The sequence below is a fragment of the Nycticebus coucang genome, chromosome 19 (genome assembly GCF_027406575.1).
Source record: "Nycticebus coucang isolate mNycCou1 chromosome 19, mNycCou1.pri, whole genome shotgun sequence".
NCBI classification, from domain to species: domain Eukaryota; kingdom Metazoa; phylum Chordata; class Mammalia; order Primates; family Lorisidae; genus Nycticebus; species Nycticebus coucang.
Window position 1 is genome coordinate 59,182,830 of NC_069798.1, and position 71,893 is coordinate 59,254,722.

Below are 71,893 nucleotides of genomic sequence, written 5' to 3' on the forward strand. Positions count from 1 at the left end.
GATATTGTTCATGATTTAGTTTGCTATGATCTTGATCAAACATTTATTTTAGCAGAATAGCATCTACTGATGTAAAGTTAAAATTGTATTCTGGGGTTATCAGTAGCTTTGCGGAAATTATAGAAATTATAAGATATGAAATATTTTGGGAATACAAGGTTTTTCTTACTACTGTATGTAGTGAAAAGCATTTTTACTCAGAATGGTTTGGGTTGTTAGACTATCTATCTTGTTTACATTTTTACATTTTCATTATAAAGGAAACCATATTTTAATAATTGAACCATTTCTTCCATTCTAGAAAATTAATCAAAAGCTGATTCTCTTATGTATAATCTCTATTGATTATAGCTGCCTGAAGAATATAGGTAAAGTTAATACACAATTCTAAATAATCCTCTAACATCAGATGAGCTACCTCAGATGTTTGAGTATTGGGAAGTGAGGGAGAAAATAGGTAGAGAAAATACTTTAGTATCTCCTGGTGAGTATCGCCACACCTGCAGAAAATCTAAACAGCATAAACAAGTTGCTCTTTTTTTTTTTTTTTTTAAAGACACTTCATAAAAATAGGTATTAGAATTATCTACAATGACAAGGGGGCAGAGGGGAGCAAATAAATCCATAGACACTTTTTTTTTTTTTATTGTTGGGGATTCATTGAGGGTACAATAAGCCAGTTACACTGATCATAGACACTTCTAAAGTGCTCATATGTACTTCTATCGTGTTTCTTGCATCGTGTATCTTGATAAGATACAAAGACGAATAAAAAGTATTGAATCTTCTTTTAAGAAAATTATGATTTGGAAGTAAAGACAGAAGTATAAAAAGCCTTATCTTACAGTGTGACGGGGAAATAAAAGAACCAAATGCTATGTGGTATTGTATACAGTGGTGGCTGATGAGCACTTTGGGGGAAAAGGCTGGAGAAAAGTTAAGGAGGTTTTCACAGGAGCCCTAAAGCCAATGGAAAGAAGAAAAGCAAAGAAGATCAGGTGGGTGTCTCAAAAACCATAAAAAGGAAAAAAAATATTTACAAAGTGTTAAAAACTTTAATGTTTAGGAATTTTCATGAAGATGCAGAATTATTTGTATGTAGTGAAAATAAGAAACTAATATATATGCTCAACAATATGTGATTAGTTTAATAATTTGAAACATATTGATATAATGGGATATTGTAAAGACACTAAAAGGAAAAATATGTAGACAGTCCCAGTGTGGATAAAAACTTAAAATTCCATTGAAAGTGAAAACAAGTGAACATAAAACACACAAACGTATGTACTCACGCACACATTTTGGTATGATTGTGAGATTGAAGAATACATGGAAAAATAAAGGCAATTGATTGGTTTGTCAATATACTGAGACCAACATTCTTCATTGTTATTATTATTCTGCCATTTGTACAATACATTTAATTTGAGGATCAACTTCCTTTTTTTACTTCCTTAGAGGCTAAATAATGAATCACTTACTTAGAAAGTATTATAGGCAAAAGTATGATATTATTTGTATTGATATAATTTTTTTTTTTTTTGAGACAGAGTCTCACTATGTCACCCTTGGTAGAGTGCTGTGGCGTCAGAGCTCACAGCAAACTCCAACCCTTGGGCTTAAGCCATTCTCTTGTCTCAGCCTCCCAAGTAGTTGGGACTATAGGTGCCTGCCACAACACCCGGCTAGTTTTTGTTGCAGTTGTCATTGTTGTTTAGCTGGCCTGGGCCGGGTTTGAACCACCCATCCTTGGTGTATGTGGCCGGCTCCATAATCACTGTGCTACAGGCACCAAGCCAAAATGTTTTTTTTTCCCTCTTTTTGAGACAGAGTCTCACTATGTCGCTCTCAGTAGACTGCTGTGGTATCATAGCTCACAGCAACCTCAAACTCTTGGGCTCAAGCTATTTCTTGTCTCAGCCTCTCTAGTAGCTGGCACTGTAGGAGCCCACCACAATGCCCGGCTATTTTTTAGCGATGGGGGTCTCGCTCTGGCTCAGGCTGGCATTTGAACCTGTGAGCTCAGGCATTCCTCCTGCCTCGGCCTCCCAGAGTGCTAAGGTTGATTTTTTTCCTTTTTTTTTCTGAATAAGAGTTACTTACCATCTCCTTCCTATACAGCTATGGTCAGTAGGAGGTGCTGTTGGGGACAGTAAATATGAAATTATGTAACTCGTCCCTCATTTGGTTGTTTGCGATCTTGAAGTCTCAGTCTGTATGTGTGATACTTTCGCACGGATTTCAGTAAAATTTGAAAAAGACTTTTGAGTAAATTTTTCATCTAGAGAAGCAATAACCACGTAGATTATAGGAGTCTTAGGAGAACGTACTGGGGTCCGAGCTGTCCTTTGGCAGAGAAGTTCAGGGCAGTCCTCAGATGGATCTTCGGTGCTCAGAGGCTGGTGTTACCTCCACACCACACAGCTGTGTGGTGGGCCACTCAGGACGTGAACTCTGAAAGCACAAGTGTTACCTGCTCCGCCTTTGAAATCAGACTGAACTGGCTGATGTGTACACTCCCTTTGTCACTTAGCGTTCAGATGTAAGATGAAGATAATTTCCAACATATAGGAGATTTTGAGATTTAGAAGCAATTATGTGTGACATAAATGCTAGGTACAACACAGGCTTCAATAAAATGACAGCTATTAGTACCATAAAGCAATGTGGGTGAGGAGAGCACTAATTCCTTGAGCTCCATGGGTTTGGAGGTCCTTGCTATTTTAAAAGGTTGAAGTCAGCTCGAAAGCAATGATGATGATACAGATTATATACAAGTTTTTCAGGCTGCAGTTTGCTAAGAGGCAGCCTGCGTCAATAGTCACCTTCAGACTCAAACAGTAGCTTCTTTGTGTGGTGAATCTTTCCAGAGTAGATGCAAAGTTCCTCCTGTTAATGCTTCAGGGAGCATGTCCTAATTGCATCTGGAGCCTCAGTTTCATTGTGAGAAGTTATTTTTCAATATATTATGTACAGTATTCTTAGTTCTCCTGTTAGGTATAAACTTGCAATGACTTGCCTTTCACTTCCATCTTCAGTAATATGTGTTCAGTATGCTTTAAAATTAAACCTTAGACATTCTATACATACGTAAAAGTTGATAAAAATGCACATGTGTATAAATCACATAGGAAATAAGTGTAAGTTTGGTGTGTAACCAGCACTCAGATCAAGAAATGAACCATCACCAGTCTTGTAGACGTGTCCTTCAGGCCTGGGTCCTGCGGTGCCCTCGAGCCAGCTCCTGCCAGCTCCTGAGAGCAGGTGCAGTTCATATTTTCCTAACTCTGGGTCCAGTGATGTCTTGATGATAGGTTGAAATTGACCCTGGTATTGACACCATGGAAATCAGCAAACACTACAAATCCTGGATTTCGGGGGGCTGGTTTACTAATCCACCACCATCCCTATCTGCTGCTAACCATGGTTTCTCTACACGTCCCCGAGGGTAACCACTCTCCAGAATTCTACAACTGCAGAATTTACATAAATGGAATCACACGGTATGATAATTTCCACGTATGGTTTCTTTCACTCAATACGATGTTGTGATGTGATGTGAGACCCGTGTTATTAGTGCTATGATGCATTAACTACAGTTTTGTTCAGGGTCATTGGTGTGTACACTCCATGGTGTGACTAAATCACACTTATTTATTTGTGTTGTTTCTGAGTTTTGACTATGATGAAAGTGTTACTATGAATGCATTTGTACACATAATTTTTTAAAATCTGAAAGTTATACCTCTGATAAATATCTCTTACAAATATATTTTAGTATTGTGATGTTTAGATGGCTACCTTTTTCTTTTTTGTGACAGAGTCTCACTCTGTCACCATGGGTAGAGTGCCATGGTGTCATCATAGCTCACAGCGTCTTCAAACTCCTGGGCTCCAGTGATCCTCTTGCCTCAGTTTTTCCATTTTTAGTAGAGACGAGGTCTCGCTCTTCCTTAGGCTAGTCTCCAACTCCTGAGCTCAAGCAATCAATAGATCTCTACCTTTTGTATTTGTTGCTAAGTTAGTCCTATTTAAAAATCTAATGTATTTGAAATTTGTGGGTTAGTCATTAGTGTTTTCAAATTAGTACTAATGTTAAGAGATTTTTGATAAAAATGTAAAAACTAATTTTACATTTTTTGTTGCAATAAAATTACGTATCATGGATTTTATTGACCATTTAAGCTTATCTTTAATAAATAAAAACAGTTAAAATGTCTAAGAGTATTTTTTTTTTTTTTTTGAGACAGGGTCTTACTCTGCTGCCCAGGCAAGAGTGCAGCAGCATCATCATGGCTCACAGCAACTTCAAACTCCTGGGCTCCAGCGATCCTCCTGCCTTAGCCTTCAAAGTATCTGGGACTATAGGCATCTGTCATCATGTCCTGCTAATTTTTCTATTTTTCGTAGAGATGGGGTCTTGCTATATTGTCCAGGCTGGTGTCAAACTCCTGGTATTAAATGATACACCTGGGTTAGCCTCCCAAAGGGCAAGGAGAATAGGCGTGATCCATAATCTGGCAAAAAGCTTAAAAGTGCTTTTAAAAGTGTTATATTTTTAAATTGCCTATTCAACTCTGTATTATTAGAATAATCAAATTTTCACAAGTGCTATTTAAGAAACTCTTCCTGCTAGGCTTAGAGGCTCACACCTGTAATCCCAGCACTCCGGGAGGCCGAGGTGGGTGGATTGCTTGAGCTCAGAAGTTTGAGAGCAGTCTAGAGCGAGAGTGAGACCCTGTGTCTAAAAAATAATAGCCAAGCGTTGTGGTAAGCACCTGTAGTCCCAGCTACTTGGGGGGCTGAAGCAAGAGAATCACTTGAGCCCAAGAGTTTGAGGTTACTGTGAGCTGTGACGCCGTGGAATTCAACCCCAGGGTGACTGAGTGAGACTCTGTCTCAAAAAACCAACCAAACAAAAAACCCCCCCAAACTGTTCTTACAGTACCGTCCCTTGCTTTCTCCATGTCATTTTGTAAGTCCATAACCTTGCCGCTCCACATCTCGTAGACTCTACCCCCATCACTGCTGACATTGCATTATCCGCTCTCTTAGGACATGGGATTCTCAAAGGCAGAGATCGTGTCCCCTTCAATTCACCCTTTCCTGTACAGTGACTAACCCAGTGGGAGCATTTCCTTAGGTTACTGTCAGATTTAGGCTGTTTCCGATTTTAAAACTAACTGCCCCCCTCCCCCAACTCAAACAAACTATCAGAACATGGTTGTCAGATGACATTTCAATCAAATGATTAATTTTTTTTTTTTTCTATATTTTAGACATTGGTATAAAACCAGGAAGGACTTTCCTGCTTATATGTAGTCACTCATTCTTACAGCAACCTTCTGGCCATTTTCTTCAGACAGTTTTCGGTTACTACCCTCCTCACCTCTCCCTTAGAGGATGAGGCAGTGCTAATGCTACATAAGGCTGTAAGGAAAGCTGAGACCCAGTCTGGGGGGCGTAACTAGGAAACCTGCAGAAAAGGGAATTATTGCTGGGCGACCACACTGGTCATTGCAGCCAGTTGAGAAGACTCATGACAAGCAGTTCACAATGTTTATAGAAATTGTATGCAGAAATGGAGAGAGAGAGAGAGAGAGAGCGAGAGAAAGTGAGCGAGAGAGAGAGAGCACATGTGTGCTTGGGAGCACTCTGCACCTCACAGAGTAAGGACAGGGCCCACATTAGAAATGAGTGCAGAAAGCAGCCTGATCCAGCAGAAAGCAGGCCTGGGCATGGAGAGGTCTTCGCCCTGCTTTGCTCTGGGCCAGCTGCACAAAGGATATTCATTACTTGGATGACACTTCACCTCATTTTCCCTCGGTTTTTAAATCTTGGAAAGAAAGGAGTTGACCTACATGAGCAGTCATGTTCTTTCTAGAGCAGGTAAGATGCTGATTAGTCAGTTCTAGGCGTACTCATGTCAGAGAGACATACGCTCCACTCTGATGCCAGGGGAGCACGTGCAGAGGGAACAAGGATGAAATCGAGCAAATAGCTGGGCCATCCAAAGAGCCAGGTTGGGATCACCTGGTCTTTCCGTCTGAGCTCCTCTTTTCCTTCAAGAGAGATCTGTGTCTAGTTTTCTTTGAATAATAATGAAGAACACAGCCAAGACGTCCTTCCCCTTCTCCTCCTTTGATGCTGAACATTTTAATGGAATATCAAGTTAAGCTATATACCAAGGTTTTAAAAAATTAAACTACATTTCACTTGATCTTAGCCAAAAGGCTGAGAAATGATTAAACTATATTTTATACACAATTTTATGATTAAACAAAAGCCTATGAAATCTCAGGTCATCTCAGCTCACACCGTCTTTGCTTGGTTTTGTTTAGTAGACTTGTTGCTAAACGGCGAATACAAGCCATGTGCAGAGAAACCACAGTGGGCATGAAGATATTTCCCAAGCATCAAGGATAGCTTTGTGAGGTATGAGGGATTCTTGAATTTCCAGACACACAAAGGATATTCATTACTTGGATGACAACACCTTATAGGGCAGATGGCTCCTCAAAAAAATCTCTGAAAGTCACAAACTAGTTTTCAAGCACAAAATGTGTCTCAAACCCAGCTTCACAGGCATCAAGTAAGAATTTAAGTCAGATACAGACTTAGCAGAAAAAAAAAGTGTCAGGATAAAAATGGACTGTAGGTTGAGCAGGATTGAAAGGACCAGTAAATAGGGGGCATGTGTTTGATCAGCCTATGCTACGTTGAGGGGAAGCTTGGTAGAAATAGTAGATATAGGAAGAAGAGTCCTTAGTTTGAGGCCAACTACGCGTGTGATTGATTCCTCAGTTTTCTGATCTAAAAGAGGGATAATACCTGCTTTGCGGAGTTAAAAGATGAAAGCTAATACAGGTAAAATATTTACTACATGTTAGGCACATTGTTTAAAATGTTACACAATGTTATCTTTTTGAATTAAGTGTCTTAGGCTAGAAAAGCCTATATTAAATGAGGGAAAGGTTAAAACCAATGTACGCCATTCAATTCCATGTGATAACTATTTCTTCATCTTTACTATGGACCACGCATATCTGTTGATAAAAACACAAATAAGGGGGCTTACATTTCTATCTTGGAAACACACAATATCAATAGGCAAAGAGACAAAAGAAAAGACATTTCCTCTGAGGGGTGGAGGTCCAGAATGGAATCTACGTAGGATTCTCCTGATACTGCTGGAATACATTGGGTAGGAGGATGCGAGGGCTCTACTGTTGGGGAAGTCCTTCTGTCAATTTGGTTCTGTATTCTCTGTGATTCAACAACGTCAAAGTGATCATTAAAACCAATGATGAAAAAACGCATGACATCTTTCAAGACCTATTATCTCTTCAACAATATTAATGACTAAAGTGCCTCAAGTTCAGGAGGTTGCAAATGGGATGACTCAAAAGGGAGTGAGAATGTCAACAAAGGACATGACCCATGATCCCCTGCTGGGCTTATCACTGGTCACAGCACATTGAGGGGAGGGCATAGGCAAAAGACCTCTAGAACCAGGCACAGCCCAGGGAGGATGGGATGGAATGATGTTTGCTTGGCTGCTAGCTTGCCCACAGAGAATGGCAGCTTTTGATTTTATTTCACCTGAATAAAGGAAATTTCACCACAAAGAGGGTTGACTTGTGTTCTCCCAAAACATACGTTTAAGTCCTAAACCCTGGGTATATGATTATGACCTTATTTGAAAACAGGGTCTTTGTAGGTGTGATCAAGTTAAGACGAGGTCATACTGGTTTAGGATGACTGGTGTTTTTAACAGAAGAGGGAATTTGGATACACACTTGGAAGATAAATGGACGAATGTGAAGATGGAGGCAGAAGTTGGAGTGATTTATCTACGAGACAGGGAATGTCAAGGATTGCTGACAACCTCCACGAACTGGGGAGGGGCAGGAGAAAGACTGTCCTTGAGAGCCTTCAGCATATACCAACTCTGCCCACACCTTGGTTTTGGACGTCTGTTCTCCAGGACTGTGGAAGAATAAATTCTTGTTGTTTAGAACACCTGTTTTATGATAATTTGCTATGGCAGCACTAGGAAACTCATTCACATCATTAAATGAAAAACGATCTCTATCATTAGCAATATTGACACCAAAAATTATATACAGGGATGGTAATGATCTTAGTTTCCCAGTTATTAATAACACATTGAATAATTGTGTATGATTGTATTTTGGATACTTACATAAGAATTGTTTGTTTACCTATTTTTCTCCAGTCACCATCTTCTCTCTCTCTTTCTCTTTTATTTAGATTTTTAGGAGTTTTACAATGGATGTTCTTGTTGCGGCAAACACCAAATTTTGCTTTGATCTTTTCCGCAAGATAAGCAAAGATGATTATCATAAAAATGTCTTTTTTTGTCCTCTGAGCCTCTCGGCTTCCCTGGCTATGGTCCGTTTCGGAGCTAGAAATGCCAGCGCTCGTCAGATCGACAAAGTACGTACTCCTTAAGGTGCTGCACATGGCCCTGAACTCCAGGTCTGCACTCAAGGTCAGATGGCTCGGTGCTCACCGCACCCTGAGCTTGCTCGGAGCCTGCACCTGCCTCTGAGCCCTCCTATGTATTCCCCACACTTTGCTTTCTCTTCAATCCTGCCATTTTGCAGGGTTCAGTGCAACTTCCCACCTCCTTTGTGGGTTTCCCCATCCTCACCAGTCTGACAGTTTTTCTCATTGGTCTGCCCTCTCCATCTCTGTGTGCACAGCTGTCACTCTTTCTCATCATGATTGAGACAAATACTGGTAGGAACATTATTCGTATGTGTTTTATCTCACTCAGTTCATTAGATTATTAAGCTCAGACTTGTATCCAGTAGCTGAAGATCTTGCTGTCCTCTGCGGTTCTTCTCTTTCTCTCTCACTTTAAATTGTATTTATCAGTCAATTGTGTTGTCTTTTCTTTCAAAATACATCCAGGATTCACTCTCTTCGCAGAGTCTCCCTGAGGGCTGAACTTCCACCATCTTTTCTAACCTGGACACTGTGAAACCTCCTGATGGATTTTCTTGCTCCTCCCATGGACAGCTAGTTTTTAACATGGCAGCTTGAAATCCCTTTAAAACCTGAGTCCGATCCTGTTTCTCTTTTGCTCAAAACCCCAGACTTCTCATTGCACTTATCACAGAAGAACAAGTGCTTACCCTGGCCCAGGAAGATCTGAGGAGGGGAATCCCAGATAATCCCTGTGACTCCACGTCTCTCCCACCCCTTGCACCTGTCACACTGCTCTCCCCCTTTCTCAGGGAAGCCGTGCCTGTCCTGTTTTGGGGCCTTTGCTCTGGCTGCCTTTGCCTGAGATCTCTTCCTTCAGATAACTGATCTCACTTTCTCCTTCAAGACTTCGGTCAAGGTTTACTTCTGACCTCCTGATCTAGGACTGCATCTTGGATACCAGTCCAGAAGAGATCCCTGCTACTTTTCCCTGCGGGTCATGTTCCACTGTCTAACATACTGCAGATGATGACTACCCCGTTTCCCCAAAAATAAGACAGTGTCTTATTTTAAGGTGTGCTCCCAAAGATGCACTAGGTCTTATTTTCAGGGGATGTCTTATCTTTCCTGTAAGTAGGTCTTATTTTGGGAGGATGTCTTATTTTCGGGGAAGCAGGGTAATAACTTTGTGTATTGCTTTTTGTGTGTCTCCTTCACTAGAATATAATCTCTGGGAGGGCGGGGATCTTTATCCTAGAACAATGCTTGGCTTAGAGTAGGCGCCCAATAAACTTTTGTAGAATGAATGAATGAAGGTAGTAACAACTCTCAAGTAAACTATGAGCTCCTGAGGTTGGACTTACACTTCTTGGATTTAGCACATAGCACAAGAATTATGTGTAAGTAAGGCTGTTGCCCTTGAATATGGAAAAGTCGAATTTATGGATTAAGGAAGAAAGTGTTTGGGGGGTAATTCTACATTGGTCATCTACTTGAATTGGGTACATTATTTTTTTTTATGCCATTAGAAAACTTAGCTTTAGAGTGTGGTTTGCATGGTCTGGTCAAGTTTCAGATGTTCCGTCTCCAGGCACCTTGAGGGTCATCTGCCAACAAAGTAGGTCTGAACAGTGCAGTACGTGGCACCTGCCTCCTACCTCTCTCTAAGACTCTGGACAACTTGTCTTTGCTATTCTGCTCCTTTGATTGATGCAAACCTCTAGAACAGTGCTGTCCAACACAAATCTAATGGGAGCCACATAGTAATTTAAAAAATCTTGGTAACCACATTAATCAGATGAGGCTAATTTTAGTAATACATTTTAATTAGCCCAATACATACAAAATACTATCATATCAATTGGTAATCACTATAAGAATTTTAAAGAGACATTTTACATTCTTTGCTTTCCATACTATCTTTAAGATCTCGTGTGTACTTTGTGTTTGCATTGGATTTAGACTGGCCATCAATTTAATATAAAGAGTTCAGTAGCTACACAGGCCTCAAGGAGACCTCTATATTCTTTTAGTTTGGGTGTAGTTATTCACAAATGCAGTTTGGGGTAGGATTCGATGACTTCCTCTCCATTCCTCCTCTCTATCCAAGGACAAAAGCATCCACTTTCCTTCACACTATCTTTAATTGTTTTGTTTGACATATAATCATTGTCGCATTATAAAAACGTTCCTGGAACTATTTGGATTCCTGCTGTCCAGACTGTCAGAATGACCCTATCCCGTTATCACACAGGTACTGCACTTCCATGACATTTATCAGAGTGAAAGCAAAGAACCTGACCCCTGCCTGAAAAGCAACAAACAAGAAACTCAGGCTGACAATTCTCTGCAAGGGGAGAAGAAATCAACAGAGTCTCCGAATCAGCAGGTGAGCCACAGTGAACCCCTGTCCCTCCTTCTTACAACCTGCTCATTCTGGCTGTACCGTATTTGGTGATGGACTTTTATTCCCAAACATTATGTCCTGGCTGCCATCAGCAGCAATAACCTCTGGTGACCTGCATTTCCTGAGTGTGTGACTTGTCTGTCCTTGTCTGTGAGCCAGTTTCCTAACAGTAGAATCTACTATTTTCTGTTCATGATAAAGAAACTTATACCTTTAATAATAAAGCCCCTTTACTCACCTGCTCCTATAGGCCACAGGTTGAAGACAAAGGGCAGTAAGGGGTAGGGTCAGTTGCCAAAGTCTTACACTCTCCTTCCACCTCTGCCTGTTCTCATTCAAACTGAAATCTGTACCAATAACTTTTACTGGCTGTTTGGTACTGGGGGGAGCAGGAAAGCTATGCCCCAGGTGGTACAGCTCCTACCTTAGAAAGGTGAAGAGGAGATGGAGAGATGATTGTCTTTCATATGCCTTTTTGAATACAGAGAAAACTAGGGTTCACCCTTCTAAAATACAGGGTGCTTTGCTGAGTCCCCAGATGTATTTTTCCTGTATGATACTGATCCTGGAGGTGGGAGCCAAGATCTCCCACCAGGACCACTTCTCATCTTTATTCCTCTTTTCTTCTCAGCTCGCTCCCTTACCTGGTAAGGGCGAGAAATGACACTTTACCAAGCAGCCCTATCTTGCCTCTGTACAAAATACCCATCCTTTAGTTAGCTCTTCTGATAGCTAGCTCTTAGATAGCTCTTCTGATAGACAAGCGAAAGGCCACATTTTGTTTCTTCTTTTGTTAGGCTGGGACCTCAAAGGACGAGAGTACACTGCTCAGCTGCTACTTCGGGAAGCTTCTCTGCAAATTGGACAGGGCCAAAACCAATTGTACCTTGAGCATTGCCAATAGGCTTTATGGGGAGCAGGAATTCCCCATCCATCCGGTGAGTTGCAGACACTGGTGATTAAAGTTACCACAGAGCAGATGATTTAAAAACAAGTGAGTATCTGGATTACTCACCTGCTGCCTAGAACACAAAGCCCACTGACAGGGTGACTTGCTGGGGACCTGCGGGATGTCCAGGACCCACTTCTTTCAGTCCCCTAATTTGGTTTCCCTTCTCCATGTTTTCAACTTGAGCAGCTTATGAGGTCTGTGCAGAGTGGAATGAAGTGGGTGAGAAAGAGTCTTATGAGGGACAGCGTTGGGACATATGGGAGCTGGTGACGGCCTTTTTTCTTGACTTTCTTTCCTATGTCAAGGTGTCTGGTACATGTACTTTGAACATCCCCTACCTGTTGGCTGCCTCTGGGGCACTTCTCTAGAATCACCTTTTCTGTCAGTGAAATTGTGCTTACTGTGCTTTTTCTGAGTAGAGTGCTGTAGCAGGAGACCGGCTTTTGCTATTTAGAGCAAAAGTCACAGGATTTGTCTCTGTGGCTAAATAGCTTTATACCTGGATCCAGATGTGTCTCCGTCTAGGCTCCAGCTTCCCCTCTAATCCCCGGAAGAGTCACACACTAGGCAATAAGCATAAGCTTGACCAATGGCCTCAGCACTGCTGTTTAGGGCTGGAGAGTCAGGGACAGGGATAGCCTACTTCTGACCAAAATCAGTGTGTTCTCTTAAAATAAAAATTAGATTTCTCTACTGTGCTTTTCGCCCCCCCAGCCAGATTTTTTATTTAATTTTGACCATTTGTAAGTAAATCATTCTGTGGCATTAATTACATTCACAACGTTGTGTAACCATCACCCTATTTCCGCAACTTTTCATCACTCCAAATGAAAACTCTGCAACCATGAAGCAAGGTTTTAGTTCCTAAAAACAGAAGTGTTTTACCTCTCAGGTGATATTTCCTGTGGTGCCTCCACAAATGGATTGTTCAAATAAAATGATATCTGGTGGGAAAGGCACATGCCATTGTAACTCCAGAAGCACGGTGAGTACAAGGTCTATATTCTGAATTGTCAACACAAAGGCGGAAATGTTTCTGGCTAAATTAAGACAGAGAATAGATAGAAACTGATATGCCTATTCCGCCAACATTCAATGATCTGGCTCATCTGTTTCAGGAGGCTTCTCAAGACCGTCTCACTCTTAACTTATTACTATCACGACGTGAATTTATTGCCCTATTTCCCCTCATCCCAATTGAACAGGAATATACAGATGGTGTGATTCAGTTTTACCACACAACATTTGAAAGTGTCGATTTCCAGAAAAACCCTGAAAAGTCCAGACAAGAGATTAACTACTGGGTTGAATCTCAATCTCAAGGTAAGAGAGATCGAACACATTGTAACTGGTGTTCTTTTCTTTTAAATGAAGAAACAGGAAGCCCAGTTTTTCAGATTGCTAGTGTTTTGGGGCCAGAGGTTTACATATGCAGACTCTGGTTAACGTGTGATTTGACCAGCATCAGGCGGTTAAAATGCTTAAATATTACTGTTGCTTATTATGGCTCCTTTGGTTTGTTGTCTTATTGGCCTTCTGTGGAGAAGAAGGGTGGGGACCAGCCCCAGTTGGTGCTGGTGCTCCAGGGAGGGCTTGGAGAGTGTTCCTTCCACCCCTGCAGAGGTGAGTTTGAAGAGCAGAATAGAGTCTTCCCTGTTGACTCAAGGGTTAGTGACCTGAAGGGGCAAGTTGCGCTGCTGGACACAAATTAGGGCATTTTTCAATTTGCCATTGTGCAGCTGGGTAAGAATTTTGGATGCAATGAAAAGTGTGGAGCACATGAGTGTGAAGGTGGTACGTTGCTTCCCCTGCTTTCAGAATAAGACCATGACCAGGCATCAACACAGTTCTGAGGGACTGGTGGCCTGGGGACAATATCTGGCTGACTTTCATTTGTCTCTAGCACGGATGCCACTTTCTGCCACTCTCTTCCTGTTGGTGTCTTCCTCTCTCTGTCTCCACCCTCCTCGCACTGACTTAGGGCCGGGATGCCCTTGTCTGTCCACTCCTTGGAAGAAGTCCCCAAATTCCTACATTATCTGTTCTTCCTTCTTCCACATTTCACAACAATTCCCACCCCTTCAAGCCTCTACTCAGGTGTCAAGAGGAAAACAGCTCACCAAAGGTCTTCTTAAGGCCTGAGTATGTAGCTTCTCCTTAGTGAGTTAAGAGCATAAGAGCATTTTAAGTGCAGATGATGTTCACACACAATGTTTTGTGGGGTTGAAGGAGAACTCTTTTTCTTCTTCTTCTTTTTTTCCTTTTTTGAGACAGAGCCTTAAGCTGTTGCCCTGGGTAGAGTGCTGTGGCATCACAGCTCACAGCAACCTCAAACTCTTGGGCTTAAGAGATTCTCTTGCCTCAGCCTCCCAAGTAGTTGGGACTACAGGTGCTGGCCACCACACCCGGCTATTTTTCGGTTGCAATTGTCATTATTGTTTTAGCTGGCTGGGGCCAGGCTGGAACCCACCAGCCTTGGTGTATGTGGCTGGCACTGTAACCACTGAGCTATGGGCACTGAACCAGGAGAGCTCTTCTTGATGTGGAAGGGGCTTTTCTTCTTAAGACCTCAGCAGGCACTGAAGTCACTGGTGATTTGGTACTTTGAGGTGGAAAATGGCTCACTCTGAAGGTGGACTATTGCCTTCCCCCACGGGGCTTTTCTGGTCAGCCTGGAGCTGTGTTACTGTTAGACAGACGGGTTACTGAGACTGCAGAGGCTCCAGCCTGGGTCTGGTTACTCACTGCACAGAAAGCCAATCGCCGAAACAATGAGGATTTCTAGGGAAGAAAGGAATTTTTATATGAATAACGTCAGCCATGTGATAAGGAAGGTAGCCTTAAATTCCTCTCCCCACTAATGGGGATGGCAAGGGGCTTTTTATAGGGTTAAGAGCATGGCAGCCTGCATCCAAGTAGTTGTGCTGGAAGCAACTCAGGCAGGCGGTTTCATTTGCAGGTTACAACTGAGTGAGGGACGGTGGGTCTTGGCATCAGGATGTCTGCAGCAGGGACCTTAGAATCTCTACTCTTGCAGAAAGTTTGCTGTTTCTGGGAAACAACCTAAAAGATCAAGTAGTTAATTAAATGTCACAGGGTTCATGTTGTCAAGCCCAGCTGGCCTGGGGATGCAAAGCATTAAGAAGGCTACATGGAACATGTGCCTGGGGCATCCTGTGTTTGGTCAGGGGGCTGGTTGCAGAAAGAGCTCCACAGCAAAGTCCTGAGTTGGAGGCCTGGGTACTCATCCTGGCCCATCCTGCTGCTGCTTGGCTGTGTGGCCTCACCTCCTACTAGGTGCAGTTTATTCTTCTGGACAGAGGGATAAGAAGACTTCCTTCTCATGGTTTATGTGGGATGGAACGAGACAAGGCATGTGAAAGTTCTGATAAAACAAATTTTGTCACATAGTTTAGTCCATTTATATGTACTTTTGTTTATATGTTGGCATATATACTATTCTATCATGTGTACTTGAGACAGGAAGTTTATGCCATAGTTCTTTTCTCAAAGATATTATTAACATATAGTCAGGTGACAGGATCTGTAATTTGAAAGACAAACCACAGTATAATATGTCTAAGGACAAGTTTCAATCACAAATGATAAAAAGAATCGAAGGAAAGTCCCTCTGTTTCAGGGCTTGAGTCAGATCCCCCCAGGGTGGAGTGAGAGTGTTCCTCCTCTCCCTTCACCCCAACACTTACCTCCACTTCCCCCAACCTAGGAGTATCAGGTGCATAATCTTCTTGGGTTAGTTCTTGGATTAGATGCTTTTTAGCTCGGGGGCTGTTAAAATGCACTAAAGAAAACCTGTCTACATCAATACTTGGGATACAACTCATACTGAGGACATTCTCTGGGACTTTTTTTTAGGTAAAATCAAGGACCTCTTCAGCAAGGACACTATCAATGACACCACTGTGCTGGTTCTGGTGAATGCCGTTTACTTTAAGCCCAAATGGGAAAATTATTTTGACTCTGAAAACACAGTCGATGCACTTTTCTCTCTAAATGAGGTACTGTGTTCCAACTCATGGTCTTCCAGCTATGTAACTTGTAATTTCTACAGGGAGTAAACTTAGCTCTCTTAATTACAGTTTACACTTGGAATAAGAACATTTTGCTATGCATAAAAGTCAGCACGTGAAGTTCATTGGACATTTTTGTGCCAAATGCCTACCACACTGCACATTTCTACATTCATTATTCAATTACTTCCACTTAGAATTTGAAGGGGGAAAATGCAAAGGCTAAATTAGTTAAGTGAATTTGTGATTAGGATTCACTTCTGTGAGGCTTAGAATGGGAGGAAAAGATAAGAGTTAGCTTATCGCCTGGGACAAATTTTCTCTCGAAGGTTAAAGATCCTCAGCTGCAGACTGATGACCCCTCACCTTCCACCTGCAAGTTACTGTGGGGTTTAAGGCACCTGGGGGGTGCCTTTCCTCTGTAGGATGGGTATGGAGCTGGTGCTATTATTTAATGTGCAGATGATTATTGTTTGACCAGGGCTCACATTGGTGCTGGGGTGGGTTCATCCAGGTGTGAGAAGATAGGGGTAGGGGTAGAGATGGTGGTGGGGGCAAGAGGCAGGTGGCCCAGGCATTGGAGAGGGTCAACTGGCTGTGGGAGCTGCTTGGATAGAAAGCCTGTCAGCAGTAGTTTTGCTGAACAATTGATTAAAAACACAGAGAGAGAAAATATTGGCACCATATGGCAGACAGATCAGAGGGCAAACTCTCTCAGGTCCGTCACTGGTATGGCTCAGGGTTTCTGGTGCAGAACATTCCAATCTTACAGTAGCTGGGCTCTCAGGAGAGTTGGGGCCATGTGATGGTGCTTCCCATGGCAGTCCCGTGACTCCCTACCTTGTCTTCTGCAGAATGAAAAGAAGAATGTAAAGATGATGACTCACACAGGTCTACATAAGCTTGCCTTCTTAGAGGAGCTGATTGCACAGATCCTTGAGATGAGATATTCCAAGGGGGAGCTCAGCATGCTCATCCTGCTGCCATCTTACTCGGATGACAACTTGAAGGGTCTGGAAGAGGCAAGTCTTCATTTCCAAGTCTCTATAAAACATTCAGTTATATAGATCTTTGGAGAAGAACACCATCGACCATCTGCGCTGAGGAAGCGTGGTACCTTTGCTATCAGAGATAGCAAAGAATATATAAGGACCAGAATTAAATAAGATATTTATTCCTCATTTGTTTAGACTAAAGAACAAATGCCAAAAAGATTAGAATCAACATTTCCTCTCTACTCTCATAGTTCTCTGCAACCATTTTTCCAAACCAAGGGATCTGGGTTCTGAGCAACTTGAAAATTACTAAAAATAAAATAGCTTTTCCTTCCCCCTGAATATCCTGATTTCTGGTTATGTACTCAGACTATTTTTCTGTCACTCAGTTAAAGACCCTTAGCTGGATCTTGTTTGGGGGTGCATGTACCTTGACAGAAATGTGGATATTAACAGTGGAATAGATTGATTGTGAGGTGAGAATTGATGAAGCCTGGAGAAGTTCAGTTGCATGTTATCCAATGGGGTAAAGAGATAGAGATAGCGGGAGAAAGAAAGTGAAAGAAATACCTATATAGGGCAGTGCCTGTTGCTCAGTGGGTAGGGCGTAGGCCCCATATACCAAGGGTGGTGGGTTTGAACCCGGCCCTTGCCAAACTGCAACAAAAAAATAGCCGGGCGTTGTGGCAGGCGCCTGTAGTCCCAGCTATTTGGGAGGCTGAGGCAAGAGAATCGCCTAAGCCCAGGAGTTGAAGGTTGATGTGAGCTGTGATGGCACAGCACTCTACAGAGGGTGATAAAGTGAGACTCTGTCCCTTAAAAAAAAAAAAAAAAGAAATACCTATATAGCAGCTATAGTAGTTACATCAATAACAATCATCGTTCAGAATTTACTATAGGCCTGCACTGTGTTAACTGCTTTACATACATCATTTTCTTAATCCTTGGAAGTGCCTAATAGTATTACCTCTGTTTTCTAGAAGAGGAAATCTAACTTCAGAATGTTAGGACGTGGCCAAGGCACCCAACTATTCAAGTGAACTTTGCTGGGCTTTGAACATTTGTCTGTCAAACACCTAAGAGTGCTGGAACTCAAATTGTTCCATAACTTCTTTTAAAGAGGAGAGATGTTTACTTGGAAGAGTTTTAAATGGAATCAGGCTATTCCGAGGCCCAGAGAAAAGCTGTGAAGGTTGTCATTTACAGCTGAAACACTCAGGCACCTTAAAGTAATCGGGGCATTTATTGCAGGCTCAAAATATGACCCTAAATATTATTTCCTTTCTCTTATAGCTGGAAAGGAAGATCACCCATGAAAAAATAGTGGCCTGGAGCAACTCAGAAAACATGTCCGAAAAAATGGTAGCTGTCTCCCTCCCCCTGTTCACCCTGGAAGATAGCTACGATCTCAATTCTGTTCTGGAAGACATGGGAATTGTTGATATCTTTGATGAAACAAAGGCTGATCTTACTGGAATTTCTCCAACTCCCAATTTGTGTTTGTCAAAAATTGTTCATAAGACCTTTTTAGAGGTAGATGAGAATGGCACACAGGCAGCTGCAGCCAGTGGGGCTGTCGGCCAGGGAAAGTCAGCGCCATCTTTGGTGGAATTTAATGCCAACCACCCTTTTCTCTTTTTCGTCAGACACAACAAAACCCAAACAATTCTTTTCTATGGCAGGGTATGTTCTCCTTGAAAGGGGCATACTCTCTACTACTTGGGGGCTGGAAGAAAATAGCAATTCACTCTTCCCCTGACATAACATGGGCATTTTTTGCCAAAATTTAAAGCTGATCTGTGCAGTCCCCTGCTCCCTTTCTCCGGCCATCAGCTGGTGCTTGTCCTGACCTTTCTCTTACTCTGTAGCTACTGCTTTCCATCCAAGTGTGTTGGTATTGAAGGGTGCTTGCTTCCTCCCTAATCTTCCCCCACCCTAAACTTTCAAGCGTATAAATTCACCTTCTTGTGACCTGAAGGTCAACACAGTTAAGGATGGTTTTGGTTTTATTTGTTACTTACCTCCTTGAGAAGGAAGCCTGCAAGTTCAGGTCATTAACCCATTCTGAAAGATGATAAACACAGAACAACTTCGATGGGTGGTAAGAGAAAATGTTTGCCTGGATGGTGTTTTGGAAACCCAGCTCTATCTTTAGGGTGGTTGTAATCATGGCCATCACTGAGGAAGGTACTCTGCCTCTGCCTCTGAGGCCCTGTGAGGTCTTTGCACTTGGAAGAAAGTAGGGCTTGAGTGTGTATAAGCAATAGATAAAAGATATGTAATCCCCTAACCAGCACTCATTTTGCACAGAGCAGGAGAATGACATTTGGATTTAGAGGAGATCGGTCTCAGTTTTCCTTTTTGAGTCCCCTAGGGCCCCATCATTGAGCATTTCCCTCTGTCTTTTCTTCACCCCCTTCTTCAAACAATCCCCGTCTATGGCTCGTTACTCCAATATACCAGGTGGAGAGAGCAGGGCTGCCATTCTGGTGGACTGCAGGGCTCCTTGTTCTGCCTCTTCTGCCCTCTGCACCTATGTGTCCTCCCAGAGGCCTCATGCCTGGCCCCTTTGTAAGAGCAAACCTGGACAGCCATGATGCACTTGGAAACACCTGTCAGTCTGCTGAAGTCTGATGCCTGAGTGTTTCCACTCCTAGAGTCAGGACTGGTGTTCTCTGCTAGTGCAGGCTGAGTTCTTGATTGTTGCCTTAGCTGAGTGCTCTGGAATGACCACAACATGTATAACTCAAGTCTCTTCTGAGTCAGTCTCTTTTCCATGGAAGTGAATTTCTGGTCTTGGTTGTGGCCCAGTTTTCCAGCTCCGCCTTTGACTCTCCTCCTAACTGCTACGGTGTGGCTATAGCAGTGTTTGTAAAAGGGGACAGGTTAACTGCAGCTGCTCTGATGCTGGCCTCCTCCCCCTGTTCTCTCCTACCCTACTGATTTCTTTGTATTGTGACAGACAAGTTCTACCTTCCTCCTGCAGCCTTCTCATTGTTGAAACTCATATACAGTATAAAAAAGTTTTCACTGGTAATGTGAGCAGTTTAGTCAGTTCTTTCCCCAGAATGCATGTCTCTTGGGTCAAATTTATCTCAGATAATCAAAAACTTAGTGTCTCCCAGGGTTCCTTTGGGGGCTGATGTTTACAGGGCTCATTTCGTTCTTGACTGGGCATCACGATGCTGAGCTGGGTGACCATGACCTGTATGTTGGTCTGCACTGTCTGGCATTTCTTTTTTCATTTTTATTGGGATTTCTCAGAGTTTGAGGCATGACAGGGAAAACGTACCTGTTTGCAATAGGGAGAAAGAGTAAGATTCTTAAATCTTTATGTAAATCAGTAAACATATTCTTTACTAACCTTTGATCAGAATGTTTCTTCTTAGCGAATAAAGCACTTTTGTTATTAGCTAAAAAGCATATAATGCATTGCCAAGTGACTTTTTTTAGTGATATAACTGACTTTACAACTTTCACCCAAAGATATAAAAATACATATTTCATGAAACTAACAATTCCTCTCAGTTACCCAGGAAAAATATATTTGCCCCAGTAATAATTTCTCCCAACTTTCCATGATAATTTCATATCAAGACAGATAAAAAGATAAAAACTCACAGCAATGATAAAACCTAAGAGTGACAGCAAACCAATCCTCAGAATATGAAAAAAATTTCCGCTGCCTCCAGGTTAATGGGTCTGGACAGGGAGGCACAGTGGAGGGCTCACCTGTGCCCCAGTCTGCCTTGGTTCCTCCCACTACTTACTGCCTTCTTCTGAATTCAGAGACACAAGACCTCTGCCAACCGAAATTCTGGACATCCATCTCTCCTGTACTCATTCCTTTCTCCCCAACTTCACTCCTTTCTCCCCAACTCTGTATTTCTTATCAGTTTTTTTATGCAGCCATTTGAAGACTGAGTAAAACTCTGCAATTGACTTACGAGGAAAGATGAGGACAGGCATTGGCTCTTTCCATCCTAGGCAGTTTAGTCATCCCAAGTGAAATATTTTTGGTGGTACCAAGAACAGGAAATCCTTGGTAGCAGGGATTGTAGCTTCTACCCTACATCTACCCTATCAATTCAGAGTGTCACAGAGCCAGGCCATACAGGTAGGACAGGATTCTTCCCTAGCCCAGCAGCGCTATAATTAATGGAAGCCCACAAGGCACTAGGAATTATGCTCAAAATTGGGAGCTCTTGATTTGTCACTTTTCATGGCGGCAAGACTGACGTTGCAATATGGCAGCCAGAGCCCGAAAGAACACACAAGTCAGGAAGCTGCTATGATTGCTAGAAAACCCACCAGAGCATGAAAATCACCAGGAGAATAAAATCCTTTTTTTTTCCAGTTCAAGATTCCCTCCATCCAGCAATGTTAATAGGTAGAACAAATAAGGCAATGTAGATTCAAACCAACCAGTTGCTTTGTGCTGACTGAGAACCTTGGCTGTACAGCCCCCACAGTCTAGAAGTTCACAGACTGCGTGTTTTGCTGTATTTCAGCCCGAGTCCTCCTGGTTTCATGTGATGTCTGAGGAATACTCTCCCTCAAACTCATGCCCAGTATTTTCCTTGAGCTGGAGCAGGCCAGATCATATGTTGCTTCATCTTTAATTGCTGTTTACTTCTTTTTCATGTGTGGTATATGAAAAAATTAGAATGCCATTAACCTCAAGCAGGGGTCCAAATGGGGCAGCAGGAGGAGGAAGCTCGTGCAGTGGACTCAGTGACTGCTTTGCTCCGCCATTGGATGCCAGCTCTGAACATGTGCTTAAGCCACATCACTCATCCTATGTTCTTAGTTTCCCATATCCATTTTCTTGTCCTTCTCTTTTTTACTCAAAGAAATCCCAATCTTTCCTTTTAACTTAATAAAAATAATGCAATATTTTGAACATACATACCTCTTGTGAATGAACTCCATATACTTAATATTTGATTTATAAATCCCCATATTGTAATAATAGATTTTCCCTTTAAATAATATTATCCATCATGTGCAGCAAAGTTTTAGCTTCAGGTGGGTGAAAAGGATTTAAAAGCAACCAGATGCACAACAGCAGTGCTGACAAAATTCACATATCCTTTCTTGACACACATAAATTCTGGATAGATCATTCTATGTTCAAAACTAAATAAATGGGAAAAATACAGGATTGTTAAACAATATTAAGTGCTGAATAAGAAAAACTACAGAGAGACAGAGAAAGAGTTTATAACATGATATATGGCAAGATGTGAAGAAAATTCTAGAACCTTTCTAGTCCTTATCTTAAACATTGTTATTGTTATTAATTCCATACAAGGTTTATGCACCACTTGTATACTTTCCTGAAAGTACAGTCTACCCTTCCTACCACTAAATTGCCAAGGCAGGCTGTGGTAAACCTCAAAACAGTATTCAGACACAGTCTAATGAGGGGTCTCAAATGCAATGATAAGCCTATGACCTAAGCCTACCAAATGTTTGAAGAAAATAACCACATGAAAGAAGGATGTAAACCTTAACAGAATTAATAGAGCAAACAAGAGATTTTTAAACACATGTAAACATTATAATTAATAACATCTATAAAAATAAGAAAAAGGATTTATTAAAAGATCAACTTAGAGTTCCTGGAAGTAAACTTAATTATTACAACAGTTTAGTAAGTAGACTGAATACTAGAATGAGTGCAGCTAAGTAAGTGGAAGATAGAGCTATGGAATTCTACAAAACATAGGACAAAATGATAAGAAATTGAAAATACTTGAATGGTGGGATCACACCCACGGTGCATAATGGAAGGGTACATGTCTGATCTATTAAGTATAGAGTGTAAATGTCTTAACACAGTAATTAAGTAAACGAGATGAGGTATATATTAACCAGTGTGATGTAAACGCTCCTAATTCTATATAAAATCATCACATTGTACCCCATAAATGCATTAATGTATATGTGACCTATGTGTTTATGATTTGATAAAAAAAAGATAAACAAAAGGAAAAAAATGTTGAGTCATCCAAGGTAGTTTAAGTAGTTTCAATGTTCATTAATGGGCACTTCAGGAGAATGAACAGAGAAAATTGAGAGGAGGAAATACTCAAAGAAATAAGAAAAGAAAAATGTATAGAGTTGAAAAAAGGTCATGTATCTTCAGATTGAAAGGGCCCATTGAGAACCCACGTTCAACCGTGAGGGCAGAATACATCAACAAAGACTCTAAATCTTAAAGTTAAGACAAACTTTAACCTAAAAGAATATCTACAAGTTCTACTCCAAAAGAACTTAAAAAATGAACTGGATAAGAAAATAGGGAATATGGACAGCAGTGATGCAAAAAAGAAGAGTAAATCACAATTTAAGATTAAATTAGAGTTGTTAATTACACATCAAGATTCAGATGATTTCATATTGAGAGGTAGAAATGGTTGGCTTAAGATGTGAAGAAGGAGTTAAAGCAACAGAGGAAGGAAAGAAATAAAACTTCTGCGGTTTTTGTTGTCTTTCGGGAAGTGGTGGGAAAAATAGTTTAACCTTAGATATTAATAGAAAATTATCTCTAATATTTGTGTTAAACCTGAGGATGACCAGTTGAAGAATCGAGACAGGAAGTATGACTTCCAAAACTTTAAGATATAAGAAAATGAAAAACACTTGGTCAAGTCAAAGAACTGTGAAAAAGAAACAAAAAAGAATCAAGAAAGCATGGCATATACAAAACAAAACAAAGTGTTGAAAAAGTACAAGTAAGACTGGCTCCAAGAAATGTGGATATGTTGAATTGGCCAGTCAAAAGCCGTACCACATTAAAAACACAGAGAGCCATTTGTAGAGAATTTATAGGAGACAAAATTTAAAACAGCAACGATAGGAAGATTAAAATGATGATGGGGGAAAAGAGATACTAGAGAAATTAACTTGAGGAAGGCAAAAATAATAACAGAAAATCAGAAAAATCCAGTCAAAGTCCCAAACAATAATAGGAACAAAGATAAATATTTCACTTTGGTAAAAGATGCCATATACCAAAATTTAAAAAATACAATCTGATAGTATAGTTTCAAAATACAAGGAGGTGCAAAGAAAAGAAATTGAAACATCTACAACAATGGTGAATAAATTTAATATACCTTTCCTAGATGCCAATAATTCAGGTACAAAAACTACCTTGAGGAAAAAATGAAAGCTTTTGATTCATTTATTAGAAAACAGAAAATAATGAAAATGCATAAATTGTTTTACCCCAAGAAGTTTGAAAAGAGAACAACATGCTTCACAAATCCAAATAAAGGTGAAAATAATAAAGGCAGAAATATAAAAAGTGGAAGACAAAAGTTTAAAAAGAAGAATGGGAAGTATGACTAAAAAATGATGTTGCTGGCAAGCAACTGAAGAAGAAGAAGAGGCGTATCCACAAGGTAAATTCCTCGGAGTCAAACTGCTGAGCCAAAGTACAATTGCGTATGTAATTTTGTTAGCTATTGCTAAATTCAGATTATAAAGATTACACCATAGCACTCCCATTAGCAACATATATAGGTTCCTATTTCCTGACAAGCACACCCACAGAATGTTGTAAAGTCTTTGGATTTTTGCCAAAATGATGGATTAAAAAATAATAGATGAATAGATATTTAATTGAATTTGTCTTGTTTTGAATGAATTTGAGCATGTGATCGTATGTAAAGTCATTTGTATATCTTCTCCAGCATAATTCCTATTTTTTGGACCATATTTATTTTTCTTCCTGGTTTTAGGGAGGTCTTTATGTGTTAGGAAGATTTGCTTTCTGGATTAGAATTAGCAAAACTCTTTTTTCAGTTTATCATTTCGCTTTGACTTCACTTATTTTATCTATATTTTTAATTTTCCTAAGCCAAATTTACCAGTTTTTCTTTTGTTACTTTCAGGTTATATATTTTTCAAATATTTACTTATTTATTTATTTTTGAGATGGTCTTGCTCTGGACCATCACTTGGACTAGAGTGCAGTGATGTGGTCATAGCTCACTGCAGCCTTGAAGTCCTGTGCTTAAGCAATCCTCCCCGCTAAGCCCCTGAGTAGCTTAGACTGCAGGTGGTTGCATACACGTGTAGTCCCAGGCTAATTAAAAAAATTTTTGGAGAGGCAAGGGTCTCACTGTTTGCCCAGCCTGGTATTGAACTCCTAGGCTCAAGTGATCCTTCTTTCTTGGCCTCTGAGTTCTGAGATTGTAGGTGTGAGCCACTGCATTGATGCTTCCAGGTTTTAAATCAGGCTTTGTCTTCTCCCAGGTTTATTGGAATTTATCCATGTTTTCGTCTTTAAGTTGGATGGTTTCATTTCCAAAATTTTAGATCTCTGATTTAATTGGAATTTATTATGGTGTCTGAGGTAAAATATAGGTTCTATTTTTATCTTATTCCAAATGACTTGATTCATTCCCCTTCTCTCTCTTTTCCTCTTCTTTCTTCTCTCTCTGGAGAGGTCAAAGTCTAACATGTACTTCAGGGTCAATGTTCCTGGTGCACTGTGGGCCATTTCAGCACATAGATTCAGCATTCTTTTCATTTTTGAAATGCTTTGCTGAATTATAGCTTTAATATCATTTCTACTTCACTTTTTTTTTTTGTATTTTAGAGATGATCATTCAACCTTGAACAAATGAGTTAGAGAAGCTGACCCCTTGCACAGTTGAAATCCACACATAACTTTTGACTCCCTCCAGAACCTTACTACTAATGGCCTACCATTGACTGGAAACCTTGCTGATAGCATCAACAGCTAATGAACACATATTTTGTACATTATAGATTGTATTGCATACTATACTCTTACAATAAAGTGAGTTAGAGAAAAGAAGGTGCTGTAAAGAAAACAATAGGAAGAGACATGTGAAAAGTTCTTCATTCTTTTCACTTCATATTAGGTGTCCTGCCGGCTGCATGCAGATTATGTGAAGACTATTTTGCCTATCTGTGGTGGCAGGTATATCATGAAAATTATGCACAGACCTTTGGCTCAGTAGACTTCCTTTGTGTTTGTGTATTTAATATGTGGCCATAGACAACTCTTCTTCTTCCCACGTGGCACAGAGAAGCCAAAATGTTGGACACCCCTCAGGAGGAGAAGGAAGAGGAGGGATTGGTTTAGAGGTGGCAGAGATGGAAGAAAATCCACATATTCGTGAACCTGCAAAGTTCAAACCCATGTTGTTCAAGGGTCAACTGTACAGTTACATATATTTTAGATTTTTTTTGTCTAATTCTGTTTCTAGCTTTCTCTTTTATCCTTTTAGTCTTTCCTTTATTTTGTTTCTGTTCTCTATGCTCCGCATAGTACTTTCTGCTGTAGGCAGCTTGTTAACTATTCTTATTTTTGAGATGATTTGTTATTTCTGCAATTTCTTTCCTGAGTTCAGACAGATCTCTTTACACGTCTCTCTCTTTGCTGCTGTTGTTTTGTTAGTTATATTTATTCTGAGTTCTTGAAAATATGATTTATAGCATTCTTTATGTTCACGATTGTTTTTCAAATGATATTTAATCCATAAAACAGTGTTATGTTGTAGCTTTTTTTCCCCTTCATGGTTGATTTCTTCCGCAGTAGTTTCATCAGCTGAAAAGTTTTGATTCTCACTGTTTTCTTCTTCTAGTAGTTTTGCATATTTGTTGGGTACCTTTTCCTGTTCGTACCAACGAGTTGGTGCCATACTCTGGTTTCTTGGTTCAAGAGTGCCCTCTACTGTTGACAACAGGTAAGTGCCGTTTTTGAAAGAAATTGGGGACTTGGTGCTATGCTTGTTGATCTGAGTTGTATGTGCAGAAATTAGAAATCAGGTGGCTTTCATTATATTTAAGAACAGAGATTTTATGATTTTCTAGAAAATCCATCAAATAAGATGACGGTTTACAAAAATAAAACGTTCTTCTAGATGGTCTGCTAGACATCTAAAAAAGGTTTTCTTACCCACCAGCAATTAACTATTTATAAACAATGCTTCGTTTAATGCATAACACTTAATTATATCTGAGAGTACCTTATTTATTCGTTGCATGCATCTCCCCAATACAATGTGAATTTAAATGGAGAAAGGACCTTTAACACTGTATTTGTTGCTGTACCTCATACCTAAAGCAATAACTGATGCATAAAAAATATTTTTGTAAATAAATGAATGGAAAAACTAAAGACCCTTTTCATAATAACAAAACTATAAAATACCTATAAGTAAGTCAAACAAGAATTTTTGTGACGAATAACACAAATGTGGAAATATTAAAATAGAAACATATAGCCTGATGTATTATCACAGCAGGAACACCCATGCAACCCCTACCCAGACAAAGAAATAGTGTTATTATCACTCCAAAATACCCACTTGTGTTGCTTTTCGTCTTCTTCAAAATATAACCAGTATACTGACTTGCTGCAGGGTAGTTTAATTTTGCCTACTTTTGAACTTTGTATGAATAGAATCACACAATATGTATTCTTCTACATTTGGATTTTTGGTTCAATATCGTTAGTGAAACTCATCCCCTTTGTGGTTTACAGCTCTAGTTCATCATTGCCATTACTGTGTAGCATTTTACTGTGTGAACATGTTATTTACACATTCTGCTGTTGACATATCTTTGGGTTTTCAGTATTTGGCTATTTTAAATAATTCTGCTATAAACATTCTTGTATGTGTGTGTTGGTGCCCATGGGCAAATATTTGTGTTGGTGTATACCCAAGCTGGATTTGTGGTCGTGGATCATATATATATGCAACTTTGATAGAATCTTCTGATTAATGAGACCTTTAAAATTTTACATAGTCCAACTTGTTAATCTTTACTATTATGAAAATGCTTTAGTGTGCTCTATGTAGCTCTACAATCCAATTATAATAGAAATTTGTGAATGGTGTTAGGTAGAATTAAAGACACCCTTTTTCCCCATCATAGGTATTCAATGAACTTAGTGTAATTTATTAAAGACAGCTCTTCTTCTTCCTATGTGGCACTGAGAGCCAAGAGTTTGGACACCACTCAGGAGGAGAAAGAAGAGGAGGGATTGGTTTAGAGGTGGCAGAGATAAGTTAAAAAACAAAACAAAACAAAACAAAACAAAACTTCCTCTTTGCCCACTGCTGTGCAACAATGCTTAAAAAAAAAAAATAAAGTGCGCGCATACACATCAAAACTTTTCTGGGCCTCTGGTCTGGCCTATCCTTTGCCAAAGCCATACCAACAATCATTCAATTCATTATTTAAGAAGTCTTGAGTAGGTCTTACTTCCTCTTTCTCCATCAAAAGTGTTTTGGCTATTCCTGGCCCTTTGTTATTTCCTACAAATTTGGTATCAGCTTGCCAATTTTGAAAAATGAACTCCCTGGGATTTTGATTGAGATTGCAGAGTTCAATTTTGAGAAAATTGATATCGTTACAATACTGAGCCTTCAAAATCATAAATAAAATATATCCCTCCATTTACTTTGTTTTCTTTTTATAATTTTTAAAGAACTTTATTCAAATTAGTATGAGGGTACAATATTTAGGTTACATTGTTCTCATTTCCAGGGTTCCATTTGTAGAAGAGCCCCTCATCCAGCGGCCGTGTTATACACACTCACAACGTGCACATTAGGTGAGATCCCGTCTCATGCCCTCCCTCCTTCTGCCATAATCCTTGCACCTACCCCCTCCCGCTTCCCTCTACCCCCGAACTGGACTATAATAATGTCTTATTGTTCTTAGGAACATGTAATTATTTATATATTGATTTCATATTAGTAAGGAGTACATTGGATTTTCATTTTTCCATTCTTACCTTACTTTACTAAGAAGACTGTATTTCAACTTCATCCAGCTAAATGTAAAAGATGCAAAGTCTCCATTTTTTTAATGGCTGAATAATATTCCATTGTACAAATATACCACTGATTGTTGATCCATTCATAGGTTGATGGGCACTTAGGTTGCTTCCATGACTTGGCAATTATGAATTGAGCCACAATAAACATTATAGTGCAAATGTCTTTGTGGTAAAATGATTTATGTTCTTCTGGGTAGATACCTAATAATGGGATTGCAGGGTCAAATGGAAGGTCTACTTTTAGATCTTTGAGGAGTCTCAATACTTCTCTCCAAAAGGGCTGTGTTAGTTTACAACCCTACCAGCAGTGTAGAAGTATTCCCTTCTCTTCACATCCATGCCAGCATCTGGTGTTTTGGGACTTTGTGATGTGCGCTCATCTTGCTGGGTTTAGGTGCTATCTTAGAGTGGTTTTGGTTTGCATTTCTCTGATGATTAAAGACGATGAGAATTTTTTCATTTGTTTGTTGGCCCCATTCATCTGTCATCCTTGGAGAAATTTCTGTTCAAATCTCTTGCCCACTTACAGAAAGGGTTGTTTGCACTTTTCTTATTTAATTTGAGTTCTCTGTACATTCTAGTTATCAGATCTTTGTTAGATTCATAACATGCAAAAATCTTCTCCCATTCTGAGGGCTGTCTGTTTGCTCTGTTTGTGGTACTCTTAGCTGTGCAAAAGGTTTTTAGCTTGATCAAGTCCCAGTTATTTATTTTTGAAGTTGCTGCAATTGCCAGGGGAATCTTCCTCATAAAATTTTTTTCCCAGGGCAATATCTTCAAGTGTTTTCCTCACTCTCTCTTCTAGAATTTTTATTGTTTCATGTCTTAAATTTAAATCTTTTATCCAATGAGAATCAATTTTTGTCTATGGTGAGAGATGCGGGTCCAGTTTCAGTCTTCTGCATGTGGATAACCATGAGAAGCATCTCCCAGCACCATCTGTTAAATAAGGATTCTTTTCCCCCATTGCATGTTTTTTATTAGGTTTATCAAAGATTAGATAATGATGTGTGGGTGGGTTTATCTCTAGATTCTCTATTCTATTCCACAGATCTGTGTCTCTATTTTTGTGCCAGTACTATGCTGTTTTGATCACAATAGCCTTGTAATATAACCTAAAGTCTGGCAATGTGAGGCCTCCAGATTTGTTTTTTATTTCTAAGAACTGTATTTGCTAGTTGGGTTTTTTTCTGGTTCTGTATCAATCAAACTACTATTTTTTGCAAGATCGTTAAAGTATGACTTTGGTGCTTTGGTGGGGATTGCATTAAATCTATAGATTGCTTTGGGTAGTATGGACATTTTAACAATGTTGATTCTTCCTAGCCATGAGCATGATATGTTCTTCAATTTGTTGACATTTTCTGCTATTTCCTTTCTCAAACTTTCATAATTCTCTTTATAGAGATCTTTCACATCTTTCGTTAGATGTATTCCCAGGTATTTAATATTCTTTGGTGCTATTGCAAAAGAAATAGAGCAATGGTTCTCAACCTTCCTGATACTGCGACCCTTTAAAACAGTTCATCGTGTTGTGATGACCCCCCCAACCATAAAATTATTTTCATTGTAATTTTGTGGTTGGGGGTCACCACAACACAAGGAACTATTAAAGGGTGGCGACATTAGGAAGGTTGAGAACCACTGGAATAGAGTCTTTGGTTTTGTTCTCAGCTTGACAATTTCTGGCATATACGAAGGTTACTGATTTGTGGGTATTGATTTTGTAACCTGAGATGCTGCTATATTCCTTAGTCACTTCTAAGAGCTTAGTAATTGAGTCCCTGGAGTTTTCCAGGTATAAGATCATGCCATCTGTGAAGAGGGAGAGTTTGACCTCTTCTGCCCCCATTTACTTAGTTTTCTTAATTTCTCTAAATTACATTTAATCTTTTTCTATATGTAGGGTTATAAATCTTTCATATTACTAGGTATGTGATGTTTTTTTATTATAGTAGAACCTCCATAATTGATTACCTCCCTATATTGACCACCTTCTTAAGTCGACCTGATTTTCATAGACTGGACATGTACCACATGTCCATATCAGTACAGTAGGCCTAGTTCCTTAGGTTGACCACCTCTGTATGTGGACCAGTTTGTTACAGACACTTGGGTGGTCAACTTCCAGAGTTTTTTAATTGACAGATAAAATTTTGTGTACTTACCATGTATAACATGATGTTTTGAAAATTATAAACATTGTGCAATGGCTAAATATCTAATTAACATATGAATTACCTTGCCTAGTTTTCTGATGCTCTTCTAAATCATATATGTATTTTAAAAGTTTCTAACTGTATGTTGCTAGTATATTAAAAATACTGGATTTTTGATACTGACATTTGCATTCAGCAATCTTGCTAAACTCGATTTCTAAATTTTATAATGTATGTCTCAGTTCCTTTGTACACAGTAATTTTATTTTTTCTTTCAAACCCTTTTACCTTTTAAATAATAAACGAATTAATCAATTAAATAATTGCCTTATTGTACTTGCCAAGGTCTCTGGTTCAATATCGAATGGAAGATGTAATAGCGAGCATGTCTGTTTTGTCTTACCCAAGAATTGTAAGGAAAATTTTGAAAGGACAAATAGCAAGGGGCTTGGGCTATATATTAAAATGCTTCTGTCTTAGGTTGGGTAACCTAGAAGCTGAGAGAAAGATAGAGGTTTCTGTTCAGGTAATTTTTGTATGTGTATGTGGGGGTTGGGGTAGGTGCTTCTTTGAAAGAAGCAGGCAGGGAGAGAAAAGTTTTGATGAATCGTGTGGTTTCTGAAGATTGGCTTCAGTCTGATCACATAAGGGAGGCCTGGAGCAGAGATTACCCTATAAAGTCCATCCTATCTGTCTCAAGAGGGCTGTCCTTTCATACACTTGTGCCAGTGAGTCATGTTTGGGGTGTGCCCTGGTTGGTAGGTGGAGTGCCCAGGCAGGTGACTCCCATTTGGTTGACAATAACTTGCCTAAGAGAAGGGCATCAGTGAATTACAAGCCAAGACAGCAACCAGGGATGAATACACTGCTGGTAAATAGAATCTGTTCGGGACACCAGCAACACCCACTGCATCATAGGTTAAGAAAAGAAAAATGGTACAAGTCAGTGTCAGTGACAGACATGGAGAGGTTTTACCACAACATGGGATGGAGCAGGCAGAAACTTCAGTTTCCACTCCTCACTTATAAGCACAGGAACCCCTTTATGATTATTGACCATCAACATATTTCCTATCTTTGAGGCAGTTTTGATACTGAGACTGATAAGATATTATAGAAGAATAGGTTCTTCTCCAATGATTGGAGGTTTTGAAAACACTGAAAATTAGGTTTCAAGAGAATATGGATGAGAAGCTCTCACCAGATGGAAGTATTTTGGTGTTTAGACATTTACAATAGGAGAAGTCTCTGGTGATGACAACAGTCAATATGTGACCATGAGAGTGGGCTACTGTAGAGGAAAGAAAGGGACAGTCAGGGAAATGAGAGGCACAGTGCATGTGAATGGTGAGGGTGTTGGTGTAGCAGTTGGTGTGGACAGCAAGATCCTGTGCAGAGCACCAGAGCAGCCTGTGGTGGGGACAAGGGCAGCCCAGCTTGACAGGGCAAGTCGCCCAAGGGGACTTTTGAGGGTGACTGAAGGAAGAAATGTTTGGAAGAAGTGAAATTAGGAGGAAAAGCAGGATTTGTGACCATTCTGCCTTATCCCAAGACATGAGTAGTTGTTCCCAGAGAAGGGTGTGGGGTAGAAATCCTCAGGGGACACCAGGGGTCCTTGTGAGAACCGGGTGGCAGAGAAACAGCTTAAGGACAAAGCAGAGGACCTATGGAAATGGCTGGGCAGTACAACAGGAAGTCTTGGAGCCACAGAGAAAGAAATTAGTGGGCAACAACTGATAAGGATATCCAAATATAGATCATTACTGCCTGAACAAAGATTTTATGCCATTTAGAGAAACTGACACTTTCATTTTATTGGTATGCAGAGTTATCTCCGTAACTAAGTGTTAATTCTTTCTAAATCTTCCTCAATTTGTGTTTCTTGGTGACCATTAAAAGGCAAAATCAATTAAATACTGCTTTGAGTTTGCTTACACAGCATTAATCAAAAATTTGTCTTTGTTGAGAAAAGCAAATTTTTAGCACCGAGACTGGTGTACACCAGAGACTTTGAGTCTGTGTCCCTAAGGAGGTGTTTCTCCAGTTGGGACTCACTTGCCTGAGAAAGGGCAGCACAGTGAGGGCAGAGCAAAGGTGCCTTTTTGGGAGCTGCAGCTCAGTCACATGGCAAAGCTTCAGGCTGTCTGTTGAGCATCAAAGCTGAGAGTAATCCAAGGGCTGCTGCTTTTAATGAACTAGTAGGACCAGTAGAAAAGCTCTGGAGTTAGCAGGAAAAACTGGAATCTGGAGGTGTCATTTCCTATTACGTTTAATTTTTTGGGTAGAGTTGCTTTCCTGAAATCAGTGAAGGTGATTTTTGGTGAATTTTTGGGGCCTGGAACTGTGTCTGGTACTTAGTAGACTACATGAATGTTTATTGTGTGAGTTAAGATGAGAGATTTCATAATTAAGGGACAGAATGCTTGAGAATAGGAGTAAATGTGTGAGTGCATGTATACGTATGTGTGTAAATGCCTGGCACACTGTTCTCACTCTTTTTCCTTGTTCTGTCCTAGCAAGATAGTTTTCATTCATTTGCTTCTCTGCATTTGCCACACCGAAATAATGTGACTACAAAGATAACTCTGTCATACAGAATGGCTTTGTCATGATACAACTCTACCTGTGGTAAGTCAAAACATTAAATTTATGCCTTCATCAGGCTGTACATCAGTGGTTTCCAACCTTGGTGCACGTGGTGATCACCTGAGGTGATAAAAACTATGTTGTCTGGTTTCTACCTGGAGATACTGACTCAGTTGGTTCAGGGGTGGAGCTTGGCCATAGATTTTTTTTTTTAAGTTCCTCAGGAGATTTTAATAAGCATGCAAGGTGGAAACAGTGCTGAGGCAGAGAGAGAGAACGTCCTCCTTCCTTGCCCAGCCACTTCTGTCTCCAAAAGTCAGGTAAGTTCTTCTTCGGGTTCCACTTTAAGAGTTCTGGATTTTGAGAACACTGATGTTTGTTGATTTGAAAGAAGTACCTGTATTGTGCATAGACTTTCAATGGGGGTGGTTTTATATAATTTAGTGCCTACATGGCTATGATATTTTATTTTCTTAATTTTCTCTGGTAGTAAGTTAATTCAATTTTACTTTTGTGTTAACCTGCAAGGAGTCCCTGTAAGAAAACCTGAGGCTGGAAACAGCTTTCCTGTCAGGGGCAGGTGCTTTAGCAGGGATGAGTCCTTGAGAGCAAAAGCCTTCAAAGCATGTGGGCTTTTGAAAACTTCATTTTACATTAAGCTCATTTTTTGTTTTAGGATTCTTCTTAAAACCTTTACTAACTGTTATGAAGTTAATATGTTAACAGTTATAAAGTGGCTGATAAGGAAGAATAAACCTGTTCTCCCTGTTTATTTGTGGAAATGTCAGTTGCTCTTCAAAAAAAATAAATTTTTTTTTTTTTTTTTTTGGTGAGGTAACAAAAATAACACAAGCTCATGTACAAGCCTAAGACAATACAGAAAAGTATAAAAAAGAAAATGCTTTCACTACCACTTAATAATCCATGACCAGTAATGCATCTTTACCCAGAGTCAAGTTTTCAGGCAGTTAGGGATTGAGGTTGGGGAGAATTGATCAATCCTGCTACTCTCTGCAATGGATTTTGAGCGAACTGAGAAATGGAAAGCATCAGGTAAGGCTGCAACTATTGGCTCTGTTATTGTTAGGCTGGGTTGGACAGCATTGCTTGGACTTGGGGTGCATGGGCATCCCCACACCTCACCCTTGCCTTATCCTGGGCCCAGCAGCTGGATAAGCTGGACAAGGGCTGGGTCTGCCCAGGGAAGCTCTGTGCAGGGAGGAGGGTATGGGAAGGCAGAGGCGGGCAGGTTCAGACAGATGACAAGTAAGAACAGTCATTACAGCCATAATCCTGCTCCCTGGGGAAATGAGAACTGGGTGATGCCAGACCCCAGCTCATGACTGCTTCCTGTCAGGAGGAAGCCGAGGGAAGGGGTGGGAAGTGAGCAGGAAGAGTTCCCACGGCACAGGGAAACCCACATGCTCAGTTTTGATTGTTGTGGCTGTTCTAGATCTCATTAAAACCATCATGGATCCACTCAGCATAGCCAGTACTCATTTGGGATTTGATCTTCTCAACAAGCCGAGGAAAACTGATGGCAACACCCTCTTCTCACCTGTGGGCATCTCCACTACCATCGGCATGATCCTCATGGGGAGCCGAGGAATCACGGCCTCCCAGTTAGAGGAGGTAAGGGGGCTTCCTTTGTTTTATATGCACTGACTCATTTCGAGGGGTCAGCCTTCTAGAATTACCTTGAATCTGTTCTCATCTTGATCAATGGGCCAGGAAACAGACTATCAAGACATGTAGCAATTTCCAGTTTGTCAGAAAAGCCCTCTTCCCTCTCCAAATACCCTCATCCCACCTGCCCCAGGATGCTCGAAGGTGTTTTCCTTGGGGACTGGGTGTGTGACCTTGTCTAAAGCCATTATGCTCATAATTACACAGCTCACGAAGACCAAACAAGTACTGGAAAAAGTGACATAATCCCCACTCGCATATAAATGACACATCAAAGAGGAATACATGAATGGATAAACCAATGTAGGTTCCTCAGCAGGAATTTATGGGAAATGCAGACTTTTCATGATTTTTCCAGGGGAGAAGTTGTGTATCATGAAAATTCCTTTAACAAACATCTGCTTTCCTCAGACTAATTCTGCATGAATTTTCCCTGCTCTGACCATCACAATAATATTTTCTGCCCTTCCAAGGTATTTTGCTCTGAGGAAGAAACTGAGAGCTCAGGAATAAAAGCTGAAGAAGAAGAGGTAAGGAGACTTCAGTAGGGTTTGTTTGTTTGTTTGTTGTAGGTGTGGGCTCATTGGGGAGAAGGACTTGTGAAGCTTGAAAGAGGTAACATTTCACTCTTATTATTAATGATAATAATCACTGCAGCTAAATAGTGTTTCTAGGATTATACCATAACACTAAACTCTTTATATTCAGAAGAGAACAATGGACAATAACTACCATTCTATAACTGGCAAAGGCTAATAGATTGGAAATCCCCTTAGCAGAGTGCCTGGGTTTTGTAGTTATTGGGTGCAAGTCCTGGCTCAGTGACTTAAGAGCTATGCTCTTTTGAGCAACTTATCTTCTTTCAGCCATTGTAAAGTGTTCCTAGGAGCATCTAGAACACATTGGTGATGGTGATGGTAGTACTAGGTGATATTATTACTAAATTCCATTCATATTTTTAGCGTGGGTGGTGTTTTATTAGTAGAGGACCTGTGAGGTCTCTTCCAGCTCTAGTGCTCTCGTATTCCTCCCACAAAAGACAGTCTGTAGAAATAAGAGAAAGGAATAAGCCTATTGGATCAAGGCTAGCATCAGGACATGACCCAAGTTCTCAGAAAGGGCATGGCTGCTCTGACAGTATTTATAGTCCATTTTCAGACCCTCATAAAATCATAATTCAAATCACCTGGCAATGTGAGCAGTTCCACCCCACAACCCCGAAAGGTGAGGTCATCTGAGTGCATCTCTGGAAAGTCAGCCTTCCTTCCAGTGTTTGCACAACAGAGTTGCGTCAGGTAGCTTCTCTGAAGTCCCCTCAATGATTGAGGAGCACAGTTGCTTTCAGTGTGATTTCTTTCCTAGTCATGATAGGCAATACGTGGAATCTTTGTGTAATTTAGAAAAAGGCATGTTATATGGGATAAAATCCCTACTTCTGGGTGCAGGGTCTGATGACTGGAGTGGAAATTGAATTTCAGCTTTGTGCTGGGCACAACATGTGCACATTCCTGAGTGGTAGCTCTGTCCATTCCACAGGAGCCACAGAGGTAAGCATAGAATTACTGAATGAAAGGATAGTAGGACTGGAATATTTCTTAGTAATCTTCTATTCTAATCCCATCATTTAGTGATTTGTCCAGAGATAGGCTTGACATGTACCATTTGATTATCATATGAATCCAGGATATTCTGAGCCTTGATTTTAAAAACTGATGATAAAATCTTGAGATATGGGTACAAAAAGTATAAGAAATAAGGCAATAAATACCTTATAATTCCTCTGCGCAGGATAAGAAATAAACCAGATAAACCAAATCAGCTGATGCCCCTTAAGTAACTTCCTTCGGTGTACCCCAATCCTGTCCTGAGAGAGGAAATTCCACTATTGTGGATGAAGTTTTATTTTTCTCATATATTTGTAATATTATTTCATTAAATACAGGACCTTTTGTCATTATTGTTTGAACCATGATTGTTTTTGTTTCAACATTATGGTTATAAGATTTATTTATTTTAGGTGGACACTTGTAGCTTTAGTTGATTTATTTTTACAGCTGTTTATCTGTTTACCTTGTTAATGGGCTCTCTCCCTCCCTCCCTCCTTTCCTTCCTTCCCTCTTTCTTTCCTTCCTTCCTCCTTCCTTCACTTTCTCCCTCCCTCGTTTTTTACCAAAAGAGGAGAGTTTCTCTAGTTGGGGGCTACTCAATATAGTGCCATTCAAGTGGCTCCTTAGCACTTGAAATATATCTAGTCTGTATTGAGATGTATCAACTACACACTGGATTTCAAGAGCTTAGTATGAGAGAAGAATACAAAATATAATTAATTTTGTACATTATTTTTACTGAAATAATGTATATTTTTAATAAATTAATTTATAATCAATATTTATTGTTAGTTATATGTTGAAGCGATGATGTCCTAGGTCAGATAAAATATAATATGAAATTTAATTTCATTTGTTTCTTTTTACTCTAAAAAGCATAGTCACTAGAAAATTAGAGATTATATATGTGGCTCACATTAGTGGCTTACATTATATTTATATGGGACAGCATTTGGCTAGCACATATTGAGAGGTAGGGTATGTGTATGTTCAATTTATTAACTGTTGCTAAATTATTTGCCAAAGGGATTGAACCAGTATTTATTCCTCTTAGCAATGTGTTTAGACCCACTTCACAGAGTTGTTCAGGGAGGGTGAGACCTGAAATCCCACTGGCTTTATAATTCCTGGTAATCTGCATATGTACTTTATACTATATCTCTATCTATGTCTCTATCCATCTGTATGTTTTCTGTATTCATGTATGATCATGTGACTTTATTCTCTGTTAATGGGTTGAATTACATTAATGGAATTTCTAATGTTAAGCCATTCTTGCATTTGTGAGATAATCAACTTGGTCACGGTTTTTAGAAAATTATACATTCTTAGTTCGGATTTGCTCATATTTTGCTGAGTTTTAAAATTAATATTTGTTATCAATGAGATCAATCAGTAATATTTTTTCTTGTACTGTTCATGTCCAGTTTTAGTATCAGGTAGCAATAAACTCATAAAATGAGCTGAAGATTGTTTCCTCTTTTTCTATTCTCTGGAAGAATTTATATAATCAGAAATACACATAATTTTTTTGATTATTTTTGGAATTTGGATTAAAATTCCTTGGGCCTGATGATTTTTTTGTTTCTTTTTTTGGGGTGGTGGGTTAGATTTTTTGATTACTTAGTAAATTATGATGTTTTTGTTTCTTTTTGAGTCAATTTTAAGTACTATTTTAGGTTTACTTTTCATTCATTTCATTTCTAGAGTTGACATCAGTCATGACTTACATCCTCGTGTGATTGGGATAAAAGCCACCTGCTGAACATGGGCCACACCAAACATATGGCTGTCAAACTGAGGGAAAGATACAGCAGCCACATTCTCTTATGGGAGAATCTAGGCTAGCTTTTGCCAAGATAACTGATATAGTTTTTATTTTCATGTTCAAGGTTGAAAAGACAGAGGAGATTCAGCACCTGTTCCAAAAGCTTTTGACTAGAATAAGCAAACTCACTGATGATTATGGACTGAACATAACCAACAGGCTGTTTGGAGAGCAAACATATTTCTTCCTTCAAGTAAGTTTTGCTATGTCTACCACACTGTGGGCAGTATTTGGGAATGGCCAAGTGGTCCTGCCAGGACAGTGGTTGCACATGTGGCTGGTGTGATTTCTCTGTCTGCTCTCTAGACATCCTGAACTTTAGGGAGTTTCTACTTAGTCCTGGCAATCTGTATCTGATTTATGCTTTAACTCCATTTTACCTGCATAAAAATGTTCATGGAGGCACTCAAAGTGATGTGCCCAGGGCCTTAAAATCTCTTTTACGACATCCTAATGTACAGGTAACTATATTTGGAGACATTGTCAATTAGTAAATCGATTTTTCAACGTCTTTCTATTCCTTCCTTATTTCTCCTAAAGAAATACTTAGATTATGTTGAAAAGTATTACCATGCATCTCTGGAACCTGTTGATTTTATGAACGCAGCAGATGAAAGTCGAAAGAAGATTAATTCCTGGGTTGAAAGCCAAACACGAGGTAGTGTATGTGTGGGTCATTCATCAAATAACACTCCTTGGCAACCTGTTGTCAGTGAAGCCTGGGCTTGGCACTGCATGGGTGCCAGGCAAACAGGCTTTGGCAGGGGGTGGGAGGGAAGGACTTGGAGTGGGTCTTGCACAGTTGGAAGGGCGGGGCTGGGTGTAGGCTGGGCCAAGGCACTGCAGATGGTGGGATAGTCTCAGCAGGTTCAGGGAGAGCCAAGAGGAGCCAGGGAGGGGACCAAAAGAAGCCGACTACATAGAAAAACATAGGGTAGATTTGTTTGCACAAGGCCTTGGATTGCAGTATATTGGGGGCTTTGGAGAGTGGGTCCATGCCTGTCTTGGGTTTATGTTCTTTCCTTTACATAAGAGCCTTTCTGCCTGAACCTGGGACCCTAAGTGAAAATGTCCGCAGATTTCTCTTTGCTCAGTGAGAAACACACCACCTTCACATCAAGACTTGACTGTGCCTCCTGCAGCTGGGGCCACTTGTGCCTTGTCTCCACCTAAGCATTATGCAGGGATGCAAACAACGCTCAGCCCCATCCACAACAGAGGATTTGACAAACGCTATATTCCATTCTCCCCTCTCATCCCCTAGAATGAGCCAAATACGTGAGAAATAGCAAAGAGGAACATTAATGTAAAATACACTTCCAGGAGCAATAGCTAATGGTTTAGTGTTAGAGTTTTTCTTTAGAGCTACATGTTTTATCCCAGTTTTCAGGGAGACCTATGTTATTTCAAGTGCATTTTTTGTCTTCATTCTTAGCCCAGGGAAAGAAAAAGTAAAAGAAGCAGAGAAAAAAGGGGTCTATCAAAAAGTTGGTTGAACAATATTTATTAGAATTTAGTGTGGGTTGGGCTGAACCCAGAGACAAAAATATCAACTTTTCTGATAGAATAATCTCCAAACCTCGTGCAGTAACTATATCAAATGGGTAAGAAAAATAATAGCTAACCCTGAGTGCTTACTATGTGCTAGATAGTATCTTCAGTGCTTACGTGTGTTAAATCATTTAACTCCTTTAAACAATGCTATGAGGCAGATTTTATTCCTATTTTACAGATTTGGAAACTGAGGCACAGAGAGCTTAAGTAACTTATCCAAGAGTCCTCCGCTGATAAGAGGCAAAACTGGATGCTGACAGAAGCATCTGATCCTGGAGTCTGGACTCTTAACCATCAACCTCAATTTATCCAGTGGATAAATAGGCGATGGGCAGAGTGAGAATCTTCCTGCTAATTCTGCCAGCAAAGCTTTTTCTTAGCAAGGCCTTCAGGTGCTGACCTGGCTGTGTTTTTCATGGTCAGTCATACCCATTTGCATCATTTCTGCTGCACATATCACTTATAATTGAGAAGAATGGGCCAATTTTTGTTTGTTATTGTTTGTTTGCAGAAAGTATCAAGAACTTGTTTCCAGATGGTTCTCTCAGCAGCTTGACCAAGTTGGTGCTGATGAACACAATTTATTTTAAAGGGCAATGGGATAGGGAGTTTAAGAAAGAAAATACCAAGGAGGAGGCATTTTGGCTGAATAAGGTATGGTCCTTATTGCTCACACGTAGGATGCAATTTCTATAGTCATGTTTGAGCAAATGCACACTGGTTCAGAGGAAGTGCTCTTTCTGAGACTCTGTTAATTTGTTGTAGAGTACAAGTAAATCTGTGCTGATGATGACGCTGAAGCATTCCTTTAGCTTCACTTTCCTAGAGGACTTGCAGGCAAAAATTGTGGGGATTCCATATAAACACAGCGACCTAAGCTTGTTTGTGCTTCTTCCCAATGACATAGATGGTCTGGAGAAGGTAAGCACTTGCGTCTTGCATTAACTGTCACCTCCTGAGGCTTCGTGCCCCAGAGCTTCTTCTGGGTGAGCCTGGACACAGGGCCCCTGAGCATGAGCGGGCGTTTGGCGTTGTCCTCCATCCAGGTACTAACCAGGCCTGACCCTGTTTAGCTTCTGAGATCAGACGAGATCAGATACCTTCGGGGGGTATGGCAGCTAATGGCAGCGTTAAATAGAACGTGTTTCTCATTCTATGCAACGGCTGCAAATGAATGTCCGGCAGCGTTAAGGAGTATGTATCAGGTCTGTTGAGAACAAACAATACAGTTTGTGGATGAGCGAAAATGAATGTTGAAGTTTATATGGAAGTTTTAAAAAGGACCTAAATTCTGAGAAATGTTTGTTATTGGTCGGCTCCCTTCCGAGCCCCCCACCCCCAAATAAATAAAAATCACATATGCACACATACAGCAAATTTTGCACGCTATTCAGTACTCTCCTGGACCTTTTCGATTTCTTCCTTCGACCCTTTAAGCCCATTGATTTAGTCCCAGCCATTTTTCAGTTAAAAAACTAGTGTCCTGTATTTTGAAAATCAGGAAGGCTTTGTTTCAAATCCCTGTTCCTCTAATAGTTTTCTGATGTTTAAAGCTTCTTAATTTCTTGAACTTCAATATTGTCTCTCTATAAACGGTGCTTAATGGGCAGCATTGTTGTGATGATTAGAGAAATATAGCCTAGAATGGGTGGAGGACATGGGAAGCACTCAGTAAGGGCTAGCCACTGTATTATGATAGTACTGGATTCTGTGATACTGCTGTGAAACACCGCCAGCAGCATTATAAGTGAGAAAACATTTTGTGACAGCGATGTAGTGATATGTATGAAAGAGTATTTATACTCTGACTCACAAAGCCAGTTGTGGGAATTACCTTAACTAAAGAAATAATTTAGAAGAAAAAAATTGCCTTTTGAGTCAAACCGGTCATTTCAGTATCAAATACACTAGAACACCTAGTTTGAAATTTATAGTAACTGTTATTTTTGTATCCGCTGTGTGTGTCAGGGTCTATCAGTATGCCTGCTACATTCTACATGTTTGTGAAGGGAATGAATAGATGAACACGATAGAATTTATCGACTTAATCGGAGTATTATTTAGTAGTTTAAAGATATTTAGGAGATAGATACCTTGTGTGGAAATGTTCAAATTTTATCAAATAAATGGGCATCGACTGTGACTGCAACTAGATATGTGTGTATACGGATGCGTACAAAGACTAAAGGGTGATAGTAAAATACGAACTAGTGTTTTAAATTGGTAGGATAAAGAAATGACTTACTTAAAATGCATTTAGTGGTATTGCATTTTCCAGTATACCAAGATTTTAAATAGAGAACTTTAAGACAACTGCCTGCTTATAGAGAGTCTAGTGCAAGGACATTCCTGCTTTTATTTATTGCTAACATTAATAACTTTTGCCTGATACGAATCAGCCAAACTGGTTTAAATTTTGGTTGGTAAGCATGCCGATCTGCTTTCCTTTCTTTTGAAAAAATAGATTGTAGATAAAGTAAGTCCTGAGCAATTGGTGGAGTGGACTAGTCCAGGGCATATGGCAAAAAGGAACATTCATCTACACATGCCCCGGCTGGAAGTGGAGGACACTTTCGACCTTGGGGAGGTCCTGGCAGACATGGTGATGGGCAACAACCTTGGTGAGTGCCAGGCCAACTGTTTGGAAATGACCCCACGCTCCAGCTTGCGAGCCCAGAAGATCCTGCACAGATGCCGCATAGTGCTCAGCGAGGGAGGCACCGAGGCTGCAGCGGGCACTGGCATCGACTTCAACGTGGCATCAGCCCCGGGCGATGAAAATACTCATTCTGATTGCCCCTTCCGGTCCTTCACCAGGCGCGATGCCACATCACAGCCAGGTGCTGAAAATGTTCACTGTGATCATCCCTTCCTGTTCTTCGTCAGGCACAAGGAGTCCAAAAACATTCTGTTCTTTGGCAGATTTTCTTCTCCTTAGGAGAGTCATTGCTGTCCTTAGAAAAGACAGCCACCAAGGTTAGCACAGGCATGTGATAATGGAAATCGTCTGTTCTTGTGAATGTTTTTCTCACTTACATTCCAATCCCACATTCAAATCAATAATTTAAGGACTAGCATGGTGTGTGTGTGTGTGTGTGTGTGTGTGTGTGCGTGGTTAAAACTTTTCTTTGAAAGTGAAATGTCCTTTCATTTGTGCCATGCATAAGGCAAGTAACCCCGAGCTCATTGGTAATCTCTCCTTGGTTTATTTTGAAAGTAAATCAATGCCTTGCGGTTTTGTGCATCCATGAAGAGAACAGTCTCTTCCATAAGGAAAGTGTGGACAGCAATTGTGGAGGTCCTCCTTCTAGTATTTTAGCATATTTTAATATACAAGTAAAATAAAATAGTAATTGACTCAATTCCTGTGTTCCTTTTTTCTTTTTCAACAGGTATTGTAGAAAACTGCACATAGGAAGAGAACTTAGGAACACAGTAGCAAAACATGAATTAAAACTCAGATCTCAGAATAAGCTAATAAGTAATCACTTCCCATTTTACTTTTTATTCCTTACATATTAAGAACACAACTATAAAGTTCTTTCAAGAAACTTCTGGGTTGGGAAAAATGGCCATTCTCATAATGGCATCAAAAAACACGCAATAACAGTAATGAACTTGTACAAGACACAGCCACACATAGACACAAACACAGCTGTGAGACCCTGACAGAGCACATTTATGAATGCTTACTTATTAATTTGCCAGACCACGTAGAGCTGGGAGCCTTCTGACCTCAGGCTCCTACTTGCCTCAGGAAACTGGGAGATAGGGTCTTTATCTCTTGTGATGTTTACCTTTCAAAGAGATGGTTCCCAGGACCTTGAGAAAAGCCTTTCTTGGTCATAAAGCTGAAAAAAGCCTATGTAGTCTCCCAAAGGATTAATGTATATTTCGAAGAGGGGAGAAAATATTTAGAATCATAAATGTTCTAAAGCAAATACTCTGATTAAAAAAAGAGGGGCAGAATTGCTTCCCTTACTTTCATCCGAGAGAATTAAATGTATTATTTTTACTTTGCATGTGTCCTGTCAAATGTTACATTGGGGTTGTCATTTGACATTAGGGCAATTAACCACGATCTGGTTATAACAGCTGTCATGTCACCCAAACACTTATGTAAAACAATGCGGTCATGAATATACTTTCAATCTCTTTTTCTTTGAACTCACCACATTGTTTTGTTTATCACTATTTACTTGAACTGGTATTACCAGATGTTTCGAAGTAGTTGTTGCTGAATCCACTGAATTACAGTGCATAGAAAATAGTGCATCCTTGTAGACTGTAGTCTAATATAGTTACAAGGCATTCTGATTTATTTAATGAGTCATATTTTATTTCAATAGCAGTATTTATGTCACAGTCTGTGTTCCTTGATAATTGATAGTACAGTAATACAAATTATAATACTTCTGTAAGAGCCATACCTAGATTTATTAGTAAATTGATCATAGAGTCAGTGAACTTTTTCAAAATTTAGATTTTATTGATTTTATTAACAGATGATACATTCATGATTTAAGATACAAAAGGTGAAAAAGATCTAGAGTGCATTGTCTCTGCTGCCAGTATCCCCAAGCCACTCAGTTACCCACCCATGGAATACGTGCTATAGTTTTTTATCTATTTCTGCAAAGATACGTTATGTGTCTACACACAAATACATGTGTGCAAATTATTGTTCGTTCCTTCTTAGCACAAACAGGATTGATGCAAGTCCCCTTCACCTAGGCCTGGACACAATCCCCGTTTTCTGGTCCCCCAAACAGGCTCATAGGTTAGTTTGATCAAATTTCCATCTGAACCTCCAGAGAGAAGTGGCACACCCTACTCAAGACCACATTCCTACACAATGGCAGTTTTAAAATTAACTTCTGCCCACAGGCCCCTGGCACCAAATGGTCGAGACATATTGTAGACATACATTCACCTCCCCAACCCTCCCTGCCTGCAGGGTATGCAAAGCTTCATATTACCCCCTGGACAGAGAGCTGAAGTGGGCTACCAGCTTGGGAGACCCCGTCTACTGCACTAGAGGCTTTCCTATTTCCTTTCCCTTATCCCCCCAACTTGAATTGAATTTTTCTATTGTATGGGTGTGTAGTAGTTCACCTGCTGGCATCATATTAGTATTGAGCACATTAGATACGTGCTTTGCCATTCTTATGATACTTTACTAAGAGGAATGTGTTTCAACTTCATCCTGGCTAACACAAAAGATGCAAAGTCTGCATCTTAAAAATGGAGACGTCACAACTTTGCACGCCACCCTTCTGCAGGGGCCATGGTAATCTTCTCGTATCATTCCACTTTTAGTATATGTGCTACTGAAGCAAGCACGACACCATTGTTTTCAAATGCCTGTCTGACAGGTCTATTTGTGTCTTAAAAGAACTTCAAATTCAACAAATGCAAATTTAAACCAATGCTCCTCTATTCTCTACAAAACACCATCTCCTTCCATCCGATTTGTTGGTAGGTCAGAAACTGGGGTGTCTTTCTTGGCTTCTCCTTTTCCTTTCTCTCTAATCTCTTGCCAGAATTCTGTGGATGCTACTTCCTAAATAATTCTCTTTCTCTCCATCTCTACTACCATCACTGTAATGGTTTCCTAATTTATTCCACAGTAACCGCAGTGTTCTTTATTCTCATTTGTTTATATTGGAGTAGCTGTCCTCAAGACCACACCCCAATGTAGTTATTACCCCTGGTAGAGATACCACTCCTTGTGATAGGAAAGGAGTTCAGGTTTTCTGTGTGGGGATGACTTCAATCATCTCACATTGAATACTGATAAACTGATTTTATTCTTTCAATGTCTATTTTGCTTTTCCCTGCCTACATGTCTTCTTACATTTTTAGAAAAGTTAATGTCAGTATACCATGTGTGTGCATATATTTTGGTAGAATTGGAGACCATTCTAAGTGAGGTATTGCAAGAATGGGGAAAAAAATGACACGGGGACTGAGTACTAAAGTGGAAGAAGATGATGAACATGTATGTGCTCATAAGGAAGCAAACTCAATGAAATTCAGATGGAGATGAGGGGAAGAGGAAATTCTCACCAGGGGATTTTGCATGGGTACACTGTCCACTTTCAGGCAGAGGGCACACCTATCACTTTGACTTAAAATTTAGAAAGCAAACTGTGTGACTCTTCCCATATTTTTAAACTTTGGGGTCACTCACAGCAGAAGTAGGACCCAACTGTTCATTAGGACAAATGATCTGACCTCTTTGCTCTGTGCAGTGAGACACTACTTCCCGGGGTGTTTTTCTAGGCATTCTCATGTTGAATGCTGTAAGTTTTGTTTGTAATGAGAGGTGGGTGGTAGGACAGACATTCATATCATAGAGTGAAACTGTTGGCAATGTCTCTGTCTTGCATGGGGAAGACAGCTGTGGTCATCCCTGGCTATAGGTGGGGCAGGCAGTTCCAGCTCAGGTGGAACTGCCTGGAAAAGCTGCTTATTTCCCAATTCATAAAGCACACAGGAGCCCTTTGTCTTGTTTTCTCTTAAAGAGCCCTAGTGAATAATGGGCTCTGATGTAAAGGAAAGGATCTGATCTTGAAATGGGTCTGTACAGAGACTTGGGATCCATAAAGATATGGTCATCTGGGGCCATGTGTCAACCATCCTCCATCCCTGTTGTCATGTAATCGGCTTCCTGTGATCCTCTCCCTGTTTCCCCTTGGCTGTCTACACATTAATTGGACTCTTTCATGGTCTGCAGGGCCCTCCTCCATCCCCTCTGCAAATCCATCTCAATGCTCCACTTTCAGTACCCCAGGCAGTGTCAAGCACAGGGTTCACTAACACAGGGTGCTCAAAGTTGTTTTTATAATGGGCAGCCCTCTTACCATTTGTTTGACTTTCCACCCTGGAATTAATCTTCTTTCGACTTTCTTCAGCAGCTTTCATAAAATCAACAGATTCCACACTAGCCCGGTAAAATTCCTTAATACTAGCTACATATTCCTTTAAGACGTGAAGGAAGAAAAGAGGAGTTAAGACTAGTGCGTCTGCAGCTACGTATTAGCACATATTCTTATTTGTAATTGTAGTAAAATGAACCCAGACCCTGAACAAATCCACTATCTCCTACCCTTGTTTATTTTTATGCAGGTGCCATGTAGGCCATGTGAAAGGGCTACAGGCTGGCACAAGAAGGTCACTGTTGGTGCCATGTGGCAAGTGGCGGGGACAGAAGACGCGGTGATTCACAACCTGAAATGCAAGTTGCTTCAAAGGAGGTGAATTTCTTCTGAGACTTCTTGCCAGCACTTTCAACCCAGACAGTTCTCACCTTTGTGTCATTCATCCTGGCTTTTCAGTATTTCCTGGAATGTCCTCACCTATCTCCAGGGACTCCCCCACGCCGACTTACACCAGTAATAATTCCCAAGCCTTACATTTTCCACCAGTATGTGCTGCATATTTCTGGCATCTCATGACTGACTCTACTACCCAATGTCCACTTTCCTTATAAGATTATCCCCGAGTCTACACAATTAGTGCATTGTCAGAGGCTGGGTAACACTGTCCTAACTGAGCTAATGCACCCTGAGTAAATGCTCTCCACCTAACAGGACCAGGCTCACCTTCCTTGCTGTCCCACCTTTGGCCATTGAGAGACATAGGACCCAGAATGCAGATTAGTTTTGGCAGGTAAGATGAAATTTACCTGAAGAAAGTTGGAAGTCTTTTCTGCATAGAGACTGTTGGTCATCTTCAGCTCATATGCATCAGTGGGTTTGTTTACCTCAGCTGGAAGCTTTTGAAATGGGTGATGCACATCTCCTGACTTTTCAACCTTCCAACATCAAGAACAGAACTAATTCAGTTACTGTATCAATGAAATGAATAAACCCATAATAAGCCCCATACTAAGTCTGTTAGGTCAATACCGAAAGATGGGTGGTCTCAAGGAAGACCATATGCCAATTCCATGATTTTGGTATATTTTACCTCAAATACCCTTCAGGTTTTACCTCACATTTAACTTTCCCCAGAAAATTCTTTCTTTTTGCTCTCGTATAGTACAATTTCTTCTCTTTTTCAGCAGAGACATAACACCATTTCTACCACTGGACTGTTCCTTCATAGGCTTATATGGTCAGATTTAACTTCCCAGCTAAACGCCAAGCTCCTCAAAGCTAAAAACTGTATTTCATTTCTAACAGCCATCGTGATATGAATATGTGGAAGTTTAGATTTTTAAAATGTGTTCTGGCATGAGGCCCTCTTATACCCTCTGGAGGTTATCATCTCCTAAGACATGTTGACTGTGACTTTGGGTTTGTTTCTTGATCATCTTCTGTGTGTAAGAGCTCAGGGATTTACCTGGGTAGTTCTAGGTCTTTAGTCCAAGTCAGAGGAAAATAAGACAGCTTAGAGATTTAAAAAAAACCCTCTCTAAATAGATATAAGTTAGCAAAGGCATGTTTTGAACGGAAGCCTGTCTGATTCTAGACCCCTTTACATTCCAGCTTGGAGTTCTGCACTATTCAGGCTCTGAACCAGTATATCTCACCGCAATCATTTTGCTAAATATGCTCAGACTTTTGCTTATTCTTCTTGATCTCATAATGAGAATTAAAGTTAAATTATTTTAGCAACATTATTGTTATTGTTAAAATGATTATTTTACAATAATAGCATTTATTATGGCCTTTTATAGGTCAGGCACTCTTTCAAATGTTTGGATATATCCGCATGTATTGAGTCAGACTTCTTACTGACTCCTAGTTTACTGGGTGTTTGTGAAGAGCAGAGCTGGGATTTTAACCAGCCTATCCAACTCTAGACCCATGTTTCTACGTACAATGCTGACTTTCTCACGTTAAAGCAAAAACATGGAAATAATAATTACATAAGACAAACTGTAAAACCACTCTGTACAACCCTATATTTGTTGTCCAGGATTTCTCCTAAAAATTGCCTTTAGTTTCTTAGTGTATGTGAAGTTTCCCGTTTAAACTATGTCTCGCTCGGATATTTGGAGCCATCTCAGAACTGCAGTGCTCTGTGACTCAGGTGATCTGTTCTGAATCTTTCTGTTGTGTTCTCTGTGCCATCAGTAAGGTGAAGGACCTGGAAGAGACATGAAGTGGGACAAGAAAACTTTATTCAGAAGACCTGTTTAAATCAGTGCTCACACAGTTACAGGAATTTCTGCTTAGCTCCTGTGCTAGTCTATCCTCCAGGCCCTGTGCTATTCAATAGCCACTGTGTTACTCATCAGCTCCTGTGCTCCCCAACAGCCCTTGTTCTCCCCTCCAGGCCCTGTGCTCCCCTCCATGTCCTCTGATACCCAAAAGCCCTGTGCTACTCTATAGTCCCTGGGCTACTCATCAGCTCCTGTGCTACCCAATAGCCCCTGTGCTCCCTCCAGGTCCTCTGCTGCCAATAGCCCCTGTGCTACCCCATAGTCCCTGGGCTACTCATCAGCTCCTGTGCTACCCAACAGCCCCTGTGCTCCCTCCAGGTCCTCTGCTGCCAATAGCCCCTGTGCTACCCCATAGTCCCTGGGCTACTCATCAGCTCCTGTGCTACTCAACAGCCCCTGTGGTCCCTCCAGGTCCTCTGCTGCCCAATAGCCCCTGTGCTACCCCATAGTCCCTGGGCTACTCATCAGCTCCTGTGCTACCCAACAGCCCCTGTGCTCCCTCCAGGTCCTCTGCTGCCCAATAGCCCCTGTGCTCCTTTTCCGGCCCTGTGCTACCCAGTAGCCCCTGTGCTACTCATTAGCTCCTGTGCTACCCATCAGCTACTGTGCTACACACGAGCCCATTCGCTACTTCTCAGGCCACCAGATCTGGTGCCATTTGCATGTTAGTGGACAGAGAGACAGAGAGAAAGACAGAGAGCAAAGTTCAAACAGGGAAAGGTTACAAAGCTGACACCAACCTTCTGAATTTGTAGTTCAGTGTTTGCTCTGGCCCCTAATGAGAGCATCCCTAATACTGATGAGATGCTGAGAGGTGAAAAGAAGATGTTGTCCTCCTTTGATTTTCCAAACTGACGGAACATATCCAATGCAAACTGGGTGATTGCGTCGTTGAGTAACTTCATGGTGATCTTGGTATGATCTGGAACTCATTAAACATCAGTTCGTAATAATTTTTTATAGTAAATGACATCTTGTTTCCAGGATTCTGGCAATTAAAGTTTTTCTTCTAATTTTCAAGACTTTTACAGGGCACATATATTAATCTCAGAAGACTCACAAAATTACTGTTTTAAAACACTTTGCAAATAACTAATAGAACATCTTTATTCTTTCTTCATGGCTGGCTGTACCAGGTCTATGGAGAAAGCCTTATAACTAATGCTAAGATGAAAATTTCTGTACGTGACATGCATCCAGCTCTCAAAAAGGAACTCTGACTTTTTCTTCAAGCTTTTGTGGCTGGCGAGCCCTCTTCTTCCTCACCCCCACCCTGGTGCTTCTAAGGGTACATTTGTTCATTTGGAAATGAATAACTGAAAGGACAAATCAGATGAAGTAGGTATTTTCAAAATAACCAAAACACAATTGGACAGAATGAAATAACTGCATGATATAAAAAGTAGTATTATTTAAAAAAATAATTCATATTGTGAAGCTGGGAGTGGCTGGAAGCACTTACCTGGTTGCTAGAAGAAGCTGAGGTGGGCAGGGAGGCTGTGACAGTCTCTGTGAGATGAGTGGTGGCCTCCTGAGCACATTTGTACCTTGCTTCTTTCTGCCCCTCCCTCTTCATTATTTCAAGTCAAGCAATTTTAGATTTCACAACCAGATTAATACTCACCTTTCTGAGAGAGAAGATGTATGAACAAAAAGGCAGGGAATTTTGTTCCACCACTGTACTTCCTTTTTAAACTGTAGAAAACAGTTGCAAATTTGCAATCGTTGGCAATCAGTGGCTGATTAGAAATCCATGTAGGTGCCTTTTTAATACCAAATGAGAATAATGTTAAAATTTCAGCTTCCTCTCATTCTTGTCAGCTACATCCTTTTGGTACACTCCCCCAACTGTTGAAACATGTCTTTTCTTTCTTCAGTGTGGAATTGTCTTGAAGGAATACTTGGAATATTAAACAATAAAGAGCTTACATTCTAACAATTTCCCTAGTAATGGTTCTGTATAACCAGGAAACTAATTCTACGTTTGACGAGATACCAAGGAGATGCCTTGGAGAACTGTAAGGAACAGGGTTCTATTGCTTTCCCCAGATGCTCCGCCTTGGCGGTGATCCTCCTGGTGCCCTCCCGTGCCCCTTGTAGCCATTCCAGTTGTTTTGTTTTACTTAAGGTCAGTGAGTTATTTACTTTGCTAAGTTAACATGCTGGCAATAAAGAAACAGTTGGAGAAAAGAGAAACCATTTTGAATGGAAGCTTTCTAATTTTTGATATGAAACAGAAAACTAAGTTGTTGGAGCTAACAGGATCACAAGATTTCTCTGACAATCTCACCATTTATTATTCTGGGCTGGAGGCCAGAATCAAATGTTTGTAAGAGATAACAAGAAGGGGGATGTGTTCTTTAAAGGCTACTGTAAAGTTGATTTTTACTGGATCCTTATTCACTGCACATGCCCTGTTCTTGTAGGTACAATAGTATTAATGACTGTTGACCTTTACTGAGCTGGAATATGTATTTGCTGACTTTCACCTTATAACAACTCATCATTAAGTAGGTACATTTGTTATCCTCATTTCGCAGATGACAGAACTGAGACACAGAGCCATTAAACAAGAATCTGGGTTACATAGCTAGTGACGTGCATAGGGGAGATTTCAAGGCAAATAATCGGGCTGAGGAAGCTGCCTGTTTCTCTGCTAAGATGCATCACATAAGACAGACTCCAGGTTAAGTTAACCAGTGTGATGAAAATGTGTCAAATGGTCTATGAAGCTAGTGTATGGTGCCCTATGATCTCATTAATGTACACAGCTATGATTTAATAAAATAACATAAAAAATAAAAATAAAATGACAGGATCCAGTTCCCAGGGACCTCTTGAATTCTCCCACCCGAGGCAGCTGCTGACTGAGACAATTGATTTGGACCTTTTGAACTGAGCCACTCACCTGGGGACCATCCAGGTGGTGCCCTGGGTGTGTGGCTGTAGGAAGGTTTGATTTTCCTTTTCCATTTGTTGCCTGTGGTGGGTGGGGTGACTTAATTGCTGGTATTTCTCCACAGCTGAGACTTCAACCCAGAGTAACTGTTTCACTAGGGTCAAATAGAAACCAGCTGAAAACAAGACAGAACCACTTAGCTCCTCTACACCAAACAGGACCCCAGTTTCTCAGGCCACAGCACTGTATGGGTCCTTGACAAAACACCAGGGGAGAAATCAAAGGGAATAAAACAATCATGGCGCGGAATCAGCGGAAAAACTCTGGTAACATGAATAACCAGAATAGATCAAGTTCCCCAAGGAAAGATATGGCAGATGTAATTGAAGATCCCATTCACAAACAACTGGCTGAGATGTCAGAAATCAAATTCAGAATTTGGATGGCAAACAAGATTAACAAAATGGAACTAGGAATTCGTGGAGAAATTCAAAAGCTGTCTCAAGAATTTAACGAATTTGAAGACAAAACCACCAAAGACTTAGACACACTGAAGCAAGAATTTGCAGCCCTCAAAGATATGAAAAATACAGTAGAATCCCTTAGCAACAGAATGGACCAAGCAGAAGAAAGGATTTCTGACATTGAAGATAAAGCCTTTGAACGCTCCCAAACTCTCAAAGAGGAAGAGAAATGGAGAGCAAAAATGGATCACTCTCTCAGAGAGCTCTGGGATAACGCGAAGAAGGCAAAATCTGACTCATAGGAATTCCTGAAACAGATGAAGTGGCCTCACTGGGCACAGAGGCCCTTCTGCATGAAATTATGAAAGAGAATTTTCCAGACATGCCCAGAGAACCTGAAATTCAGATAGCAGATAGCTTCAGAACCCCAGCACGACTCAACCCCAATAAGACATCCCCCAGGCATATCATAATTAACTTCACTAAAGTTAATATGAAGGAGAAAATTCTCAAAGCAGCCAGGTGAAAGAAAACTATTACCTTCAAAGGGAAGAATATTAGAATGACTGCAGATCTCTCTGCTGAAACTTTTCAAGCCAGAAGAGGGTGGTCATCGACTTTTAATCTCTTCAAGCAAAATAACTTTCAACCCCAGATCTTGTACCCAGCTAAACTGAGTTTCATTTATGATGGAGAAATTAAATACTTTAATGACATTCATATGCTGAAGAAATTTGCCATAACCAAACCAGCTCTTCAGGGTATTCTCAGACCTATCCTCCATAATAACCAACCCAATCCTCTACTACAAAAGTAAACTCACTCAGAAACTTATGATCAAATTCCAACTTCCACAATGGCAAAAGGATTAAAAATGCCCACTGGACTTTTGAAAAACTCAATACCCAAAATTTCACCAAACTTATCAATACTCTCCATTAATGTGAATGGCTTAAACTGCCCTCTAAGGAGACATAGGTTAGCTGACTGGATACAAAAACTCAGGCCAGATATTTGTTGCATACAAGAGTCACATCTTAACTTAAAAGACAAATACAGACTCAGGGTGAAAGGATGGTCATCCATATTTCAGGAAAATGGTAACCAGAAAAAAGCAGGTATTGCAATTTTATTTGTGGATACAATAGGCTTTAAACCAACAAAAGTAAGGAAGGACAAAAATGGTCACTTCATATTTGTTAAGGGTAAGACCGAATATGATGAGATTTCAATTATTTATATCTATGCACCCAACCAGAATGCACCTCAATTTATAAGAGAAACTCTAACAGACATGAACAACTTGATTTCCTCCAACTCCATAATAGTCAGAGATTTTAACACTCCTTTGGCAGTGATGGATCGATCCTCCAACAAAAAGCTGAGTAAAGAAATTCTAGATTTAAATCTAACCATCCAGCATTTAGATTTAGCAGACATCTACAGAACATTTCATCCCAACAAAACTGAATACACATACTTCTCATCAGCCCACAGAACTTACTCCAAAATAGATCACATCTTAGGTCACAAGTCTAACCTCAGTAAATTTAAAGGAATAGAAATTATTCCATGCATCTTCTTGGACCATCAGGGAATAAAACTTGAGATGAGTAACAATAGGAATCTGCATACACATACAAAAACATGGAAGTTAAATAACCTTATGCTGAATGATAGCTGGGTCAGAGATGAGATCAAGAAGGAAATTGCCAAATTTTTGGAACAAAACAACAATGAAGACACGAACTATCAGAGCCTCTGGGACACCGCAAAGGCAGTTCTAAGAGGGAAATTTATAGCACTGCAAGCCTTCCTCAGGAGAACGGAAAGAGAGGAAGTAAGCAACTTAATGGGACATCTCAAGCGACTAGAAATGGAAGAACACTCCAACCCCAAATCCAGTAGAAGAAAAGAAATAACCAAAATCAGAGCAGAACTAAATGAAATTGAAAACAAAAGAATAATACAACAGATCAATAAATCAAAAAGCTGGTTTTTTGAAAAGGTCAATAAAATAGATAAACCTTTGGCCAACCTAATCAGGAAAAAACGAGTAAAATGTCTAATCTCATCAATCAGAAATAACAAAGATGAAATAACAACAGACTCCTCAGAAATCCAAAAAAATCCTTAATGAATATTGCAAGAAACTTTACTCTCAGAAATATGAAAATCTGAAGGAAATTGACTGTTACTTGGAAGCATGTCACCTTCCAAGACTTAACCAAAATCAAGTGGAAATGTTGAACAGGCCCATATCAAGTTCGAAAATAACATCAACCATACAAAATCTCCCCAAAAAGAAAAGCCCGGGACCAGATGGTTTTACATCAGAATTCTACCAAACCTTTAAAGAGGAACTAGTACCTATATTACTCAACCTGTTCCAAAAGGTAGAAAAAGAAGGAAGACTACCCAACACGTTCTAAGAAGCAAACATCACCCTGATCCCCAAACCAGGAAAAGACCCAACAAGAAAAGAAAATTATAGACCAATATCACTAATGAATATAGATGCAAAAATATTCAACAAGATTCTAACAAACAGAATCCAGCATCATATTAAACAAAGCATACATCATGACCAAGTCAGTTTTATCCCAGGGTCTCAAGGTTCGTTCAATATACGTAAATCTATAAATGTAATTCAGCACATAAACAAATTAAAAAACAAAGACCATATGATTCTCTCAATTGATGCAGAAAAAGCTTTTGATAACATCCAACATCCCTTCATGATCAGAACACTTAAGAAAATTGGTATAGAAGGGACATTTCTTAAACTGATAGAGAACATCTACAGCAACCCACAGCCGATATCATATTGAATGGAGTTAAACTGGAATCATTTCCACTCAGATCAGGAACCAGACAAGGCTGCCCATTGTCTTCATTGCTCTTTAACATTGTAATGGAAGTTTTAGCCACGGCAATTAGGGAAGAAAAGGTCATCAAGGGTATCCACATAGGGTTAGAAGAGATCAAACTTTCGCTCTTTGCAGATGATATGATTGTATATCTGGAAAACACTAGGGACTCTACTACAAAACTCTTAGAAGTGATCAAGGAATACAGCAGCATCTCAGGTTACAAAATCAACATTCATAAATCAGTAGCCTTTATATATACCAACAATAGTCAAGTTGAAAAAACAATTAAGGACTCTATCCTATTCACGGTAGTGCCAAAGAAGATGAAATACTTGGGAGTTTATCTAACAAAGGACGTGAAAGATCTATATAAAGAGAACTATGAAACTCTAAGAAAAGAGATAGCTGAGAATGTTAACAAATGGAAAAATATACCATGCTCATGGTTGGGAAGAATCAACATTCTTAAAATGTCCATACTATCCAAAGCAATATATAATTTCAACGCAATCCCCATTAAAGCTCCACTGTCATACTTTAAAGATCTTGAAAAAACAATACTTCATTTTATATGAAATCAGAAAAAATCCTCGAATAGCCAAGACATTACTCAAAAATAAAAACAGAGCAGGAGGAATCACGCTAGCAGACCTCAGACTATACTACAAATTGATAGTGATCAAAACAGCATGGTACTGGCACAAAAACAGAGAAGTAGATGTCTGGAACAGAATAGAGAACCAAGAGATGAATCCAGGTAATTACCATTATTTAATCTTTGACAAGCCAATTAAAAACATTTAATGGGGAAAATATTCCCTATTTAACAAATGGTGCTGGGTGAACTGGCTGGCATCCTGTGGAAGACTGAAACTGGACCCACCCCTTTCACCATTAACCAAGATAGACTCTCACTGGATTAAAGATTTAAACCTAAGACATGAAACTATAAAAATACTAGAACAGAGTGCGGGGGAAACCCTTGAAGAAATTGGGTTGGGCGAGTTTTTTATGAGAAGGACCCCCCGGGCAACTGAAGCTGCTTCAAAAATACACTACTGGGACTTGATCAAACTAAAAAGCTTCTGCACAGCCAAGAACACAGTAAGTAAAGCAAGCAAACAGACCTCAGAATGGGAAAAGATATTTGCAGGTTATGTCTCCGACAAAGGTTTAATAACCAGAATCCACAGAGAACTCAAACGCATTAGCAAGAATAGAACAAGGAATCCCATCGCAGGCTGGGCAAGGGACTTGAAGAGAAACTTCTCTGAAGAAGACAGGTGCACGGCCTTCAGACATATGAAAAAATGCTCATCATCTTTAATCATCAGAGAAATGCAAATCAAAACTACTTTGAGATATCATCTAACTCCAGTGAGACTAGCCTACATCACAAAATCCCAAGACCAGAGATGTTGGCATGGATGTGGAGAAAAGGGAACACTTTTGCACTGCTGGTGGGAATGCAAATTAATACATTCCTTTTGGAAAGAGATATGGAGAACACTTAGAGATCTCAAAATAGATCTGCCATTCAATCCTGTAATCCCTCTACTGGGCATATACCCTAAGACCAAAAATCACATCACAACAAAGATATTTGTATATTGAATCCACAGAGAACTCAAACGCATTAGCAAGAATAGAACAAGGAATCCCATCGCAGGCTGGGCAAGGGACTTGAAGAGAAACTTCTCTGAAGAAGACAGGTGCACGGCCTTCAGACATATGAAAAAATGCTCATCATCTTTAATCATCAGAGAAATGCAAATCAAAACTACTTTGAGATATCATCTAACTCCAGTGAGACTAGCCTACATCACAAAATCCCAAGACCAGAGATGTTGGCATGGATGTGGAGAAAAGGGAACACTTTTGCACTGCTGGTGGGAATGCAAATTAATACATTCCTTTTGGAAAGAGATATGGAGAACACTTAGAGATCTCAAAATAGATCTGCCATTCAATCCTGTAATCCCTCTACTGGGCATATACCCAGAAGACCAAAAATCACATCACAACAAAGATATTTGTATCAGAATATTTATTTCAGCCCTATTCATAATTGCTAAGTGATGGAAAAAGCCCAAGTGCCCATCGATCCACGAATGGATTAATAAATTTTGGTATATGTACACCATGGAATATTATGAAGCCTTCAAGAAAGATGGAGACTTTACCTCTTTGCTGTTTACATGGATGGAGCTGGAACATATTCTTTTTAGTAAAGTGTCTCAAGAATGGAAGAAAAAGTACCCAATGTACTCACCCTTATTATGAAACTAATGTAGGACCTTCACATGAAAGCTATAACCCGGTTACAACCTAAGAATAGGGAGAAGGGGGAAAGGGAGGGAGGGAGGGGGGAGGTAGTTGGAGGGAGGGGGATTAATGGGATTACATCTGCGGTGCATCTTACAAGGGTATATGTGAATCTTAGTAAATGTGGAATGTAAAGGTCTTAGCAAAATAACTAAGTAAATGCCAGGAAAGCTATGTTAACTAGTGTGAGGAAAATGTGTCAAACGGTCTATGAACCAAGTGTATGGTGCCCCATGATCATACTAATGTACACAGCTATGATTTAATAAAAAAATTAATAAAAAAAATAAAAAAAATAAAATGACACATAAGTGCTTCTTTCATTTTAGGTGATGAGATCCTTTTCTTCTGTACTCTCAGAAGAGAAAATGTCCCCCCACCCCAAATATGATGGGACAAGAGTGGATCAAATACTAAGCCATGGTCTTGTCCTCTGCGGGGACTCCCAGGAGCCAGGGAATAGGCCAGGCCCAAGACACCCTAGGGGATGTACCCTGAGTGGGGATGGAAACAGGGTGATTTCCTCTGCCTGTGGCACTCAGAGAGGCAACCAAATCCTGCCCAATCTTCCCTTCCCCAATCTGCTCTGTTAAGCTTGGAATTAGGAGAAATGAATGACGTTGAGAGGGAAAAGCAGAGGGGGAAATAAAACACCCCAGTGTTTTCTCTGAATAACTCCTACCCAGAGGGGTGTTCATAGCCAGGGGGAGGAATGTCCCCAATCAGATTAAATAAGGGCATTTGACCCAATACCTCACTGAATTGCGAGGGGTGGGGACTATTTGTTCTCCCTTTTTATTCATTGGTCTATGTGTCTTTATAGACCAAAAAGGGGGTACAGGTATTTTTGCTACATGGATATCCTTTTTATTTTATTTTTTATTTGTTTTATTTTTTTTTTTCAAGTTATTGTGATGGTACAAACAACCAGGTCACAATTTTTGAAATTTTTAGGTAGAGTCCCTCTTTTGGTTGTGTCTTGGACCCAAAAGGTGTGCCACATACCCTTACTTCATGCTCTTTAAGTGGGAGCACAACCCTTCTTTCTCCCCTTCTTTCTTTCTCTGCTCCCTCATTCCACCTCCCCCCATCTGGGATGGAATTAAGTTTTTCTCTTATGTGGGCACGTATTAGATTGTCTACTGGTTTCATAATAAAATTGAATACATTGGATACTTGCTTTTCCATTGCTGTGATACTTAACTAAGGAGAATGTGTTTCATCTCTATCCAGGTTAATACAAAAGATGTGAAGTCACCATTTTTTTTTTTTTTTTTTTTTTTACTACTGAATAGTACTCCATGGTATAAATATAGCACAGTTGTTAATCCATTCCTGAGTTGATGGGCATTTAGCTTGCTTCTGTATCTTGGTGATTGTAAACTGAGCTGTGATAAACATTCAAGTGCAAATGTCTTTATGAGAAAATGATTTTTTTTCTTCTGGGTAGACTGCTGGTAATGGGTCTTGCAGGGTAAAATGGGAAGTCTAGTTTGAATTCCTTAAGGACTCTCTACACTTCTTTCCAAAAAGGCTGTATTAGTTTGCATTACTACCAACAGTGTAAAAGTGTTCCTCTCCACACCGGTCCCAACATCTGCAACTCTGAGACTTTGTGATATGGGCTATACTCATTGGGGTTAAGTGATATCTCAGGGTGGGTTTTTTTTTGCATTTCTTTGATGATTAGGGATGATGAGCATTTTTTCATATGTTTGTTAGCCATGCATCTGTCTTCCTCAGAGAAAGTTCTGTTTGTGTCTCTTCCTCAGTGATAGGTGGGGTTCACTCTTTTTTTGTTGATTAATATGAGTTCTCTATAGATCTTAGTTATCAAACTTTTGTCAGATTCATAATATGCAAATATTTTCTCCCATTCTGAATGTTGTCTACTTGCTTTAATTGTTGTGTGCTTACCTGTGCAAAAGCTTTTCAATTTCAATAAGTCAAATTTGATTATTTTTGTTGTTGTGATTGCCAGTGAAGTCGTCTTCATAAATTCTTCAGGCTGACATCCTTAAGAGTTTTTCCCATACTTTCATCCTGGAATTTTACCTTACTAGGATTTTTATTGTTTTGTGTCTTAGATTTAAATCTTTTATCCATCTTGAGTCAATTTTTGTAAGTAGTGAAAGATGTGGGTCCAATTTCACTCTTTTACATGTGGTTATCCAGTTCTCCCAGGACTATTTGTTGAATAGGGGTCCTTTTCCAAGTATATGCTTTGGTTTATCAAAGCTGTAAAGGTGGCTATAGGATGTTAGTTTCATCTCACAGTTTTCTACTCATTTCCAAATGCCCATGTCTCCATTTCTGTGCCAGTATCATGCTGCTTTGATCAATGTGGCTTTGTAGTATAGCTGAAAGTCTGGTAGGATCATACCCCCAGCTTTGTTTTTATTACTAAGAATTGCCTCTGCTCTATGGGGTTTCTTCTGGTTCCATACAAAACAAAAAATTATTTTTTACAAATCTTGAAAGTATGATGATGTTATTTTAATGGGGACTGCATTGAATCTGTAGATTGCTTTGGGTAGTACAGACATTTTCAAAATGTTGATTCTTCTCAGCCATGAGCATGGTATGTTCTTCCATTTGTTAATATCTTCTGCTATTTCTTTTCTTAAGGTTTCATAATGGGATCTTATTTTTTAATGTAGTTATTCATTGCTATAAACTTTCTTCTTAGAACTTCTTTTACTAAAAAACCATAAATATTGATACGTTACATTTTCATTTTCACTGTCTCAAACTTTCAAGTGTCCTTTTAACTTCTTTGTAGACCTATAGGTTATTTAGGAGTGTGTATTATTTAATTCCCACTTACTTGTAATTTTCCAATCTTTTTCCTTTTATTAACTTCTGGTTTTATATCTTGTGGTCGAAAAAGATACTTACTATGAATTCAATCTCTTGTGACTTGTGTGATGACCCACCATGTGATGCAGCTTGGGGAATGCTTTGTATGTGCTTGAGAAGAAAGTGTATTCTGTTGTTATTGGATGGGATGTTCTGTTTATATCTGTTAGGTCCATTTATCTAATATGTAGTTAAAGTCCAATTTTTCCTTGTTTATTTTCTTTTTGGATGATCTGTCTGTTGCTGAAAGTGGGGTATTAAAGTTCCCTACTGTTATTTAATTATAGTATACTCTCCCTTTAAATCTATTAATATTTACTTCATATATTTAGGTGCTCCAGTGTTGGGTGGAGCATATGTATATATTGGGCTTTTCTTCTTCAAGGCAAGATTATGGCTGACAACTCTCACTCTAACTGGGTAAAGAGCTTGGAATTCCCAAGTTATTAACAAAAAGAGGATCCTGAGAAAGAGAATAGCATCATCCATTGGAAGGATGGGGAAGAAGCTGTTTCATCAGATTATGAAAAAGAGCGTTGCCTTGTTTAATGAAACATATTTTGTTGAAGTTCACCATGAAGTTTCTAATCTGTAGACACCAAGGAGTAGGGGACTCCAAGACCAAAACTGTTTTCATTATAATATTAAAATGTTATTTTCTTTTTCTTTTTATTAAATTATAGCCGTGTACATTAATGCTATCATGGGGCACCATACACTGGCTTTGTACACAATTTGACACATTTTCATCACACTGGTTGACAAAGCCTTCCTGGCATTGTCTTAGTTATTGTGTTAAGACAATTATATTCTACATTTACTACATTTCACATGTATCCTTGTAAGATGTGCCACAGGTGTAAACCCACCAATCACCCTCCCTCTGCCCATCCTTCCCCCTCCCTCCCCCCCTCCCTCCCCTCCCTCCCCCTTCCCCATATTCTTAGGTTATAACTGGGTTATAGCTTTCATACGAAAGTCATAAATCAGTTTCATAGTAGGGCTGAGTACATTGGATACTTTTCTTCCATTCTTGAGATACTTTACTAAGAAGAATATGTTCCAGCTCCATCCATGTAAACATGAAAGAGGTAAAGTCTCCATCTTTCTTTCAGACTGCATAATATTGCATGGTGTACATATACCACAGTTTTTAATCCATTCATGGATCAATGGGCTTTTTCCATGACTTTACCCAGCTATCATTCAGCATGAGGTTATTTAACTTCCATGTTTTTGTATGAGTATGCAGATTCCTGTTGTTACTGAGTTCAACTTTTATTCCATGGTGGCCCGGAGGATGCAAGGAATAATTTCTATTCCTTTAAATTTACTGAGGTTAGACTTGTGACCTAAGATGTGATTGATTTTGGAGTATGTTCTGTGGGCTGATGAGAAGTATGTGTTTTCGGTTTTATTGGGGTGAAATGTTCTGTAGATGTCTGCTAGATCCAAATGTTGGATGGTTAGGTTTAAATCCAAAATTTCTTTGCTCAGCTTCTTATTGTAGGATCTATCCAACACTGCCAGAGGAGTGTTGAAATCTCCGACTATTATGGAGCTTGAAGAAATCAAGTTGCTCATGTCTGTTAGAGTTTCTCTTATAAACTGAGGCACATTCTGGTTCAGTGCATAAATATTAATAATTGAAATCTCATCATATTATTATGCTTAACAAGTATGAAGTGACCATTCTTATCCTTCTTTACTTTTTTTTGGTTTAAAGCCTATTGTGTCTGCAAATAGAATTGCAACACCTGTTTTTTTCTGATTACCATCTGCCTGAAATATGGACGACCAACCTTTCATCCTGAGTCTATATTTATCTTTTAAGGTAAGATGTGACTCTTTCATGCAGCAAATATCTGGCATGAGTTTTTGTATCCATTCAGCTAACCTGTGCCTCTTTAGAGGACAGTTTAAGCCACTCGCATTAATGGAGAATATTGATAAGTCTGGTCAAATTTTGGGTATTGAGTTTAGTGAAAGTCCAGTGGACATTTTTGATAATTTTGTCATTGTGGAAGTTGGAGTTTGATCAAAAGTTTCTGAGTGAGTTTAATTTTGTGGTAGAGGATTGGGCTGGTCATTATGGAGGATAGGTCTGAGAATATCCTGAAAACCTGGTTTGGTTATGGCAAATTTCTTCAACATATGAATGTCATTAAAGTATTTAATTTCTCCATCATAAATGAAACTCAGTTTAGCTGGATACAGGATTTGGGGTTGAAAGTTACTTTGTTTTAGGAGATTAAAAGTCGATGACCACCCTCGTCTGGCTTGAAAGGTTTCAGCAGAGAGATCTGCAGTCATTCTAATATTCTTCCCTTTGTAGGTAATGGATTTCTTACATCTGGCTGCTTTCTGAATTTTCCCCTTCATATTAACTTTAGTGAAGTTAATTATGATATGCCTGGGGGATGTCTTATTCAGATTGAATCGTGCTGGGGTTCTGAAACTGTCTGCTATCTGAATTTCAGAATCTCTTGGCATGTCTGGAAAATTCTTTCATAATTTCATTGAGAAGGGCCTCTGTGCCTTGTGAGGCCACTTCATCACTTTCGGGGATTCCAATGAGGTGGATATTAGCCTTCTTCAAATTATCCCAGAGCTCTCTGAGAGAATGATCTGTTTTTGCCCTTCATATCTCTTCCTCTTAGAGAGTTTGTGAGCATTCAAACTCTGTGTCTTCAGTGTCAGAAATCCTTTCTTCTGCCTGCTCCACTCTGTTACTGAGGGATTCTACTGTATTTTTCAGATCTTTGAGGGCTGCAAATTCTTGCTTCAGTGCATGAAAATCTTTGGTGGTTTTGTCTTTCATTTCATTAAGTTCTTGAGACAACTTTTGAGTTTCTCCTCGAATTTCTAATTCTGACTTGAATTGCTCTTCTAATTTCTAATTCCAAATTTTCCTCCATTCTATTAATCTTGTTTGCAATCCAAATTCTGAATTTGATTTCTGAATTCTTGGCCAGCTGTTTATGGATGGGATCCTCAGTTACATCTGCCATATCTTTCCTTGGGTGGTGGTGGGGGGTTTGATATATTCTTGTTATTCATGTTACCAGACTTTTCCCGCTGATTCTGCCCCATGATTACCTTACACCATTTGACTTTTCCCCTGGAGGTTGTCGAGGATCCATACAGTGTTATGGCCTGAGAAACTGGGGACCTATTTGGTGTGGTGGGGCTAAGTAGTCCTGTCTTGATTTCAGCTGGTCTCTGTTTGACCCTAGTGAAACAGTTACTCTGGGTTGAAATCTCAGCTGTGGAGAAATACCAGCAATTATGTCACCCCACCCCCCACAGGCAACAATTGGAAAAGGAAAATCAAACCTTCCTACCGCCACACACCCAGGGCACCACTTGAATAGTCCTTAGGCTATTGGCTCAGTTCAAAAGGTCTAAATCAATGGTCTCACTCAGCACCTGTCTCAGGTGGGAGAGTTTCAAGGGTCTCTGGCAACTGTATCGCCGGGGTCTGGTGACAACTCAAATATGACTTGCTCCGGTGCTCTGTGAAGTCAGGAGGACCCACCCAGCAAATAGATTAGTCTGGGAAGGTTAATGCCTCCTTCCCCACCTTGCACCTCAGTCACACCCAGTCACTGATAGCCGTGCAGGGCTGTGACCCAGTTGTCTTCAGTGAGCAGATACTCTAGATGTTTGTACCTGCCTGAATCACAAGGAAATCTGTGTCTGCTCAGCCAGGCTGCTGCTCTCTGCCTCTATCCAGTAGGGGGCGGTGAGGCCTGACAACCTCGGGCACTTGATTGAGGCTGGGAATGTTCACTCAGTTCCAGGCCCGCCTCTGATTGATGTTACTGGCAAAACAGAATGACTTTGTGGGAGTTTGTTTCTGTCCCTGTTAAATTCCTCTGTAGAAGAGGAGCTGATTTGGGTTCTCAGAACCTGTGCCTCAGGCCCTGTCTTTACTCCTGCACGTTTGTAATCACAGCAAGGTTAGCTGTCAGCTCTAGCCACCTGCCTTCCTTTGTCTATAGGCTGATGATCCCCTGAGGGCCGGGTGCGTCTTAGGCTCAGTAAAGCAGTCCTCTGGGTCAGCCCCTCCCTGGGAATTTCCTGGCTTTTTGTATGCATTTTCTAGTCCCTGCACTCTACCCAGTCCGATACTGGCTCAGGAAAACCCTTTACTCATGGAGCCTGTGTTTCAGTCCCAGGTCTGTTCTGCGGTCGTTGCCATCTCAGAAGATGCCCGGCCTCTTCCGGTTGTCCAGAGAGACAGGGGTTGTGGCTTCAGGATATCCGGGGGTGGGCCTTATTGTTGTCAAAAATGGCTCTGCGCCTCAGGGCACTGCTGTTCCAGCGTGATTCCCTCTCAGCCGACTGTCATCTCCTCACTCCTGTGCCATAGAATCAGCACTGACTAGTTGCAGTCCAGGCCCTGTACACCCCCCTTGAGAAGTCACCCGAGAATCTGGACTCCTGGGGGACAGACCTCCAGACCTCAGAGTGAGAGTGGAGGGGGGTGCTGGGGGCTCAGAATTGCAGGTCAGAACACCAAACTCATCGAGACCAAATGAGCAAATAAACAGATAAAAAGGCTACCAGACACACAAGCCCATAGATGAAAAACCAATCAGAAACACATAGACATACAAACGACAACAACAAAAAACAACTGCAATAAAAATAATGATAATAGTAAAATAATTGGAAAAAAGTTAAAAATCATACAAACAAAATGAACAAACAAACAAAAAACCTCTTACAATCTGATGTAAGCACTCTCATATAGTATAAGGAGGGAAGAAGAGGAAGAGAAAAAAAGTGGTGTTCATAAAAATGTTAAAAAAGAAGAAAGAAAAATTAAAAATAGAAAAAATAAAAACAAAAACTTATATATATAAAATAATATAATAAAAATTAACAATAGCTCCTCCAAGAAAATAGTGAGGAAAGAAAAAAAAAGGCAGCAACCACAAAAGTATTATTCTTGTATATATGTAGAAATATACATCTATATGTATGATGTAGGGATTGACTTTTGTAGGAATATATTTATAATGCAATATACTTTCTGGACACCAGGTGGAGTGGTTCCCAGGCTTATACCTCATTCACAGTTTATACTGTTACTACAGTAACCACCCTACCTGGCCGGTCGCCTTTTTGGAGTTTCTATAAAAGTTTATTATCTAATTGTTGTGTAACCTCAGGTGCTCTTCTCCAGACAGCACTCCTATCCGACCTCCCAACTCAGTGCAAGAGTCCATGCTTCACAAATCTTTCCACTCTGCTCCCACATCCTCCTGCAGAATGGCAACTGCAATGGGCTATGGGGCAGGGTGCTGGCTGCCTCCGGCCCCCCCCACCCCCCCGGCGCCATGGCCCCCCGCAGCAGCTGCCGGCCCCGTGGCTATAGCACAAGGAGACCTTATCCTCAGTTTTTGTGGCTCGGATTATCACTTTTGAATCTGGACTTTTGAGTCCAGTCACCTGCCAGTTTGCCGCACAGCCTGAACTGCCAGCCCACTCCAATATTCCCTACCAGGAATGTTCCAGTCTATTTAATCACTCTTGTTGTTCTGGGGGCAGGTGTCCACCATTTTGGATAATTCAAAATGTCTGTTTCCTGGGCGGAATCCCTTCCCTTCAATTTTCCATTGGGTTGCTTAGCACCTTGTGGTTCTGACTGGCTCCCCTTTTGGGTGCCACACTCAGGTCAGGAATAAATTTTTGTCAATTGGATTTTGCTAGAAGTTGCAGGCTGCTATCCTCCGTGAGGGGGGGCCTCGTGGCCAGCATGGCCAAGCAGGGAAAATCTCTACAACAGAGTCCGTGGTTTTAAATTACACCTCATATACAGCAATCTGCCAATTCACTGCGTGTCTCCAGCTGTCCGTCCACACCAATAATCCACGCGCGGGAAGGGTCCAGACCCTTCTTCCTCTCGTCTGATGACTTGGGAGAGGTGGGTTACACATCCGTCCCATCTGCCATCATGCTCCGCCCCTGTTATTTGCTTTTTCCACGGTGCTGCAATTTCTGCTGATGGTTCTAAAGTGATAGAAAGAACTGCTACAATTCAGCATAATGCAGAATATTCATGCATTCAGTGTCATGTAGTCATGGAAGTTTCATTGCCACACATGCATAAAAATGCCATTTTACATTCCTGAGTGTTCTTGATGAATAAGTATTAATTCTAAATTTTATTGAATTTCAACTCAATAAAATTATTAATTATTTTAATAATTAATGTGATACAACAGAAAGTATCCATAAGGCATCATTTAAAAACTTTGAAATATTTATAGATTCAGAGGAAGTTGCCCCCAAAAAATGCTTAAGGAGGTTTTTCGTACTCTTCCACCAATTTTCCCCAATAGTAACGTTTTGTACAACTATAGTACAAATAGAAAAACCAAAAACTGACATTGGTACAATCCAAAAGTCTCTACAGAGGAAGAAGAGGAGACCTGCTTCAGGTTTAAAAGATGAATAGGAGCTCAACAAATGGATAAGTCTGAGAGGGGGTGGACACAAATTATATTAGGAGAACAAAAAGTAATTCCATTTTGCTAAAGCAACAAATGTATAAAGAGACATGCAGATGGGTGAGGAGATTAGGAAGAGAAAATCACCCAATGACGAAGGCCTCCTGTGCCGGGACAGAAGACCTCAGATTTTTTTTTTCCTGGAGCTCGGAGGAGCTGTTGAAGGGTTGTAAGCATGTGGAAGTACCACTGGATTTGTATTTCAGAATAATAACTCTAGATTTTTTTGTGCATTAAAGGACAAGTAGCAGGAAGCTCATTAAGAAGATTTCTGACAATGTAGGCGTAGAGATTTTCAATTTATGCAATAGATGGATGGATGGGTAAGAAAAGAAATAGAAGAAATATTTAAGGAGCAAAAACTACAGGACTTGGTAATGGATGAGGGGAATAGAAGAAAGGGAGTGTAAGATGACTCACAGATTTCTGACTTAGGTGGCAGGATTTAATGATGATGCCATTTACTCACTTGCTTCATTTAAGAAACATCAAAGTTTTGAATGGCCGGTTTTACTGGCACAGAGTCTGGTGAAGTGATGAGGATATGATAAAATGTAGATGTCATCACTTTGGGAAGTTGTTGAAATAATGTGAGTGGTTGAGTCACTTAGAGAAATGACATGGTATAATTATAAGGAAGCAAGTTTTGGAAACTAGGGGAAACTCGGGGAGAACCAGGTGATGGAAAGAGGAAAAGGAGCTGAAGGAGAACATTGAGAAAGATAAGAGTAGAGAAAAGAAAACTAGAAGAGAATGGTAGGCATATTAAATGCAGCAGAAATGTGCAGTGCAGGGATGCTTGGACACTTGGGTTTCAGGACCCTTTCACACTCTTCAGATCCCAAAGAACTTTTATTTATGTGCATTTTTCTAATGATATTTACTGAATGAGAAATTTAAACTGAAAAGGTTTAAATGTATATATTGAAAATGTATAACATAACTTAATATTAACTAGCAATACAACCATTGCATGTTAATGTAAATGATGTTTTTATTTTAAAAAGCTATGTTTTCCAACATGTAAAAAAGAGTGGTAAAAGACAATTACTTTACGTTCTTGATAACCTAATATTTGACTTAGTGTAACTACTATCTGGCTAGGTTTATGTGAAGACTGACAATTAAGTTCGTGAACTTGCCATTGTACACTTAGGTTGGCAGGACTGTATGGGCACCTGGGTAAAGTTTGATGATCTTGGTATATAAGCATCTCACAGTAGTGTTCATGTCAGTGTCTTGCTGAATGGCATTCATTATTGCTGTTGCATGATTTTGTGTGCTGTAATGAGAATGTCAGAACTTGAATTAGAGCAATAAACAAACATTCATAAATTTCTTGTTAAACTTGGCAAGGGTGGAAGTGAAATTAGGAACATGTTAGTCCAAATTTATGAAAAAAATTCCATGAGAAAAACAGCATTGTACAAATGGATTAAATGTTTTTCTGAAGGGAGAGAAAGTGTCCCTGAAGAAGAGAGGTCAAGGCGGCTAATAACCAGCAGACCTGACCCCCCCCCACCAAAAAAAAATACATCAAATTGGGCAGCACCTGTGGCTCAAAAGAGTAGGGCACTGGCCTCATATGACGGAGGTGGTGGGTTCAAACCCAGCCCTGGCCAAAAACTGCAAAACAAAACAAAACATCAAATTGTGCATCAAAATCATCTGCTGACCGTGAAAAGCACAGCAGACCAAGTAAATGTCAATAGAGAAACCATTAGGAGAATCTTAACTGAACATCTTGGCCAACAGCTCATGGCTCTTGCATCACGATAATCTGCCAGCTCACAAAACAAAACAAAACAAAACATCAAATTGTGCATCAAAATCATCTGCTGACCGTGAAAATCACAGCAGACCAAGTAAATGTCGATAGAGAAACCATTAGGAGAATCTTAACTGAACATCTTGGCCAACAGCTAATGGCTCTTGCATCATGACAATGTGCCAGCTTATATAGCACTGTGTATGAGGGCATTTTTAGCTAGTAAACCAATGACTGTACTGTAACACCCTTCATATTCACCTGATCTGGCCTCAAGATAAAGAAAATATTGAAAGGAAGACATTTTGATTACATTCCGGACATCAAGGGTAATGTGATGAGAGCATTGATGGCCATTCCAGAAAAGGAGTTCCAAAATTGCTTTGAAGGGTGGATTAGGTGCTGCCATCAGTACATAGTTTCCTACTATGAAGGAAGGTACTTTGAAGGTGACTGTAGTGATATTCAGCAGGGAGGTAGGTAGCACTTTATCTAGGATGAGTTCATTTACATAATTGTCACAGCTGCATGCTTATTCAATTTGTTGCAGTGGTTGTTTTTTTTTTGTGTGTGTGTGTGTGTGTGTGTGTGTGTGTGTGTGTGTGAGTGATTTTTTGGCCGGGGCTGGGTTTGAACCCGCCACCTACGGCATATGGGACCGGCGCCCTACTCCTTGAGCCACAGGCGCCGCCCTGCAGTGGTTGTTTTAGTTGAAGTATGCGAACTAAAATAAAATCTTAAGCCCACCCACAGCTGATTGAATAGATTTCCCTCTTGGCCAAGTTAAACCATCGCTCTTCCCTGACCAAATAAAACCCTTAAAGCTGAGTTGGAGTCCCTCAGGAGAAAGGTCAGAGACATCTAGTTATGCCTTGTCCCCTTGGAGTTTTTTGTAACAGTAATATACAAAATTATGAACAACAAGTCTAAGGCCATGTAAGACAAAGATTAAACCACACCAATAGTTCATCAATGTACTTAATAGCTCAATTGAGTCTTGCTATATAGTCTTGTCTGGTGGTTTGTCTCTGACTAACAGACTTCATTATATTAGCTTAAACTGTTCTGAGCCTCCAGATAAAGCTTCATTTCTTTAACCAATTGCAAAACAAAGAATCTTTAAACCCGCCGATAACCTGCAATTCCTGGCCATCCTTTTCTGGCCAGACCACTGTATGCCTTTCATATATTGATTTGTGACTTCATATGCAACTCCTGTCTCCCTAGAATCTATAAAACCAAACTGTAATCCAGCCATGTGGATTCTTGAGCTCGGTGAGCATGGCTCTCTGGGCCATGGTTGTATGTATCCAGCTCAGTATAAACCTCCTTAAATTATTTTACAGAGTTTTTTTTTTTATTGACAAGTACATGAAGAAAATAATGTCCTCATTCAGATATATAGTTGGAAAATAAAGGGGAAGTTTCAGAGCCTTTTCAATTAATTTTGATATTTCTTTTTCATACTACATTAAAACTCTATGACGTGAATTACTAGAACAGAGAAATTGCATAATACTGGCACCCTTCATGGGCAGCATGATTGGTGAAATATTGGATTAGTAAAGAATTTAGAGATATGGAAATGAGATTTAAAGGAAGTGTCATTATTGGCCTTGGTCTCTAAATAATGATGATAAAATAATAGTGAATAAATTATAACTATGGGCCTTTCATAACACGGTCCCAGCACTCCTGGCAAAAAATAGAACAAAACAAAACACAAATCTGCACTGGAGAGCATTTCCTTACCCCGGACTGCACAGAATTTCCCCCGGAAAGATGAGCTCAGAAGACTGAGATTCAGTGAACATAGCAAACAGAAAGATTCATCTCTCTGACAACTTCAGACAAGGAAATAATATTTTCATTAATATAGTTAACAGAGCTAGTGGTAATACAATGGTTTAACATAGAAATATATGTATTGATTAAATATTCATATATAAAAATTTTAAATATATAAAAGATATTAATGATTACATGATTATAAAGGGTAGAATCAAAACTACAAGGAAATCCAAGTCCTGGGTAGAATGATGTCTAGTGAGAGGTTTTCAGGAAAGAGGAAACTGGAGGTTAAAGAGCAGCAGAAAGATGAGCCAGTAGGTCATTTACAATGTTCATTCTCATCTGTGTGATGAGACAGCAGCTGAATGAAGGCAAAAGTGCCTCAATGCGTATGGCCCCATATGTCTTAACTATGCTCAAGAGTAGATGGTCAGCCGAGGCAGAGATAAATCCAGATTTAATCTATGTTTTATCTATAACCAATGGACTGAAACCTTCCTGGGAATTGTCCTTCCAGTCCTGGGTCTGCCTCTTCCTATATATGTGTATGTTGTTATTGAAATGGAGGTAGTTAGTGTATTCTCTAAAGAGAAGTCTTTAAACCAAAAGATTCACAAGTTTGGCATAAAATAGAATCAGCTCATAGTATCAGGATTTGCTGAAATATTCCTAATTTCTTTGGTGACAGGTGAGAAGAAGTTTTGGAGTTATTTCCTTTGACATTTTCTAACTGCAAAAAAAAAAAAAAAAAAAAAAAAAAGTTCAGGTTCGAGTGCAAGAAAATCCAAGAGGGAAAGCTATAACACTCTTCACTTTTTAAAAAATTGAAACTTTTATTTTCATGGAAAAGGAAAAGAATGAAATCAGGTTTTCATTGGCCCGTATAGTTTCTTACTTATGGAATTAGGCAAAGAATAGAAAATAGTGAAGAAGCTACTAAATTCTGTGGAGGGATGTAAAGAATAAGAATCACTTTGATAAAGGTCTTTACAGAATTGTTTTTAGTCTTAAGTTCTTATCCTTGAGGATAGAAATGTTATTCCTTTATTCCTTTTGGTATAGGAAGGGTGTCTTTCACACGGGAATTTCATCTTCTGCTTTTAAGAAACAGCACAACGTT

General features: G+C 39.9%; 2 protein-coding genes and 1 non-coding gene across 8 annotated transcripts; 2 read left to right on the forward strand and 1 right to left on the reverse strand.

The window, feature by feature from the left end:
• The first annotated feature begins 8,295 nt into the window (after positions 1-8,295).
• On the forward strand, positions 8,296-18,540 carry SERPINB12 (serpin family B member 12). Of its 2 annotated transcripts, none has more exons than XM_053571971.1 (7): positions 8,296-8,463; positions 10,712-10,846; positions 11,662-11,802; positions 13,022-13,139; positions 15,693-15,835; positions 16,702-16,869; positions 18,136-18,540. In XM_053571971.1, the coding sequence occupies exons 1-7, from the start codon at positions 8,296-8,298 to the stop codon at positions 18,538-18,540; spliced, it is 1,278 nt and encodes a 425-aa protein (XP_053427946.1). The 2 variants fall into 2 exon arrangements, with proteins under 2 accessions (XP_053427946.1, XP_053427947.1); XM_053571972.1 differs by having other exon boundaries at positions 10,712-10,792.
• A 14,553-nt stretch (positions 18,541-33,093) lies between these two features.
• Positions 33,094-43,186, forward strand: SERPINB13 (serpin family B member 13). 5 transcript variants are annotated; one of them, XM_053571608.1, is made up of 10 exons: positions 33,094-33,147; positions 33,354-33,465; positions 34,374-34,476; positions 34,877-35,055; positions 35,583-35,639; positions 38,609-38,737; positions 39,085-39,202; positions 40,610-40,752; positions 40,864-41,019; positions 42,563-43,186. In XM_053571608.1, the coding sequence occupies exons 3-10, from the start codon at positions 34,440-34,442 to the stop codon at positions 43,034-43,036; spliced, it is 1,293 nt and encodes a 430-aa protein (XP_053427583.1). In that variant the 5' UTR covers positions 33,094-33,147; positions 33,354-33,465; positions 34,374-34,439; the 3' UTR covers positions 43,037-43,186. The 5 variants fall into 5 exon arrangements, with proteins under 5 accessions (XP_053427583.1, XP_053427586.1, XP_053427584.1 ...); XM_053571611.1 differs by lacking the exon at positions 40,864-41,019; XM_053571609.1 differs by lacking the exons at positions 33,094-33,147; positions 33,354-33,465 and adding an exon at positions 33,688-33,743.
• Positions 43,187-45,338: 2,152 nt separating this feature from the next.
• On the reverse strand, positions 45,339-45,441 carry LOC128572173 (U6 spliceosomal RNA). The gene has a single exon (XR_008376084.1). It is a non-coding gene; the product is annotated as a U6 spliceosomal RNA (small nuclear RNA).
• Between the last annotated feature and the right edge of the window lie 26,452 nt (positions 45,442-71,893).

Excerpts from the sequence above, each read along its gene's own strand:
- SERPINB12 (XM_053571971.1), top strand. The coding sequence starts at position 8,296 with ATGGATGTTCTTGTTGCGGCAAACACCAAATTTTGCTTTGATCTTTTC. Across the intron at positions 15,836-16,701 it reads CACTTTTCTCTCTAAATGAG|AATGAAAAGAAGAATGTAAA; the intron begins GTACTGTGTTCC and ends TGTCTTCTGCAG. Across the intron at positions 16,870-18,135 it reads ACTTGAAGGGTCTGGAAGAG|CTGGAAAGGAAGATCACCCA; the intron begins GCAAGTCTTCAT and ends TTTCTCTTATAG.
- SERPINB13 (XM_053571608.1), top strand. The coding sequence starts at position 34,440 with ATGGATTTTGAGCGAACTGAGAAATGGAAAGCATCAG. Across the intron at positions 34,477-34,876 it reads TGAGAAATGGAAAGCATCAG|ATCTCATTAAAACCATCATG; the intron begins GTAAGGCTGCAA and ends TGGCTGTTCTAG. Across the intron at positions 35,640-38,608 it reads TAAAAGCTGAAGAAGAAGAG|GTTGAAAAGACAGAGGAGAT; the intron begins GTAAGGAGACTT and ends TTCATGTTCAAG.